Source organism: Pelophylax lessonae (genome assembly GCF_965119305.1).
Source record: "Pelophylax lessonae genome assembly, chromosome: 2".
NCBI classification, from domain to species: Eukaryota; Metazoa; Chordata; class Amphibia; order Anura; family Ranidae; genus Pelophylax; species Pelophylax lessonae.
In genome coordinates this window covers 299,094,903-299,166,991 of record NC_138769.1, presented here as the reverse complement: position 1 = coordinate 299,166,991, position 72,089 = coordinate 299,094,903, and the positions used below count along the sequence as shown (strand labels likewise).

Genomic DNA, 72,089 nt, shown 5'->3' with positions numbered 1-72,089 from the left:
AAAAAAACATGACACGTACACATTTTACTGTTTTTTTCTTAAGAATTACAGGCCTACAATATAAAACAACAGATTTCCATGCAAAACAATGTACCGCTTTGACACTCAAAAATACTGACATAATCAGACCACCAGGGAGGTTAAGAGATCAGTATATTTAACACACAGTCTTTGATAACTCTCATAAGCAACATTCAATTGCTTGATAGCGCTCTCTAATTATAATGGCTCATGAGATTGTTGGGAGAGAGCAGACATGCATTTAACAGTATTAGACCATAAATCATTGATATTAAACAGCAGTTCTTCCTTGTCAGCTTTAAGATTTTCTTGCACTTTCCAGGTTGGTTTTAGTAAGCGTTTTTCTCTTTTGTTTGGTTCAGGGTTTAATTTCTGATCTGGAAGGAGTTCTGATTCTGGTTGTGTATTAGTTTACCCAGATTGTATATTGCTTTGAAACATTGTGGCTAACAAGGAAAGGGTTAATAGTATGGTTCTTCCAGTAGCAGAGAAATGTATCAATTGCTGTTCCTGAGCTCAGGTTTCCTAGGCAGCAGTTGCAGAAAGGTTTACTTTGACTTTCTTATAAGATTTCACAGTCAAAAAGGCTTGTTCTAATGCATACAGAGGCAGTGTATAATCTGTTTGTATGGCACAGTTGTATGAACATTTACAGCAGTAATATCATCCTACACTGATGGGTGCTAAACTGAGATTTGCTTGCAGGCACATAAAGGCTTGTGTAGTAATGGCTGCACTGTCTATTAGTTGCTATTTCCAATGTCCATATAACATCTCACTGTGTATCCAGGGCTAGCAAGGATCCTATGAAAGACATTTTACTGATCTTTCAAATGATTCTGTTCTGCCTCTCCACTCTAAGCATTAAAAGTGTAATCTCTGTAATTTACAGTTGTGATGAGATAGCGATAACCCTCAATCTTAGCTGAATTAACAGACAGTGACTCGATCCAGACGACACCTTGAAGATCTTGTGAAGTTTAATCCATAAACTGTGAGGATCTTACAACAATGAACATTGGATAGGTCAAAAGATCATAATGTGATCCACTCCATGAGACATGAGGCTGAGATTAATGATGTCCAGTTTATGAACGAATCAATCTTTTGAATCTATTCTTTTCAGTGAACTGGATGAATCGATTCATCTGACTGAACAGATTTATTTGAACAGTTCACCATTGACTCAATAGGAGACAGGTCTGCTAATATGATCCTAGAGTGACAGAGCTTAGCCCCTCTGCAACCAATCTGCCGGCTCACAGCACACTAACAATCAAGAACTGTATCCTACAAAAGTGAGTACATCCCTCTGTAAGGTTCTGGCACTCTCAGTGCCTCCTATCACATTTATTCCGGGTGATTTCCATCTACCTAGACAGAAGAAACACATATAGGTGTGTTTCCCTTTAAGGTTGAAGCTGTCATCACCCAGCGCCGGACTAGATGGCTATTTAGGGCGTCGGTTCTCACTCACATGTGTTCGTTCAAACACCAGTACCTGGATACTAATCTTGCTTGAAGATTCCATGCTTGCAAGCTCTCCTCGCTGACGAACCTCGCTGCGCTGATCCCTGCATCCTGCTACTGGATCATCCGCATCTCCTGAGCGATCCTTCGGCTATCGCTATTAGTGCTAAGTACCCCACAGGGGAAATCTCTATAGACTTGTACTAGGCTTACACTATTTAGCTCTGCATAGCAAGGACTGTCTTTTACATCTGCATAACTAGATTGCTAGCTCTTGAGGCTACTGCTACTATTTCCTGCACTGGGTTGATCTCTCCTGTATGCACCTGCTACTCTGTCATCTGTTATCATACATGATCGCTAACCCTTCCTGCATCCATCTGCACTGTCTCACCTCAAGTGTCTGTCACCTACCACTTCCACTCAAACCTATCCCTAAGACCTTTATCATTGTCTTACCACATGTATAGAAAGTCACACTAGGAACCAGCTTAATTACTGTGTGTATTTTCTGGCTGAAATAAGACCTTCCATACATGATGAGTCATTGAGGTTGGGATTGGTATCTCAGCATATCTCCTACATGACTACTGACGTGGAACTACTTCTGCAGCTGAAAATCCACACCTTGTAAGAAACGCAAGGAGCGTTACAGATTGAACGAACCCAAAAAATGGATTCAGCAGAAGTAGCCACTCAGGTGACACAATTAAAACAGCAGGTATCTGCGTTAATACACGCACTTGCTGAATTGAAAAACGACAATCAGGCTCTGTCGCAGCAGGTAATTAGACTGACACAACTTACCTCTGCACAGTCTCCTGAACCCAAGATAAATCCCCCTTTGGTATTTACAGGCGATCGCAAAAAATTTTGCGAATTTAAAAACGCATGTGAGTTACTTTTTTTGCTAAAACCTCGTACCTACCTTACTGATCACATTAAGGTTTGTACTATTATTTCTTACCTATCAGGCGATCCTCGAGCCTGGGCAGATTCTCTTTTTGAAAAAAACGACCAGCTTCTCAACTCCTATGCCTTGTTCCTGGCAGAGCTCACTAGCCTATATGATGACCCCAATAGGCAGAGTACTGCCGATCTTCAGTTAAGATCCTTGAAACAAGGAAAAAGGCCTGTAGAAGACTTTGTCGCAGAATTCAAGAGATGGACCCTTGATTCAAGATGGAATGATGCATCTCTGAAAACCCAATTTAGGCTTGGCCTATCAGAAGCCGTCAAGGACGAGCTCGCCCGAGCAGAGATGCCAAAAACCCTGGATACATTGATACAACTCAGTATCACCATAGATAGAAGACTACGAGAAAGGAAGTCTGAAAAAATGGAAATGCCATTATCCAGTTCTTCTCAGAATTCAGCTATTGACCCCACTCCTAAACCCGCTCCAGGTAACCACAGACCCCGGCTACCTAAGGAAAAAAGGAGACCTAGTAGATATGGTGATCCTGCCTGGTCATGGTCCGAGCCTGCCTCAAACAGTCGACCTTGTCACTCTGACACATCCCATTTGGACCCTGATCCTACAGAGATGGATGAGGAGCCTATGGAGATTGGTGCCATACATGCTAGGTTGTCCTCACAAGAAAAAAGAGATCACAGGAGAATCTGTGGCCTTTGTTTTTATTGTGGTGAAGGGGGACATTTCATTACATTCTGCCCAACCAGACCCCATAGGCCTAAGGCTCTCCCAATGGAGGCCAGGCGAATCCGAAGGATCTTCCCTGAAAAACAGCCTGGAAATTATCAAGGCTGTTGCCAGCCCTGTCCCCGTTCTATATCAGTGAAGGACACCCAGAAATTAACAAATATTGGAATAGATATTCCTTCAACTCCAGTGAACTTTATACCACGTTCAAAAAACCCTCCTGTACCACCTCCTGAGGATACTCCTATTTTTGCAAGCACATTTCTGGCTTCCGATGAAAATACAGAGATTCTTGCACCTGACTGCGTACGTGCTTCTAATGGCACGGTGGTATGTAGGAAGGATCTGAGGATGTTTGAAGAAGCATTGGTTGCTAGGTCTACTAGGATTACTTCGGATGGTTATGCGTCCGATTCTAGTGAGGGGTCCATGTAGCAGACACCCTAACAACAAGTGATCCGATTCTCATCGGTTACCAACCTGATCCGATTTTTATATCGGCAACAAGGGATCCGATTCTCATCGGCTACCAACCTGATCCGATTTTCATATCGGCAACAAGGGATCCGATTCTCAGATCGGTTACCAACCTGATCCGATTCTCATATCGGCAACCATTTTTTTTTTTTTCCGATTTTCATATCGGAGACCAGTCTTATCCGATTCTCGTATCGGCAACCAGTATTATCCGATTCTCATATTGGCAACCAATTTTTTTTTTTCTTCCCGATTTTCATATCGGCAACCAGTCTTATCCGATTCTCGCATCGGAGACCAGTCTCATTCCGATTCTCATATCGGCAACAAAAAAAAAAAAGAGAAATTTTTTTTTTTCCTTCCGATTTTCGCATCGGCAACCAGTCTCATGTGATTCTTATATCAACAACCAGCCTTAGAGGCCTTCCGGAGCCGGGCTTACGGGGGGGGGGGTAATGTAAGGTTCTGGCACTCTCAGTGCCTCCTATCACATTTATTCCGGGTGATTTCCATCTACCTAGACAGAAGAAACACATATAGGTGTGTTTCCCTTTAAGGCTGAAGCTGTCATCACCTAGCGCCGGACTAGATGGCTATTTAGGGCGTCGGTTCTCACTCACATGTGTTCATTCAAACACCAGTACCTGGATACTAATCTTGCTTGAAGATTCCATGCTTGCAAGCTCTCCTCGCTGACGAACCTCGCTGCGCTGATCCCTGCATCCTGCTACTGGATCATCCGCATCTCCTGAGCGATCCTTCGGCTATCGCTATTAGTGCTAAGTACCCCACAGGGGAAATCTCTATAGACTTGTACTAGGCTTACACTATTTAGCTCTGCATAGCAAGGACTGTCTTTTACATCTGCATAACTAGATTGCTAGCTCTTGAGGCTACTGCTACTATTTCCTGCACTGGGTTGATCTCTCCTGTATGCACCTGCTACTCTGTCATCTGTTATCATACATGATCGCTAACCCTTCCTGCATCCATCTGCACTGTCTCACCTCAAGTGTCTGTCACCTACCACTTCCACTCAAACCTATCCCTAAGACCTTTATCATTGTCTTACCACATGTATAGAAAGTCACACTAGGAACCAGCTTAATTACTGTGTGTATTTACTGGCTGAAATAAGACCTTCCATACATGATGAGTCATTGAGGTTGGGATTGGTATCTCAGCATATCTCCTACATGACTACTGACGTGGAACTACTTCTGCAGCTGAAAATCCACACCTTGTAAGAAACGCAAGGAGCGTTACACCCTCACATTTTTGTAAATATTTTATTATATCTTTTCATGTGACAACACTGAAGAAAAGACACTTTGCTACAATGTAAAGTAGTGAGTGTACAGCTTGTATAACAGTGTGAATTTGCTGTTCCCTCAAAATAACTCAACACACAGCATTAAGGTCTAAACCGCTGGCAACAAAAGTGAGTACACCCCTAAGTAAAAATGTCCTAATTGGGACCAATTAGCCATTTTCCCTTACCGGTATCATGTGACTCGTCAGTGTTAGAAGGTCTCAGGTGTGAATGGGGAGCAGGTGTGCTAAATTTGGTGTTATCCTTCTCACTCTCTCATACTGGTCACTGAAAGTTCAACATGGCACCTCATTCAAAGAACTCTCTGAGGATCGGAAAGAAAAGAATTGTTGCTGTACATAAAAATGGGCTATGCTAGAGGAAGATTGTCAAGACCCTAAAACTTAGCTGCAGCACGGTGGCCAAGACTATACAGCGGTTTAACAGGACAGGTTCAACTCAGAACAGGACTCGCCTTGGTTGACCAAAGAGGTTGAGTGCACGTGCTAAGCATCATATACATAGGTTGGCTTTGGGAAATAGACGCACTGGTGTGAACTATGCCACTGAAAACCATATAGCCTACTTTCCATGCATTTTTGATGCAGAAAAAAAAACGCACTGGACTGCATGTGGTGTGAACTGGCCCTTAAAAAGCAACTTTTTTTTTTTTTTTTTTTTTTTTTTTAAATAGTTAGGAAACCATTATGGGACACTGCAATAGTTATAACACAGAACATCCAATTGATTACAACTCTAATCATACTAATCAAAAAGGAAGGAAAAGGTTAAATACTCTATAGGTGATGATTTAAAAGCCTGTACAGGACATCAGTTTAGAATTAACAATGAATTATAATTCTAGAATTGTCGCTCTTACTCTGACGTTTGTTTTGACACCTAACGTGTGAAGTAATTATCGTTTATGTACACATGCATGCCCTATGTTTATTCACATGAGGATATCGGGGTTGGTGAGGATGGTTTTAGTTTTTATTTATTATCACTTTTTTATTTATTTATTATTTTACTTAACAAGGATCTGCCAACCTTCTGTGAATCAAGGTCTTCTGATTCACATATAATACGTTCAGATCCAGAGCTTCGCTTCACTTGCTTGTCAGCAGACTCAGCAAGTGAACCGAAGAATCAATTCATGAATCGATTTATATCAATGAGTAGTTCAAAATGAACCAATTCACATGAAAGAACCGAACTTCCCATCACTAGCTGAGATACATTACTGGAAAAAATGAACAAGGTGGTGAAGCTATCTTTACAGGATAAACTGAGCTAAGGGGAGAGAAGAAATCAGGGGCAGGAGAATACATATAACATTTAGTCCCGGTTCACACATATGCGATGCGGGAACCACTGCGGGTTACCGCATCGCACTCAACTCGCAGGCAGTTCACACTGCCACATGCGGATCGTTGGGGGTGTCAATAGAAAGTTAACGACACCCCCAGATCAGTCCGCATATCCCAGTGCCGGACTGTCAGTTCGGACATGAATCAGATCGCATAGGTGTAAACACCCATGCGATCCGTTTCATGTGCGGCCCCAAAAAAAGGGTCCTGTGCGAGTTTGGTCCGAATGCGATGCAAATTCAGCCATACAATCTGTATGGCTGAGTTTGCATCGCACAGACATCGCATGTGATTTGCAGAGCAGTGCGCTGCGAATTACATGCGATGGCTGTCATCGCATATGTGTGAACCGGCTCTTAAAGGCATATCACAAAGCATGTGAAACATGGCAAGTCTGCATCATTCAGGAAGGTTGTTGCCTTGAGGGCTTAAGTCCTCCAATGTCAATAAGGTATTTGGAGAATATAGTCTGGAAGGGCACAGTTGTGTTGCAAGTATGCTAATTCAGTGAATGGGCAGGGACACCTGGGTGTGACAGCAATCAGGGAGGATATGTTGACCAAAGCTTTAAGTGGATTATTTCTAGGTATATTAGCTGTTTTCTGATTAAGAAAATACACTACTAGACCAATCAGACACCTAACCAAGGACACACTAAATATATAGCATATTTAATTTGGAATATTTAATGCTGTTACATGGTGGGGCATATACTATCAAAATGTGCTATTAATTATAATATATTACATTTGTAATAAGCCAGTAATTAAGTTTATTATGAAGTAATAATGAAGTACCTTTGCTGTATTTATTTAAAATAATGTTTTATTAAAAAAGATTACATGTTGGATACACACAGGCTCGGACTGGGACAAAAAATAGGCTTGGGCATTTTAGACTGAGCAGCCCATGACATACAGTATATTGTAAAAAGTATTGGGACACCTGCCTTTACATGCACGTGAACTTTAATAGCATCCCCGTCTTAATTCGTAGGCTTCAATATTGAATTGGCCCACCCTTTGCAGCTATAACTGCTTCAACTCTTCTGAGAAGGCTTTCCACAAGGTTTAGGAGTGTGTCTATGGGAATGTTTGACCATTCTTCCAGAAGAGCATTTGTGAGGTCAAGCATCGATATTAGACGAAAAGGCCAACATTTTCTCTATTGCTTCTTCTATATGCAATCGCCCCCGCTCCTCCTATCTAGGCACACGGGTAGACGCAGTCACTATATCTCTGGTCCGGTGTCTCCTCCAGCTCCTCCCTCTTCATGGTCACAGGTCAGCTGACCTGAAGTTCTCCCCCCACCCCCCCCAGCCTGACGCTTGAAATGAACTGGCGGCCAGCCAGCCATGGAGAGGCCGGATGAGCGGCATGGGCTCAAATAGCAGCAAGTGCCTGGTGTGCCCTATGGCCAGTCCGGCCCTAGATAAAAGTATGTTTACATCAATAAAGAAAGGAATGGAGTTCGCTACATCTGACCTCCATTCTACCCTATGGCCTCCTAAAACAACCTCTGTCCAAATTAATTCTTTGTTGATTTTTCATTACAGAGAATCCACCAAGAGGAGTGTGAATCCATTGTTTGGCACAACTGTTTTGTGGATGGAGAGAGCTTTAGATAGCAATTTTTGCTAATGCATGAGAATAGACTCCTAAAAACAACCATGACGTGTATAAAAAGTTTACACAAAACCTGCCTAAGGGAAACATGAAAGCAGGCATTGCTAACCCTTTTTTTTCTAGAAATGCTAGCTGCTTGGCTGTCATGCTGACCTTCTGGTCTCAGTATTCTGAGTAGAAGCAAATGAAATCCGGGTTTGGTTCGCAAACTGTTTTTAAAATTTTGCTCAGAGCTTGTAAATTTTGCGGTGAAGCCCATTAAATTCTATAAGGCAAATCTTGTTATTCATTTCTGGCCATTTGTAGAGCTAATAAACAAGCTATTAAAACAAAATGCATGGGAGCCATGAACTACCATGTGGGTCATTGACCAATGTCAAAATGAAAAAAAAACTACTGGCCTACATTGATGTTTCACAAATTCTTTAAATTACATAATTGGGGGTTGCTTTAAAGCGGTATTAAACCCCAAACCTAAAATGTACTATATTGCAGCTTACCATTTATAACATATGGTGGCTGCATTCGTTTTATTTTTTAGGCTTTTTTCCCCCTCTGTTTTCACCTGGTGATCTTGCCAGTCACCTCTTGTATTAGGGTGCCTACGCGCTGGATGAAGGAGCAACAGAGACACCTTTGGACAACAGCATTGTCAGTTTGGGGAAGGGTAGCGTTAGATACACTAGCAGATTTAGATACACTAAACAAATTGAAGCCATACTCCAGCTAAAACTTTATAAGCAGTTACAGCAACACTTTTTTTTCTTTTGGGATTAAGGTTTTACATAAATAAAAGCTAATCATTTTGAGCAGTACAGGGGGAGTCAAGAAGGCACAGTACAGGGGGCTGGAGGGAAAAGTACAGGGTAGGCAAGGAGGGCACAGTACGGGGGCCAAAATAGCACAGTATGGGGGGGGGCACAGTTCAGGGGCAGCAGGACACAATACTGGGGTCAGCAGGGCACAGTACAGGGGCAGTAGACACAATATTGGGATCAGTAGGGCACAGTGCAGGGAGACAGGGCACAATTCTGGGATCAGTTAGGCACAGTGTGGGGGTCAGTAGAGCACAATACTGGGTATGGAGGGCACAGTACAGGGGGAGTCAGGAGGGCAAAGTACAGGCTGGCAGCAGGAGAAAATACTGGGGTCAGAAGAACACAGCACTTTTATCAGGGCACAATATTGTAGGCAGGAGAGCACAGTACAGGAAGGAGGGAGGGGGGGGGGGGGCAAAACACAATTCTGTGCTGAGGAGAACATATATGGGAGGGCAGGACACAATAATTCTGTGGCGAGATGAGCACAGTGCTGGGGTCTGTTGTATGTAGGTTTCCTCATGCAGAGCAGCTCAGGGAAGCTGCTGTATTTCAACTGACATGCTGGTCCCATCCTTCACTCTTGTGTGATGCCATATACAAGTGCCTGGGATGCACAGGAGAGGAGGAATTGCTGCAATCAGCATAAAAAACTTGGTAAATATCTTGCTTCTCTGCACTGCTCTGCATTGAGAGAAGTAGATAGACTGCATGTCGGCTTTATGGGGAAGCAACCTACCTGTCCCCTGCATGTGGTGGATGGGTAGATCATGCCGGAACCCCTGGGGACTGAGTCACCTACCTGATATAAAAATCATACAGGGATTTCTAAATTTATTGTGACTTGACCTTGTTAGGCACTGTTAGTGTCTCTTGTTTTAAAGAGGAACTGCAGTCTGTTAACATAATTTGTAAAAAAAAAAAAAAATCTATTCTGAATCTTCCCTCCAACCACTTTGCATAATATTCTATATATACTGTGATTCTGTACTTGCCAAATATGCTGCAGAAATATCCCTCCACTAAGTCTGGCTGCAGCCATTTTAACTGTGGGCAGCGGAAGCTGCTGTCTGTTCACTTCCTGGATTTACACAGACACACACACACACATATATACAGACAGACAGACAGACACACACACTCACACCACTGCTTGCCTGCACATTTTCTCCTCTCTTGATGAATACTCATGGATCTCTGCAGTCTCCTGTTATCTCCGCCCTCATCTAGCCCCCTCCAGCTCTGCAGCTTTCCTTGTCTCGCCTATGACTCATCCCTTCTCTCTTGCTGGCAAACTCTCAAGAGAGTGAGAGAGAAAGCTGTGCATGGTGTCATTAGCCTAGGCCAGTGATGGCGAACCTTGGCACCCCAGATGTTTTGGAACTAAATTTCACATGATGCTAATGCACTCTACAGTGTAGTGGAACATCTTGGGAAATGTAGTTCTAAAACATCTGGAGTGTCAAGGTTTACTATCACTGGCCTAGGCTAATTACCAGACAAGAAAGAGGAAGTGGACTTTATAAGGTATTCACTGAGAGGAAAAAAAAATGTTTTTCTATCCAAAGTTAAAACAACAAGGGCAGAAGATTTATTGGATGGAAAATGCCTGAAGGTCTGCTTTAAGAAGTCATGGATTGTCCCACATATTGTATCTTTCTGACTGTAACCCACTCAGCAGTAACTTATTTGTTTTTGGCTCCTGCTGCTGTCAATCAAAATCATTCAGCCAATCAGGAGAGAGAGGCGGTGGGCCGGGTCGCGGCTCCGTATCTGAATAAACACAGGGAGCTGTGACTTGGCTCGGGTGCCCCCCATAGCAAGCTGCTTGCTATGGGGGCACTCAACAGGAGGGGCCAGGGGAGCGGAAGAGGGAACTGAGAAGAGGAGGATCCGGGCTGCTCTGTGCAAAACCAACTGCACAGAGGAGGTAAGTATAACATGTTTGTTTTTTTTTTTAAAAGAGACTTTACAATCACTTTAATGTTCAAGAGATTTGCTGCCTTTCATGACCAAAGTACTTTTTGGGTTTTTAAAATGTAACCTTTGGACAGTAGCATTTTTTTAAGACTACCTCATTGAACTTGGTATTGTTTTTGGTGAGTGTTAAAGGATATAGGTCAGGCGCAAAAAGGCACAATGGGCACAATTCCAATCATGTAATAGTTCATCACATTCCGTGAACAAAACCTCCTCACAACTCTGTTCTGAAAATGATCAATGGAAGTACTATTTTAGCAAATGGCAAACTTTTGAGGGACGTGACGTATCAAGGGATAAAAACTGAGAATAAAAACAGGCTTTGCTACTCATCAGCAAAAGGGACACGCGATGGCAAGTTACCATGGTAAAATTAACTAAGACCTCCAATCAGTGTCGGGACGAGGTCATCCAGCGCCCAGGGCAGAAATGACAAAATGTGCCCCCCCCTTTCCCTTAGGGTTAGGGTCAGGGCGCCCCTATCCCTGCGATAAACCATTGCACCCAGGGCAGCTGCCCGTCCTGGCCACCCTTTTTCCCAGCCCTGCCTCCAATGAGTACTACACCATTGTTAACAGGTTGTCAGTCATTTATATTTATTTTTAACCACTTGCCGACCAGTCACTGGGACTGTACTGCAAAGTGGCTCGATTCCGTCCAGAGACGTAGACCTACATCGCTGGACTCCTCCCCCTGTAGGCGGCACTCGCGCGCCGCCGGAGGCGTGCTCCCGCTGTTTTCAGTCACAGCGGGAGTCGGGCCAGGGGAGGAGGAATCGTCGGGGAATCGAGTTTGGAGATCCGCCCGCTTGTGTAAACAGAGCGGGCGGATCTCCTATGTGACAAACAGTGACAGATTGCAGGGTTCAGCATAGCTGAACATGCGATCTGTCCCTGTGTCACTCAGTCACCTCCCCCCACACACGTTAGTAAGCACCAGGCATACATTAACCCCTCCCTCTCCAATAAAATTAACCCCTTCCCTGCCAGTGTCATTTTTACAGTAACAGTGCATATTTATAGCACTGATTACTGTAGAAATGTCATTGGTACCCCCAAAAGTGTCAAAAATGTCAGTCAAGGGTCCGATCTGTCCGCCGCAATGTCGCAGTCCCGCAAAAAAAAATCGCAGATCGCCGCCATTACTCGTTAAAAAAAAAAACACCAAAAATGACAGAAATCTTTCCCTTAGTTAGTAAACGCGATAACTTTTGCGCAAACCAATCAAAATACACTTATTGTGATTTTTTTTACCAAACATAGGTAGCAGAAAACAAATTGGCCAAAAATTTAAAAAAATTTTGATTTTTACATTTTTTTGGGGGGGAATTTCATATAAAAAATGTTAAAAATATTGGTATTTTTTCAAAATAAACGCTCTTTTTTTGTTTATAGCGCAAAAAATAAAAATCGCACAGGTGATCAAATACCACCAAAAGAAAGCTCTGTTTGTGGGAAAAAAAGGACGTACATTTCATTTGGGTATGGCGTCGCACGACCGCGCAATTGTCAGTTAAAGTCGCACAGCGCCGAATCGCAAAAAGTGGCCTGGACGTAAGACAGCAAAATCCTCCGGGGGTAAAGTGGTTAAGCTGTACTAATATGTACACGTGCATTCGTTTTTGGTTGGGCTGCTCATAAAAATAGTTCTATCAAGTAGAATGTACAAAAAAAAAGAAAAGAACAAACACAATCCAACCTTTGAATAAAAAGACAAACTAATCAGCTATTTCTGGAAAAATTCATAGCAGTTACTACAGTTAGTCTAAGTCTGGTCTATGTGCATTAACATTATCTTTTCTTTCTTTTTTTCTTTTTTTTTAATGAGGTGGAGATTGAAGAGCCTGGGAAAATCTTGAAACAGTTGAAGCGGTGGGAGGGACCAGGTAGAATATATTGACATTTTCATTGAACAAACTAGAAGCTTTCATTGATGGAAACACTACTCTGTAGACATTGTATTGGTCTTCATCCCTACGGTTTGAAAGACATTTTTCTTTCCAGGGTAGATGTGAGAATATCATTTTAGATATATTTTTCTTATGAGACGTCCATGAATTGAATGAACATGGTAATAAATGCAGTCTGTATGTAAAGTTATAGTTAGTTTAAGGAATGTGCCTTATTAAATTAGCATTATGACCCTTTCAGTTTCCTCCACTGGTACTGCCACTCTGCCAACCAATGTGGGGCTCTCCAGTGAAGTCAATGGAGCCTTAAAGTACACTGTATGTAAACTTAATCACAAAAATCTAATATAGGCTTTAATAAGGTAATGTAGTTTTGAAAGTAATATGCAGCTATCATTAAAGGAATACCTGGTGATCCTGTCCTGAAGGTCCTTGTTCTGGTACCTACTAATATAAAGTGACAAGTCCTCTCACTGTCTGACAACTGTGTCCCAGTGTTGTCACCCCGCCGGACATGCTTTTGAAGGAGACGTCAGCTGGACATTTCAACACCCATTGTGAAAGCACCTTTCTCTGTTATCAATGACAGAAAACCTGCTCAGAGAAATGCCATACAATCATCAATGGAGAACGGGTATGTAGACAGAAAATGGTGGTAAAGAGGCAGCAGGAGATCAGCAGCACCAAGGTACAAGAAATAAGAAAAAAATGTGAAATCTTACATTTAATAAAAAAAAAAAGATGCTTATTAAAATCAGTGCTGTATTAAACTAATTACCATTTAGTTATGGTTTACATCTACTTTAACCACTTTACCACTGGAGGATTTTGCTGTCTTACGTCTGGGCCACTTTTTGCGATTTGGCGCCGTGCAACTTTAACTGACAATTGCGCAGTCGTGCGATGCCGTACCTAAACGAAATTTACGTCCTTTTTTTCCCACAAACAGAGCTTTCTTTTGGTGGTATTTGATCACCTGTGCTATTTTTACTTTTTGCGCTATAAACAAAAAAAGAGCGTTTATTTTGAAAAAATAACAATATTTTTAAAAAAAATTTATATGAAATTCCCCCCCAAAAAAGTGTAAAAATCTATTTTTTTTTAAATTTTTGGCCGATTTGTTTTCTGCTACCTATATTTGGTAAAAAAAATCCCAATAAGCGTATTTTGATTGGTTTGCGCAAAAGTTATTGCGTTTACTAACAAAGGGAAAGATTTTTGTCATTTTTGGTGGGTTTTTTTTTAACGCGTAATGGCGGCGATCTGCGATTTTTTTTTGCGGGACTGCGACATTGCGGCGGACAGATCGGACCCTTGACTGACATTTTTGACACTTTTGGGGGTACCAGTGACATTACTGCAGTAATCAGTGCTATACATATGCACTGTTACTGTAAAAATGACACTGGCAGGGAAGGGGTTAATTTTATTGGAGAGGGAGGGTTAATATATGCCTGGTGCTTACTAACGTGTGGGGGGAGGTGACTGAGTGACACAAGGACAGATCGGATGTTCAGCTATGCTGAACACTGCAATCTGTCACTCCTTGTCACTTAGGAGATCTGCCCGCTCTGTTTACACAAGCGGGCGGATCTCCAAACTCGATTCCCCGACGATCGGGGAAGAGCAGCGGCGATCGCCGCCGCTCCTCCCCTGGCCCGACTCCCGCTGTGACTGAAAACAGAGGGAGCGAGCCTCCAGCAGCGCGCGAGCTCTGCCCAGAAGGGGAGGAGTCCAGCGACGTAGTACTACGTCGCTAGACGATAACGAGCCGCATTGCTGCAGTAGCAGCAATGTGAGCAGACGTAAAGTGATTAACTGTTGTAGTTACAGATAATATGAGTAGTCATAAAAGAAGACTGATGGGAGAACTTTATGGCAGTAGGATTAACAATAGCCAGGGCCGTCTTTACCACAGGGCAAAAGGGACAGCCGCCCCGGGCCCAGTCATTGTTTTGGGGCCCAAAGCAGCTCCCCCTTGAGCCCACACTGGCCACAAATAGTTGATAAGTGGATTTCGGAGGGCCCAAAAAAATGTTTGCCCAGGGTCCAATCAATATTAAAGACGGCCCTGACAATAGCAGTATAACAAAAGTTGTATATCATCACACTCTATATGCTATAATCCCATGGGTAAAGTTCTTCATTAAACCAGTTACATTATGGGGTTGGTTTATTAAAGGCATATAAGCTGCTAACTTTGCAAGAGAAATTTTCCTTAGCTTAGTAAATGAGGTGAAGTTGCTGACTTGTGTGCAAGCAAAAATGCATTTTTTTCCCCTTTGCACATGATTGGGTATTCGTTGCAAGGTGAATTTTCACCACTTTCACTATGCTAAGAGCAGAAACACCTATTTGTTTTTAGTAAATCAATCCTGCTATGTATACGCCCATTTGATCCAGGACGCAGCTAGGCCCACATTGTTTTCCAATTCGCAGGAAGGGAGAAAGTTAATTTCTATTAATCATCCAGTAAATATAAAATGTACCCAAATGAGTAAACTGCAACCACTGAACATTTCTTATAATCCTTATTACGCACGAAACACAAACACAAAGGATTATTTATCTTTTTAATAATTACTTGCAATACAAACATTCACACCTGTTCAAATGTATCTGATCTACAAACCAATTAATGATGTACAGAAGAAACATAGAAACATGAAAGAGCGATGGCAGAAAAAAAGACCAAGTGGTTCATCGAGTCTCCCCCAAAATTCTTTAATGTACACGTTTTTTTTTCCCTTTTGTCTGAGTATTGATCCATGTTTGTCCCAAGCATGTTTGAATCCACTAAGTCCCGGTTCACACTACCGCGACTTGTCAGGCGACTGGTCAGCCTGACAAGTCGCGGTCCATTCTGTGCTACAGGAACCGTTCTAATAGGAGCGACACAAGTCGCTCCAACTTACAAAATAGTTCCTGTACTACTTCGGGGTGACATCGGAGCGACTTGCATTGATTTCCATTATGTGAAGTCCGTGCAAGTCGCGCCGAAGTCGGGGTGCACGCGACTTCACAGGTCGCCCCCGAAGTCGTGCAGCGGTAGTGTGAACCGGCACTTACTGTTGACTGGCTGACTACCTCTGCTGGAAGTATATTCCAAGCATCAACTACTCTTTAGAAACATCCATTGAGGGCAAATCAGGAGTAAGTATAACCATTAAAAATATTAATATACCATCTTCCTTTGTTGTTGTTCAGTCGTTTAGTCGTGTCCAACTCTTCGTGACCTCATGAACCATAGTGCGCCAGGCTTTTCTGTCCTCCACTGCCTCCCGAAGCTTGCCTAACTTTATGTTCATTGTTTCGATGATGCTATCTATCCATCTTGTTTTCTGTCATCCTCTTCTCCTTTTCGCTTCCATGTTTCCCAGCATCAGGATCAGGACAAATGAGTCCTCTCTTTGCATTAGGTGGCCAAAGTATTCAAGTTTCAGCTTCAGGATCTGTCCTTCCAGTGAATATTCAGGATTGGCTGGTTTGATCTTCTTGCCGACTTTCAAGAATCTTTTCCAACACCATAGTTCAAAAGCATAATTTCTTCGGCGTTTAGCCTTCCTTATGGTCCAACTTTCACAGTCATAGGTGACTACTGGAATAACATTGCTTTGACTATACGGCACTTTGTCGGTAGGGTGATATCTCTGCTTTTTTAATGTTGTTTAGGTTTGCCATTGCTTTCCTCCCAAGAAGCAACCATCTCTTAATTTCATGGCTACAGTCACTGTCTGCTGTGATCTTGGAGCCTATAGAAAGATAAAATCTGTCACTGTTTCCTTTTTATTCTACTTCTTTTTGCCAAGGAGTGAAGGGACTGGTTGCCATGATCTTAGTTTTACTAATGTTCAATTTCAAGCCAGCTTTTTCGCTCTCCTCTTTCACTTCATTAAGAGACTCTTTAGGTCTTCTTCACTTTATGCTATTAGTGGGGTATCGTCTGCATATTTCATTAAGAGACTCTTTAGGTCTTCTTCACATTCTGCTATTAGTGGGGTATCGTCTGCATATCTCAGGTTGTTATTTCTCCCTGCGATCTTAATTCTGGCTTATGATTAGTCGATCCTGGCATTTTGCATGATGTACTCTGTATATAGGTTAAATAAGTAGGGTGACAATATACATCCTTGCCGCCCTCCTTTCTCAAATTTGAACCAGTCAGTTGTTCCATGTCCTGTTCTGACTGCTGCTTCTTTACTTGCATACCGTTTTTTTTAGAAGACAGGTGAGGTGGTCTGGTATTTTCATTTCTTCAATCAATCAACAATCAAAGGATTTATTGTAGTCAAAAACCATCTTCCTTAGAACTGTGAAAAAAACTGCTGGATGTACATTTCTAGAAAGGTGGCCGTAAAATACTAGAGTACAGAATGCTTTTTTGGAAGCCTTTGGACATTAAGGAGCTTTCCCTAGAGACTTGAAACATCAAGTAGTATAGGCAAGTATGTTGCAATGCGTGTTGGATGGAAAGAAGCTTGATCACCTGCAAATAAATAACAGTATGTTAAACGAATGTGTCAAGTTAAAGGGGCGGCTGTGCAGGAGCTCAGAGACACAGATTAGGTAAATATAGACTGAAACTGTGACTAGACTGACTGAGGGTGTAGTGTAAGTACCTGAGCGTGAGTACCTGAGCGTGAGTACCCGAGCGTGAGTACCTGAGTGTGAGTGCCTGAGTGTGAGTGTCTGAGTACCTGAGTGTGAGTGCCTGAGTACCTGAGCTTGTGTGCCTGAGTACCTGAGCGTGAGTATCTGAGCCTGGGTACCTGAGACTGAGTACCCGAGTGTGAGTGCCTGAGTGTGAGTACCTGAGTACCTGGGCGTGAGTATCTGAGCATGAGTGCTGTGTACCTGAGTGTGAGTGCCTGAGTATCTGAGCGTATCTGAGCTTGAGTACCTGAGTGCCCGAGTGTGAGTGCGTGAGTACCTGAGCGTGTGTGCCGGAGTACCTGAACGTGAGTATCTGAGTCTTAGTACTGAGTACCTGTAATGTTCTGGTACCTTTGGGTACCCTAATTACTCTTTCATAAGTGTATGCGCCCCACCATTCTCTTTTGGTAAGGTGCGCATACACCTTTAAGACTGATGCTGTCATCACTGTGCGCCGGACTGGATGGCTATTTAGATCGCCGGCTCTCACTCACATGTGTTCGTTCAAACTGCTTTGTGCCTTGATGCTAACCTGTCTTGAAGCTCTCATGCTTGCAAGCATACCTCACTGTCGGAACCACGCTGCGCTGATCCCTGTATCCCGCTACCGGATCATCCGCTCTTGCCGAACCTCTCCTCTGCTACATTGCTATTAGTGATAAGTACCCCACAGGGGAAACCTCTATAACCTTTATACTAAAGCTTACACTATCTAGCTCTGCATACTAAGGACTATTACTACATCTGCATTATCTAAGATTGCTAGCTCTTGAGCCTACTACCACCTGTTCTTGCACTGGGCTGATCTCTCTTGTATGTCCACCTGCTACTCTGTCATCTACTACCATACATGATTGCTAAACCTATCTGCATCCCACCTGCTACTATCTTATTTTCAAGAACATTTCCTTTCAAGTGTCTGTCATCTACCATCTCTACCCAACCTGTCTCTTCAGCCTATCATCACTGTGTTACTATATACATAAGTCACTCTAGGAAACATCTTATTGAGTGTGTGTATTTACTTGCTGAATTGAGATCATCCACACATGATAAGTCATTGAGAGTTGGGAATGGTGTCTCAGCGTTTCTCTACATGACTACTGAAGTGGAATATTTCTGCAGCTGAAAATCCACATCATACGTAAAACGCAGGAGCGTTACAGTACCGGAGTGTGAGTGCCTGAATGTGAGTGCCTGACTGTGAGTACCTAAGCGTGAGTATCTGAGCGTGAGTGCTGTGTACCTGAGAGTGAGTACCTGAGTATCTGAGCATGAGTATCTGAGCGTGAGTACCGGAGTGCCTGACCATGAGTACCTGACCGTGAGTATCTGAGCGTGAGTACCTGAGGGTGAGTACCTAAGTGTAGTGCCTGAATGTGAGTGCCTGAGTCTGAGTACCTGAGCATGAGTACAAGAGTACTTGAGTCTGAGTACCTTAGTGTAGTGCCTGAATGTGAGTGCCTGAGTGTGATTATCTGAGCGGGAGTATCTGAGCGTGAGTGCCTGAGTACCTGAGTGTGAATGCCCGAGTGTGAGTGCCTGAGTGTCTGAGCGTGAGTGCCTGTGCGTCAGTACCTGTGCGTGAGTGCCGAGCATGAGTACCGGAACCTAAGTACCTGAGTGTGAGTGCCCGATTGTTGTACCTGTGAGTGAGTTCCAGAGTGTTGTAGAGTACCTGAGAAATTAGAGTCAGGAAGCTAGACAACAGCTACACACAAAGTTAAATTTCAAATCCCCATTAGTTTAGATTAGTAGGTACAATGCCCGGCGGCGACACGGTGCACATTTTGTGGCACGTATACGTTCCTTGATCAGGCGATCGAGGGCGACTACAGCTGCATAAAATGTGAGCACGTTGCTTCGCTGGAAGCTCAGGTCCTGAATCTAGGGAAGCAGCTGGCAACACTGAGAAGAATCTCCATACTGAAGGAGAGCTGGGAACGTACCTGTCAGGTGCAGGCAGGGGCCTGCACAGAGGGGGGCGGAGATACAAGGGTGCAGGCATCAGAACAGAGAAGTTGGGTGACAGGAAGGGTACAAGGGAACAAGGCAAGGAGGCCGGTCCTGGGCTGGAGCATCCCAATAAATATGCCCTGTTGCGTGATGTTGGGGAAACCAGTCAGAGACCAGCATTGCTGGAGCAGAGTGACGCCCCTAGCTGCCAGGAAAGACAGATTCTGGTGGTAGAGGACTCAATTATTAGAAGGACAGAGAGGGCAATCTGTCACAAAGACCGTAAGTGCTGAACTGTCTGTTGTTTACCGGGCGCTTGGGTTTGGCAATCACGGATCTGGTGGACAGATTATTGGGTGGGGCTGGGGAAGACCCAGCTGTCATGGTACACATGGGTACCAATGACAAAGTCAGAGGGAGATGGAGAGTCCTTAAAAACAATTTCAGTGACTTAGGAGCTAAATTGAGGAGTAGGACCTCCAAGGTAGTATTTTCAGAAATACTACCTGTACCTCGAGCCACACCAGAGAGAGGCAGCGGGAGATTAGGGAAGTTAACAAGTGACTGAGGAGCTGGTGTAATAAGGCGGGTTTTGGGTTCCTGGAGAACTGGGCCGACTTCTCAGTCGGCTACCGGCTCTTTAGTAGGGATGGATTGCACCTAAATGGGGAGGGTGCAAGCGTACTGGGTGAGAAGATGGCCAACAAGTTAGAGGGGCTTTTAAATTGGGTGATGGGGGGGTACAGATGTAGAATTAGCCAGCGGGGAGCGAGGTTCAGCAGGCTCAAATGGGGACATTAGTGGTAGGGTGTTTCGGAGTTCATAAACCCAAGGTTGGTATAGGGAAGCATCGCAAGAACAGTCTAAAAACAACATCAAACGAGGATATAGTATACAACCGGACAAAATTATGAGGTTTGTATGCCAAATGCTAGAAGCCTGGCCAAACAAGATGGGAGAGCTGGAGCTGCTGATGTATGAGGAGGACTTAGATTTTGTGGGGATTTCAGAGACTTGGTTTGACAACTCTCATGATTGGCTGGCGACCATTCAGGGGTATTCCCTTTACCGCAAAGATAGAGAAGTTAAAAAAAGGGGGAGGGGTATGTCTGTATATTAAGAGTACAGTGTACAGGTAAATAGGAGGGACGATATTATTAATGGAGCTATGGAGGAGGTAGAATCCCTATGGGTAGAACTTCAAAGGGAAGGCACTATAGGAAAAGTAATATCGGGCGTATGCTATAGGCCCCCAAACCAGAGGGAGAAGGGGGAGGAGGATCTCCTTTCACAGATTGGATTGGCAACAAGGATGGGGAAATGTAATTATAATGGGGGACTTTAATTATCCAGATATAGACTGGGCAGAAGGAACCTTGCATTCATCCAAGGCTAGGCAGTCCCTAAATGTCTTGCAGGATAATGTCATGGGTCAGATGGTGAACACACCGACAGGAAACAATGCAGTACTTGACCTGCTGATTACCAACAATACAGACCTGATCACGGATATAGAAATAAGGGGCAACTTAGGAAACAGTGACCATAGGTCAATTCGTTTCAGTATTAACCACTTAAGCCCCGTAAGATTTTACCCCCTTCCTGACCAGGGCCTATTTTGCGATTCGGCACTGCGTGACTTTAACGGACAATTGCGCGGTCGTGCGGCGCTGTACCCAAATGAAATTGATGTCCTTTTTTCCCACAAACAGAGCTTTCTTTTGGTTGTATTTGATCACCTGTGCGATTTTTTGATCATGCGCTATAAACAAAAAAAGAGTGACAATTTTGCAAAAATAACAGTATTTTTCACATTTTTTTATATGAAATTCCCCCCCCCCCCCCAAAAAAAAATGTAAAAATCAAAATTTTTTAACATTTTAGGCCAATTTGTTTTCTGCTACATATGTTTGGTAAAAAAAAAATCGCAAAAAGCGTATTTTGATTGGTTTGCGCAAAAATTATTGCGTTTACTAACTAAGGGAAAGATTTTTGTCATTTTTATTGTTTTTTTTTTAACGGGTAATGGCGGCGATCTGCAATTTTTTTTGCGGTACTGCGACATTGCGGCGGACAGATCGGACCCTTGACTGACATTTTTGACACTTTTGGGGGTACCAGTGACATTACTACAGTAATCAGTGCTATACATATGCACTGTTACTGTAAAAATGACACTGGGAGGGAAGGGGTTAACTTTATTGGAGAGGGAGGGGTTAAGTGTGTCCCTAGGGGCGTGTTTCTTATTGTGATTGGATGTGGCTTTGTGTGTAACAGCACAGATCAACGGTCCTACATAGCAGGACCAAGTGATCTGTGCTTTTACACAGGGGAGAGTGACAGGTGGCTTTGTTTACATTAGCCGCCTGCCTTTCTCCCTCTCCACCCGACGATCGCGACGGCTTCTTCGGGTACGAGCGGGGGCGGGAGCGCGCTTGCCCCCTATTCACTCCCAGGCTAGTGACGTACCGGTACGTCACTTTGCCTGGGAGGGGCTGACCGCCGCCGCATATAGTCGGGCGGCGGTCGGCAAGTTGTTAATCATAGTAATAGGAAACACAAGGGTAATATAAAGACACTAAACTTCAAAGAGCCAACTTCCCAAAACTGCGCTCTTTGCTAGAAAATATTAACAGGTATAGAACCCTAGGAACAAAGAACACGGAGGAAAAATGGGAGTGCTTCAAGAACATATTAAACATAGGGATTGGCCAGTGCATTCCAAAGGGAAATAAATTTAAAAGAGCAAAGCAAACCCAGGGAGGCTAAACTCCAACATAAAAATGCATATAAATACTAAAGAAAAGGCATTCAAAAAATACAAGGCTGAGGGGTCATTGACAGCATTCAAACATTACAAAGAGTACAATAAGAAATGTAAAGGCGAAATCAAGGCGGCTAAAATAGAACACGAGAGACATAGTGGAAGAGAGTAAAAAAAAACCCAAGAAATTCTTTAAGTATATAAATAGTAAGAAAGCGAGACTAGAACACATTGGCCCCATAAAAGACGATGAAGAGAATCTGGCCACAGAGGACAGTGAGAAGGCAAAAGTCCTAAATAATTTCTTCTCTTCAGTCTTCACAAAATAATTGGGGGGCTACACTAACCCAGCTTGTAATGCTAAATTAAATAATACACCTCAGGAAGTACCGCCATGGCTAACAGAAGATAGACTTAGAACTAAACTAGAGAAATTTAACATAAATAAATCACCAGACCGGATGGCTTGCACCCAAGGGTTCTTAAAGAACTCAGCCATGTGGTAGCCAGACCTTTATACTTGATCTTTACGGATAGTCTACAGATGGGTATGGTGCCAGCTGATTGGAAAACAGCCAATGTGGTACCAATATTTAAAAAAGGGTCAAGATATATCCTGGGTAACTATAGACCTGTCAGCCTAACATCTGTAGTCTGCAAGATTTTGGAGGGGATGTTAAGGGACTATATACAAGACTTTAGTAATGAAAACGGTATTATTAGTAATAATCAGCATGGATTCATGAAAAACCGTTCTTGCCAGACCAATCTATTAACCTTCTATGATGAAGTGAGCTGCCATGTAGATAATGGAAGGCCTGTGGATGTGGTGTAGCTGGACTTTGCAAAGGCATTTGACACAGTTCCCCACAAACGCTTACTGTACAAATTAAGGTACGTAGGCATGGACCATAAGGTGAGTACCTGGATAGAGAACTGGCTCCAGTGGAGAGTCCAGAGGGTGGTGATAAATGGGGAGTACTCAGATTGGGCGGGTGTGGAAAGTGGGGTCCCCCAAGGATCTGTCCTAGGACCAATCCTGTTTAATTTATTCATAAATGATCTAGAGGAGGGGATATCTAGCTCTCTGCATTTGCGGTTGATACTAACTAAGTAGGGCAATAACTTCTATACAGGATGTGGAAACCTTACAAGCAGACCTGAACAAAATAATGGGGTGGGGAACTACATGGCAGATGAGGTTTAATGTTGAAAAATGTAAGGTAATGCACTTGGGCATCAGAAACACGAACACAAGCTACTCACTAGGGGGGGGGGGAACCTCTGGGTGAATCTAAGATGGTGAATCTAAGACCTGGGGGTCCTAGTGGACAACAGGCTTGGCAGTGGCATGCAATGCCAAGCCGCTGCGAGCAAAGCCAACAGAATACTGGCATGTATAAAAAAGGGGATTCACTCCAGAGATAAAGAGATTATTCTCCCACTCTACAAGACTCTGGTCCGGCCACATCTGGAGTATGCCGTCCAGTTCTGGGCATCGGTCCTCAGAAACAATGTGCTGGTACTGGAGAGTGTCCAGAGAAGGGCAACAAAAATAATTAGGGGAATGGAGGATCTAAGCTATGAGGAAAGACTACAAGCATTGAACCTATTCTCTCCGGAGAAGAGACGCTTGAGAGCAGTGGCGGCCCGTGCATAGGGGGCGCCAGGGCGCCGCCCCCCTACCCCTAAAAAAAAGAAAAAAAAAATGACAAAGCGAACAAATAAAGTTGTAAAAAAAAAAAAATTGGGTTCGCCGGCCTCTGTGATGGAACTGGTGGCTGGGGGGGGGGTGGGGTTTACGTCCCAGAAGAGGCGCCGATTGGCTGCCTTCTGGGGGCGTAACCCGGGCACAAGTCTTTGCGATTGGACACCCCCACTTTCGGATATCCTGGCTGTGATTGGTCCAGTCTCCAGCCTGGACCAATCATCATCCAGGACATCCGATCCCTGACGTCACAATGGGGGCGGTGCCGGTGCGAGAGTCAGTCACTCACAATCACCGCCGCTCGGAGGCCGAGGGAGAAGCCGCTCACCTTCCCGCCGCCGCCGCCGCAGCCGCAGAGAGGACGAACTGGATCGAGAAGGGAAGAACCCGCCGCCGCCGCCAGGTAAGTGCATTAAATTGAAGGGAGCACGCACGCTGGTCTCTGCATTGATTGGGGGACAATGCTGTGGGCACTCTGCATTTATTGGGGTACAATGCTGTGGCACTCTGCATTTATTGGGGTACAATGCTGTGGGCACTCTGCATTTATTGGGGTACAATGCTGTGGCACTCTGCATTTATTGGGGTACAATGCTGTGGGCACTCTGCATTTATTGGGGTACAATGCTGTGGCACTCTGCATTTATTGGGGTACAATGCTGTGGGCACTCTGCATTTATTGGGGTACAATGCTGTGGCACTCTGCAATCATTGGGGTACAATGCTGTGGCACTCTGCATTTATTGGGGTACAATGCTGTGGCACTCTGCAATCACTGGGGTACAATGCTGTGGGCACTCTGCATTTATTGGGGTACAATGCTGTTGGCACTCTGCAATCATTGGGGTACAATGCTGTGGGCACTCTGCAATCATTGGGGTACAATGCTGTGGGCACTCTGCATTTATTGGGGTACAATGCTGTGTCACTCTGCAATCATTGGGGTACAATTTTGTGGCACTCTGCAATCATTGGGGTACAATGCTGTGGGCACTCTGCAATCATTGGTGTACAATGCTGTGGGCACTCTGCAATCATTGGGGTACAATGCTGTGGCACTCTGCAATCATTGGGGTACAATTCTGTGGCACTCTGCAATCATTGGGGTACAATTCTGTGGCACTCTGCAATAATTCGGGTACAATGCTGTGGGCACTCTGCAATCATTGGGGGACAATGCTGTGGGCACTCTGCAATCATTGGGGACAATGCTGTGGCGCTCTGCAGTGATTGGGGACAATGCTGCGGCGCTCTGCATTGAAAGGGGCATGCACGCCGAACTCTGCATTGTGGGGGCACAGCACAGTGTTCATTGCATTGAAGGGGGCACAGCACAGTGTTCATTGCATTGAAGGGGACACAGCACAGTGTTTATTGCATTGAAGGGGGCACAGCACAGTGTTTATTGCATTGGAGGGGGCACAGCACAGTGTTTATTGCATTGAAGGGGGCACAGCACAGTGTTTATTGCATTGAAGGGGGCACAGCACAGTGTTTATTGCATTGAAGGGGGCACAGCACAGTGTTTATTGCATTGAAGGGGTCACGGCACAGTGTTTATTGCATTGAAGGGGGCACAGCACAGTGTTTATTGCATTGAAGGGAGCACAGCACAGTGTTTATTGCATTGAAGGGGGCACAGCACAGTGTTTATTGCATTGAAGGGGGCACAGCACAGTGTTTATTGCATTGAAGGGGGCACAGCACAGTGTTTATTACATTGAAGGGGGCACGCACGCTGGTCTCTGCATTGAAAGGGGTCACAGCACAGTGTTTATTGCATTGAAGGGGTCACAGCACAGTGTTTATTGCATTGAAGGGGTCACAGCACAGTGTTTATTGCATTGAAGGGGGCACAGCACAGTGTTTATTGCATTGAAGGGGGCACAGCACAGTGTTCATTGCATTGAAGGGGGCACAGCACAGTGTTCATTGCATTGAAGGGGGCACAGCACAGTGTTTATTGCATTGAAGGGGTCACGGCACAGTGTTTATTGCATTGAAGGGGGCACAGCACAGTGTTTATTGCATTGAAGGGGGCACAGCACAGTGTTTATTGCATTGAAGGGGGCACAGCACAGGGTTTATTGCATTGAAGGGGGCACAGCACAGTGTTTATTACATTGAAGGGGGCACGCACGCTGGTCTCTGCATTGAAAGGGGTCACAGCACAGTGTTTATTGCATTGAAGGGGTCACAGCACAGTGTTCATTGCATTGAAGGGGGAACAGCACAGTGTTTATTGCATTGAAGGGGGCACAGCACAGTGTTTATTGCATTGAAGGGGTCACAGCACAGTGTTTATTGCATTGAAGGGGGCACAGCACAGTGTTCATTGCATTGAAGGGGGCACAGCACAGTGTTTATTGCATTGAAGGGGGCACAGCACAGTGTTTATTGCATTGAAGGGGGCACAGCACAGTGTTCATTGCATTGAAGGGGGCACAGCACAGTGTTCATTGCATTGAAGGGGGCACAGCACAGTGTTTATTGCATTGAAGGGGGCACAGCACAGTGTTTATTGCATTGAAGGGGGCACAGCACAGTGTTCATTGCATTGAAGAGGGCACAGCACAGTGTTCATTGCATTGAAGGGGGCACAGCACAGTGTTTATTGCATTGAAGGGGGCACAGCACAGTGTTCATTGCATTGAAGGGGGCACAGCACAGTGTTCATTGCATTGAACGGGACACGCACGCTGGTCTCTGCATTGAAAGGGGGCACAGCACAGTGTTCATTGCATTGAAGGGGGCACAGCACAGTGTTCACTGCATTGAAGGGGGCACAGCACAGTGTTCATTGCATTGAAGGGGGCACAGCACAGTGTTCATTGCATTGAAGGGGACACGCACGCTGGTCTCTGCATTGAAAGGGGGCATGTACCATCTCCTGTACCATGACCTGTGCCATGCCTATACCATATATGTGCCATGCCTATACCATCTCCTGTACCATCACCTATGCCATGCCTATACCATCACCTGTGCCATGCCTGTACCATGACTTCAAAGTCACGCATTCTTTTTACTGTGTTTTTTGGTGCGAAGCAATACCTATTACATTTTTCTTTTTGCGCCCCCCCCCCCAAAAATTTTGAGCACCAGCCGCCACTGCTTGAGAGGGGATATGATATCAATGTACAAATACTGTACTGGTGACCCTAGAGTAAGGAACAAACTTTTCAGAGAAAGGGAATACAATAAGACACGTGGCCACTCACTAAAACTAGAGGAAAAACGGTTTAACCTTAAAGTACGTAGGAGGTTTTTCACTGTCAGAGCAGTGGGGATGGGGAACTCTCTTTGGCAAGCAGTGGTATCAGCAGGAAGCATAGATAGTTTCAAAAAATTATTAGATGGGCACCTTAGAGACCACAACATACAGGGGTATACAATGTACGGTTAACATCAAACACACACACACATCATAGGTTGAAGTGGATGGACTGATGTCTTTTTTCAACCTCACAAACTATGTAACTATGTAAATATGAATGGCTAGCTCATTGTCTTTTTAATGTTCATGATCTATATGATATAAGCCAAGGTCATGAATATACTGTATCTTGTTTTGGGGTAGTTGACAACTAATTATTGAATATGACCACACACTTCCTTATTAGTTCTAATTAACAAGTAAGAAAATGCATTTTGTAGTGATAAAACCCAGAAGAACCAGTACCAGAAGTTTTCCAGCATGGTCCTCAATTTACTAATGATCTTCTGGATCAGGCTCTTTTGGACTTAGGGGTCATCAAAAGCAATTTTTAATTTTAATTTTGGCAGAATTGACAAACTTTTTTGTTCATGTTTCATTGATCCCACCAACAAATACAAGATACAACAGCTGGCCATGCAGATTACCTTTTACACAATCATGAATGAATTGCACTGTAAATAAATTGCATTATATGGGATAGAAATTGAATCAGCACAGAACCTTGGGATTTAGTGGGGTAAGAAATTTATCAAAGTTTCTACCATTCTCTTTGGATGAGCAGATGCCACTCTGTGCTGTGTAAAGAAGGCCACACAACTAGATTGTAAATGTACAGTACTGTGCAAATGCTTTAGGCAGGTGTGAAAAAATTATGTAAAGTTAGAATGCTTTCAAAAATATATATATATTCATGTTTATTTTTATCAATTTACAAAATGCAAAGTGAGTGAACAGAAGAAAAATCTAAATCAAATAAACATTTGGTGTGACTACCCTTCAAACCATCTTCAATTCTTTTAGGTATACCCAGTGCCTGTGCGCACAGTTTTTGATGGAACCCAGCAGGTAGGTTGCTACAAACATCTTGAAGAACTAACCACAGATCTTCAGTGGATGGGTGCTGCCTCAGATCCTTCTGTCTCTTCATGTAATCCCAGACAGACTCGATGATGTTGAGATCAGGGCTCTGTGGAGGCCAAAACATCACTTCCAGGACTCCTTATCCTTTTCTTCACTGAAGATAGTTCTTAATGACATTGGCTGCATGTTCGGGGTTGTTATCCTGCGGCCGGATACATTTGGGGCCAATTACACACCTCCCTGATGGTTCGGCTGAGCATGGATGAATTTAGCCACCCTCTAACAGAAAGTTGGATCACAGCAACACAAAGGAATTTGGTGACTTGGAGAAGGCTGAGTGCAACAGAAGGCACTTTTTAGAGTTAAGAATACACGCTCGAAAATAAATTATATTTTAAACCAAACTTAGTGTTATGTTAAGGCTTTATACATTTTTCTCTGATTTTTATGCAGTTGCTGTGCAGAGCATTTTAGACGTTCATTATCTCTAATGAAAATTTTCCCAAAGCCGCACAAAAGATGCAGAAAGCAAGATTTACCATACCATGACAAATGCAGAGGTGTGACTGTAGCTTAAATTTTCTATGCAGTAGTAAGTTAATTCACATTTACCTGTGTATACGTCACAGTGATTATAGATATTATCATTTGTTAGGAAATGCAAGCTACAGGAATTTCCAGCTCTTGACTTAGTTGTTATCAGTTTTTAGCTACATGTCACAATAGTGTCACTGAAGAGTTAAGCGGGCAGGTCCTGCACCTGTTAAATGTGAGCATACAGGGTGTGTTTATTCAGGTACGGGATAGCACTATATAAACTAAGATGATTCCTCTACAGAGGAGAGAGAAAGAGAATAAGAAACGAGAAAGAAAAGGACAGAAGGTGAATACAGGGAGACTTCAGCAAGAACAAAGAGGGGAATCAGAAAAGAAGGGATAGAGGTAAAGATATTTATAGAAAGGAAATGAGTTAAAAGCAGACCAAAAAAAAACCCATAGAAACAGTGGAATAACTAGAAAAGGATAGAAGAAGAAAAAAAGGAACAAAAAAAACAAAAATCTTTGTTATCTTAAAGATAACGAAAAGGAAGAAAAAAACTTAAGGAAGAAGTTGGGAGATGCAAGGTATTTAACAGGCAAGTAAAAGAGAGGAGGAAGAAATAGAAGAGACATCCTTTGCACCAAGGACACGTGTCTCTTCCAGGATTTAAAGCATCGTCAGCGAGAGACAGAGGGAGGAGAGAGGGCCTTAAAGAAAAAGAGGAGGGAAAGAGAGAGAAGGGAATAGAGATTGGGAGAGAGAACGTGAAACAGAAGTGAAAGTCTGTGACTTGATACAAATGACACTGTGATATCCCAAGGTGGCACTTCACTTTCTGGACAGGTAAAGTTCTAAATTTTAACTTAAAAATTGGGGAAAGATCAATGCCTAATTTTATGCATTAGAACTTGAATCCGTTACTTAGATATAATGTTTTAAATATTTTATTATTTTCTTGATATCTTTGGCAGTCACTTTCCATATTGCAGATTTTTTTTTGTGCCTTTTTGATGTTTTATTTTTCTGTATTCCAAGCAGAAGTAAGGCCATTAGGTCCAAATAGTTCCGCTATAGTTAGGGTTTGTAGTATACTGTTACCTAGTTTTTAGTTTGGTACCCACAGATTCTATATCCTATCATCCAACTCTTCACATGCACTTACGCTTAAGATACCCAAGCATATATTTCTATTACTTCAAACAAAAGCAGTGTATCGTTTCTGAATACCACATGGAAATCTCTTCGGTTTTAAACAGGTAAGAATGAGCCATATTGAGAGAGTTTAAGATGACACAAACAGGTGACTCTGTATGCTGCAGGATGATATGTCACTGTTTGGATCCCGTGATTTTTTTTTTTTTTTACATTGTTTATAGAAAGTTCTGTCTCAAACACCCTACAATTCTAACATTTTTATAATACGGACTTGTTTGAAAAGCAGGCAGCTTAAGGGCATATTATTGTATATAATTATTTGGTAGCTTAGAAAATTTAACATTTCATGTCTATAATGTACATATGTTTTGTATGCGAATATATGTATGTTTGCTATTTACATCTCTTATGTACAATATGATGTGAATAGATGACCTAGGGCAGCACAGTGGTGTAATTGTTAGCAAAAGTAAAATCTACAGGTGTGACCATGGTGCGGTTTGCTGCTTCCAAAAGGAAACCATGTCTAGTTTACCTTTAATTGTCTTTCTGTAGACTGGATAACTTCAGCAAACATTTACAAAATTCACTTTTAAAACTAACATAAGTGTTAATATGACAACATATCCCATGAGGCTAAACCATTTGACCTTGGTATGGTCATGGCTGCCACTTCATGTCACCATCTTTTAAGTCTTATTCCTTCAAAGGGAGGTCTTTTATTATGCTAGGGACGGTCCCTTTAACAAGCTTAGAAATGTCTTTATCTATGTTCATCCACTGGAATATATGGGATTTCAGTGTTCTAAACACCACTTAGCAACGTATATAGAAAAAGAGATTGGACTGGTGAATTGAACATAATCTAATAAAACATAAACAGCTATTAGTTTAGAGGAATGTACAATACGTTTCATTTAAAATGCAGTATTTTAGGTACAAACATATTTCAAATGAATTCTAGTAAACAGTAAAATGCGTTAGTTGGAAATGCATCTTTTTAGAAAGTACTTTAGTAAAACCAACACCACTATGTGCTTCCATGTCTTGTAGAAATCCGGATTTAACCTAGTAAGTTAGTGGTTTATGTATTAATTACACAGTCATGTAATACATTTGTGTGTATATTTAACTATCGAGCAGGTCATTAAACAGAGCCAAGATATAATAAGATAACCAAGATACATTAACAATCTGTCACACAGGTTTATTTTACAATTTTAAAAGCTTCATAGCAACCAAGGCGCAAACATTTTTTCTAGGTTCTAAGTTTGCTAGAGCTGAAATTTGAATGGATACTATGAGAAATTACTTTTTTTTGTGCCCAGTGAGTATGGAGTGAAAGGGTAGGAAACATAGTACCATTTTAATGCAGCAAGAGGGAAAAGAACAACCTATTTCCATTTAGAAAAGGAAGCTTTAACACTCTGACTTTGAAAATTTGTCGCTTGATATGTTTTCTTGTGACAGCGTCCTGCGTTTTTAATTTTGCCATGCTGCTCAACCACATTAGTTATTCATCTTGCTTTGCAGGGCATCATTTTGTTCATGTCTGGTGGTTTATCCACTCAACCTGTATTTACACAGTGCTGATATTTTTTGCAAAAAAAGTAAATATTCAGAATTAACATCTGTCCCTATTGGAGCTTGCAATATAACTTTCCTAGCATATTTCTATAGGCACCAAAATACTAGGGTCATAAGGAGCAAAAGCTAATTGCCCTACAGCTAAGTTTCTTTGAATACAGAAAAAAGTATCTATTAGGAATTCAACTTTCATCATTGTTTTACTAATTTCTTTTGGGTTGGAGATAAGAATAAGCTGCTGGACTGCAATTTGCAACAGAACAGTGATGTTGGTATTGTTTTATCACTGACCTTTACTAATATTTATAGCTAACTACATGACAATAATTTCACTGATAATTTATTACTAAAGCCCCGTACACACGCACAGATTGTTGGCCGACCGATCGGCCGTCTTTTGTCCAGTGTTGTTTGTTGGTTGAAATGTGCTCTAGACTTGCACTGGACTTTTGTTGGCCAACAAAAACCAACTTCAGAAGTGATGTCATGTGATGGTTGACTTTCCGTGTGTTTTTTCTTCTCTGAGCATGCCCAGTCTTGCTCATCTGATTTTTGTCTGCCGAAATCTGTACTGACTGAGGAACAATCGGCCGTTCTTATAGCATGCACACCAGATTTTTTTCGGCCGAAAATTCGCAGTTGGTTGTCGGAAGCATCATACTAACAAGCCTACAATCGGCCGATCGGACGTTGGCCGACAATTTACGGCCAACAACCTGTGCGTGTGTACAGGGCTTTACCATCATTAGTGGTACTGTGTAGCATTTTGCCTAATAATCCCAGATGTCCTTTGAATTGTGAAATATGACGCTTTAGAACTTTTAGAAGGTCACATGCTATGTCCCCAAAACAAAAAAGGGATGTTCACCACTGATATAGGTTTACTTTGCTCTTTTCCTCACATCACCCTCTATGCATATCACAGCAATATGTTGTAGCTTTAGTGCAAAGTTATCAATATGAACTTCTACAAGCACTGAAAGCACAACAGCAGCCTCTTCATCCACATGTGTTTCCAAAAGTGGTTGCTGGTCCTAAAAATTTACTTCCTAAGGTGTAATTGCATGGAGTGAAAAGGTAACAACTGTCCCTGTGTCCACAGGTGAATAAAGGTCTACATCATAGGTGTTCGCACATGGGGTGTCAGGTGTACCTGGGCACACGCTAATCACCCTGTACTATGCAGATTGCCTGGCTGCAGAGAATGGGACTGAGGAATCTCTGTCCTCAGTTCCTCTTCTCTGTCTCAAAAGTGAGCCATCAGGGATCTGTTTAGACCCCTGATATTTCACCAAAGCCCCCCCAATGGGGCTACTAAAAAATAAAAATTAATATTGTAAAAAATAATAAAAAAACAAAAATGTAAAAATAACATAAGATTAAAAAAAAAACTACTGGCACCAATCCACCAATCTCTGCCCAATGGATACGTTTAGCGCTCTACTGACACTGTCCACTGCCATGTGTGTGTATATATATATATATATATATATATACAAACATGCATGTGTGTTTGAGCTTTGGGGTGCACACCCTAATGCAATAGACTGCACACAACTATGGTCAACATAACTGCTATTCCCACTTTGCACTCCTTTGTGTTGATATTATAAACAGTAAAGCACTGCTTGTGCCCACAGATTTATTGGGTTTTTAGGGAAAATTTGACTAGTAGGCCAAAAGTTGAACTGGTCCACCAAAAGCTCCTGTATGAAATATGAAATATTTATTATATGCAATATAATAATATATAAATAATAATGTTTAATATATATTAAAGGACACATGTCATAGGAGAAATAATAGCTGCCATTGCTAACCTCCTTCTGATAATGCTATTTGTCTAGCTGTCGTGAGATTTTGCAGTAGGGCTGTGAAGAAACGTATTTTCATAGTTCACGATACAGGCAGTGATCTTGGCAGAATCTTAGCCCTCTAATGTAAACAACCAGCAGATCTTTCTAAGCTGTTAGAAACAGACTTAAAACTCAACTTCGGAATCTTTGTATTGGTCTTTGAGAAGGAGTAAGTTCATATTAAAAGCAGCTAGATAAGTCAAGGATGGTTTGTTTTAAACCTTTTTACAACTTGTAAGGAATATGTGTATAGTTTAATTACCATAGTCCCGCATGTAGTAGCACAGGGTTGGGCTTAATGCTATGCTGTCCCAAATATATGCATATGGTCGGAATATTTTATGCAAGCAGCATGTTGAATTGTGTTCCCTTAGCACTGTGACTGCATTGTTACTAATAGCTCCTGGTCACAGAGTAAAGTTCGGGAGTTGGTAGGATGGGCACCCTATCACGTGATCACTGTGACAGCCAACCATGTTGATTACATGTTCGAGAGCCTGTCCTACCACCATTAGGACCATTAAGAGTGAGGGAGACATCTTGCTATTTTATGCGCATACAGTGCTGTATCCTATGTGCAGAAATACAGAGAAATGTAATATTATAGACAGATTCACTGAGTTCTGAGCTTTTCTGCCAAACACACCTGAGTTGATATATTGAAGGACCTAATAGCTTATGGCTTCTATAGGTTAGAAGAAAATGTAAAATACACAAGTGTGTCTGGAACACAATCCCAGCACACTGAAAACCTCCTATACTATACGTGGCTTCAAAAAGAAATCTCTTACTGTATCCAGCTTTGCTATGTAAATACCTATTCTGAACTACAGTATGATGTACCAGATTTATTAAAGTTTACCCTGTTTCACTCCTAAAAATTTGTTGAAATTAGGACTATATGCAGAACAAAGTATAACTTGGATGAATATGGAATGTTACAGTAGAAATTAGAATGTTTACATTTTGATTTCCAGGTATTCCTGCTTACAGTCTTACGGCATGGGGAGCAGTGGAACAAACCTTCCTACTGTGACGCACTTGGAGCTACAGGATTCCCCACTGACTAGCTTGGATAAGCCTCCTGAAGAGGGTGCACCTGGGTACTACCTGCCATTTTGTGACATGCTGTACAGTGGTGATGGAGGAAACTGGGCTCCCAAAAATCTCTTGCCAAGTGCACAAAGAGAAGTCCAAAAGGAACCTGAACAATGCCCTGTTATAGACAGTCAAGGACTTCATCATGAGCTGGAATACCAAACATCACTACACCTAGAGGACCATTCTTTGGAACAAATGCAGACTATGGTTGTAGGGGAAGTTTTAAAAGATATTGAGACAGCATGTAAACTACTCAATATATCCGCAGGTAAGTGGAACATCTCTGTTGTGCAAAGTCACATGTGGATTTCTATACAGCTTGATTAATAAGTACATTTATAAACAAAAACCATGCAGATACTTTGAATCTGAGGTGCTCTATCAACATTTGCAAGGAGAAACCACAGTCTTAGATTAACCAGTGGGATATACTAAAGATAAATTATGAACATTCTGCTCCAAGATTAGGGAAACATAAAGGTGGGATGGGGAACATCTAAGAAAATCTCTACTGAGGTAGTATGGGGGTTCCCTAGCTGGCCTCCATTTTTTAAATAGTTATTTCCCTGTCTGTCTTTATTATGGCCAGTGGTTTTAGTGAGTCACTGAATTGTAGGAGGACATTACTGATCTGCACGGTTGTTGCAGGTTACGGTCAGAAAGTATTGAAGGAAGTTACTGGTAGCATTTCCCCTATTTTTATCATTACAGATTCCCTTTCAAACTTTTTTTATTTTTTTATCAGTTGAATTGTTGTCATTTGGGGCCTAAAAAGTAGGTAGTGCTTTTTAAAACCTGAAACAAGCCAAATATTATACAGCTTTTTTTTTACTCAACAAGCCTCAGTAACTAAAACACAAAAGCTGAAAAAGATCTTCTCTAAAACCCCAATGATTAAAGTGTGCTTAGAGGAAATACAAAAGCATGTGCTATAAATAGAAAGTGCATTTAAAATGGAACTGTAAAACAGTACACTGTTGCATAAGCACAAAATTATTACAAAATATTTATCATGATTATGCTGATAATCAAAGGATAAGAAAACAAGTTCCTAAATGCTATTAGTATTCTAGGCTGCACCGCTGTTTGCCAAAATTACACCAATTAACAGCTCAGTTGTTCAGATAAAGCAAGCCAATGCTTACGCTTAAGCAGTGGATATACAGTATCTCACGTGGGATCACTGAGCTTATTCATTAGTTTGAAACATTGTCTTCTCCCTACTTGCCCATTGCCCACCTCATATTTTCCATTTACCAGTTCAGGGATGTGCTGTCTGTGCATTTCACTGTAAAACATGGAATCCCAAGATATTTATTATATTCATTTTAAGCTCCTTGAGTACAGGGGCTGATAAGAATATACAGTATGTAAAGTGCTGCGTAAATTGTCGGTGCTACTTAAAATACCTCTAATAATATTTAATGTATTGCATTCAATAGAGACATGTTGTTTTCTGGGCCAACAAAAATGCAAAACTAAAAATTATAAGTTAGAGGGGCAGCTCTGGGCATTTTTTTGAGGGGGTTATAAAAAATTAATTATATCATCCTGAGAAACACTTGGTTCACACATATACGAAATGGATCTGGGTTCCCCACATCCAATTCCCATGACAGGCGAGTGTGATAAGCTCTCAATTGAGCCAGTTCACACAGATCCTGGGCGGACGCGGTTTGCATTCAAAAAGGGTCCTTAGCTTCTTTGGGTCCGATTCAGGTGCGAATTCAGGCAAAAGTTGGGACCTGATTCACACCTAAACTGGTGAACAGGGACGCCTTGGACTCCAGCCACGAACCCATGGCCGTATATTCATGAACCCAGCCTTAGAAAGTAAAACATTTAATGTCCCAATGTAATAATAACACAAATTGCAGCCCCCTTGGCGGCACATAAAACAGTTTAGCATGCAAATGATATGTGTGGCTACATCATGCTGAAGTTGGGCCTAAAAAGCAAGATTAAATACAACAAACCTATTTTTTGCATATATCGCACATACAGTATATGCCGCAGTTCTTCTGACTACAAAATATGCTTTAAATACTTTGCCACCGGTGAGAATCTCCAAGACACGCATAACTCTCAGCACAAAGGATCATATAAAAATAAAACTCTTCCACTAAATATTGTTTTTAAAACACAGAACTTAGATATAGAGGAAACACCTTAGACCAGTGGTCCTCAACTCCGGTCCTCGGGGCCCACTAACAGGCCAGGTTTTAAGTATTACCTTGGGGAGATGTAGGCTAGAATACTGCAATAACTGAGCAGCAAATGAGATCGCCTGTGATGTTATTTAGTTATCTTGCAAACCTGGCCTGTTAGTGGGCCCCGAGGACCAGGGTTGAGGGCCACTGCCTTAGACCATTTTGCTAAAGTAGATGGTAACTAGTTGGCAACCAGCAACTGCTAAAACAATGTAGACTTTGGTCAAAAATATGCATAATATAGCATAACAGGGAGTGTTTCATGGGTATACACTGTGCAGAGTGGTAAGTGTAGTACCCTTTACAATGAAGGTCAGTGAAAAAGTACCCATTCTGTTGCTGATCAGTGATGAAGTGCCCTCTTACTTTGGTAGTCAATAAAGAAGTGCATTCTTAAGGTGGCCATAGATGGATCAAAGTTTGGCCGAATGAGCAGACCTGGCCAAATTGCAATCCATCTATGGTTGTTCCCATTCCAGAGAAGTAGATCTAAAGATCAGTTTCTCTTGAACCAGCTTGTTGAAAAGTATTCCTTTGATCAGCACTGCAGTCACTCGGCTGCAGCGCTGATCAGTTTATTCTGACAGTGGAGAAGTCCTCCACTGTCAGAATACAATAACAGAGGGGAGGATTGCTTTACTCACCTTGCTTGTGTGAATGGAGGAATCTGCTCAGTTTTTGTTAAACCAACCTGCTGGCTGATTGAAAAAAAAAACTGAAAAAAGTGGTCAATAGTGAAGTTCCTCCTTAACACTGGTGGTCAGGGTATTTTCCCCGCTACTTTGATGTAATTTATGTAATTTCCTTGCTACATTGGTGTCAGCAGCAAACGGTATGCATTTAGTTGAACAGCGGGCATGATCTAAAGAGGAATGGTTAAAAAGAACATGAGCCTTTTCACTGTATATACTGCACACTCATGCTAGTGATGCTAGTGTTGGTTCCTTACCTCCTAACTTTGGAATTTTGAAAAAGGGGGACAGAATTTTGTAGGGATATATGGTGTGCAGTACGTTGTGCTAAAAAGTGGACATGGCTACATAGTGCTGAATACTGGGCATGGTGTAAAGGGGCATGGTTGATAAGGAGTATGTAATATACAGCACAGCACATGTAATATAATAGCATTATATAACTGCCAATAGGAGAAAAAAAATGTGAGTGAGTGGAAGGAAAAAATGCCCTTGCATTCATGATCAATAGGAGATAATGATTCACCTGTTTTAAAAATCAATGGGAAGAAGAAAAAATGTGCTGTAGAAAGAAAATGCCCCCAAGCACCACATATAATATATACAAACACATAAACACTATAAGATCACTGAATGTCATACATTCCTCCACTTGGGTGTGTGGACAGTGTATTCAGCACCAAAACTTAAGCCCCGTACACACGTACCGATTGTCGGCCGTAAATATTCACCCGACAACCGATCGGCTGATTGTAAGCTTGTTAGTATGATGCTTCCGACAGCCGACAGCGCACTTTCAGCCGAAAAGAATCTGTCGTGTAGGCATTCAAATTTTTGTTGGCCAACACCAGAACGGCCGATTGTTCGCCAGTCAGTAAAGAATTCGGCCGACAATCAGCAGATTTGCAAGACTGGGCATGCTCAGAAAAGAAAAAACACACGGAAAATTAACCATCACATGACATCACTTCTGCAGTCGGCTGTTGTTGGCCGACAAAATTAGTGTGCAGTCTTTTGCAGTTTTCAAAAGACGGCCGATCGTTCGGCCGACGATCGGTACGTGTGTACGAGGCATTAGACAAGACAAGATATGAACGTGCCTCAGTAGCTCACTACTGTCACCTGTATTTCTTTTGTGGCTCTAATGTGATATGTTGGAACTGCGAAGCCCTTTGTTTACAGGTGATGGCGGGGATCAAATGTGACATGTTTGGGTCCCATTCTGCACAGGCTGTTAGAATACAGGGAGGTTCGTCTATCACACTGTTTAGCGTGGATTGAGAAATGTGTTTGATTTATATATATATATATATATATATATATATATATGGACAGCTTGATTTTAAAATGTACTTTTGTTTTATTACCAACAATGTGGAGCTAAGCCCTTCCTGATAACATATGAAAACTGTTTAGATGGGCTATAGCATTACAAAACTGTTGCACAGGCACCCCAAGGCAGCCACAATGGACCTAAATGGCACAAACTTGTCAGCAGGCTGCCCATTTCCAGTATGCGTGACCAGCATGTGCGGCTGAGCCCCCACCCACAGAGAGAGCTACAGGGCCACCCATTGTTCCCACCGCCCAAGATCATATGTTGTCCACGTGCATGAATGCTGGCCGAAGTCCCACTGACTCATCCTCCTGGCCCATAGTCCTGTTACCCCTTATACCCCAAATCACCACTCACATAGGGCCCTACGATTTGTCATGGTCCAGGTTAGGGCTTGGGGAATCTATCAAAAACACCTGAGGCCCATGTCACACAGGAGCCCAGGTCACCTGGCGCCTGTAATGTAAGGGGGTTCTCTCACAGGATGGTAATTCCTGTCCCCTTATCACCACCTTCTCCTGAGCCGACAAGGCTTGCACAGTTTGAAAACAATTCTTCACATTGTAGCTTAAGTTAACCCACAATTGTCATGGAACACTGTTCCCTGGCTGAGACAAAAATGAGGCAATAAGTATATTTGCTTTCAACTTAAAAATAATAAAATGTGAAAATCAACTTTTTGCCATATTATTGGTGCAAGTAACATTTACAATTGTCCATAACATTGGCAATAAAGTGCAGTGTAAAATCCTTCTAGGTCCTTCAAAAAAAACTGTTCCACTAAGTGCAGGAGGAGTGATGTGGTGCTACTCACATTTCTTCAGACATGCTGCTCTACTCAGGCCCTAGGCCTCCATCAGACCTATTCCTTCTCCCAGGCTCCAGGGGGAGCTCTTCACCTCAGTGGTATATTCTCCTACTTCTAGATGTTGGTATCCAAGACCCTGATTGGCTCCTTCCCTCACAATATGAAGGAAGAGGGGCAGAGCCAATCCTAACAGCACTCCTCCAATGTAAAAGGGGATGCCAACCTGAGTAGGATAAGTCTTTATGGAATTAAAAAGCTTTGTTGAGGCCTGCATTTAATTGATACAAAAATAAAATTAAATAATTTGGGGGATTAACATACCAACTAGACATTTTATTTATAAAAACAAAAAATATGTTGATCAATTCTAAATATTTTACAAATAAACAATTCAGAAGGAGCGATTCACACCAGGACCATGCTATTCCCATGTGTTCCCATTTGGTGCATTTTTAACAGCTCCTTCATTGGAATGGGCAGCATAACACACTGAACCATAGGAAAAGTAGTGCTTGCACTACTTTTAAAAACACACTGCGCCAAACTGCATGGAACTGTGGTACCATGCGCTATGGTGCCCGCAATTGCACTACGTTTGCAATCTGCACTTGGAGTGCCATTAACAATACATTAACACCCGTATGCAGATCAAATGGCCAGGGGGAGATCACCTGTAGAACGGGAAAAGCGCACAGGATGGGCCTTTCCCACACTGTGTTCGGGTGTGAAAAGGACCTGAGATTCAGTGGCCTAGGACACCACTGTGACAGAGCATTCTGTTTTGTAAGCGTGCCTAGCTGTTCATGTGCAGACTATCTCTTTCTATCTGAAATTCTGTACAGATTAAAAAGAGATGGGGAGGGATGGGGAAGGTTTCCTCTTTCTCTATCAAAAAATACTGGCCCTATAATCTCTTTCCTATTCACATCATTGGCAACAAATCGGATTTTTACTACCCAGGCCAGTACAAATACTTACCAGACAGCAACTCTAGAGGGGGCATGAGTTAAGCCTCGAACACACACCGCTAGTTTTTTTAAGTTCAACCAGACATTGCCTTTAAATTATGATTTAGCTTAAATTAGTCCAATCATAATGGGCTAAATATGTGTGGTAATGGGAGTTGACTGTAACTTTACGGAGACTCTTTTCTGGCCCATTTCTGTGTAAAACCATTTTTCAAACCCATTGATACTTATCTCACAGGTGATTCCCCACTGCATTTCCTCTGTCGCTGCTAGCAACTTGGGTTGCTTCTAGGTATGGAGCAGCATGTGACCTCCTCACATGATGTAGTGTTTGAGCCTATCAATTGGCTGCTAGGCCTGAGCACTATCACATGAATTATGGGTCACATGCTTTCCTATACCAGAAAACAGCGGGTATTTTGTGGCAGCTGCTACAGAGGAAAGAGCGTTATGGATCACTGCAGAAGTGAAATAGTATTGTGTCGGGGGAGGGACTTTACATAGAAAAGGGGCAAAGTGGCAGTGTCTCGTTGGGCCTCATGTACATTTTGGCCCATACAGCATATAAAAACAAGAATTTCTCTGTGTCCGGGAACACAGGTGCCGCAAACAACCCACTTCCAGCAGACTGTCAAAATGACAGCTCTACATATGGGGCATACATTCCTGAATACACATGACTCTAAATGGAAGTACCGCCATACAGGCGCTGCATTTTTCAGCCTGCCATTGATTTTGACAGGCAGCTGGCAGAGGGCTGCATGCTGCACCTTTTCTTTCCAGGCATGTTTTTTTTTTTTTAAGCTGTATGGGCCAAACCCTCTATTAGCATAAGGCCATTAAAACCCATACTCAACCCTCCTAGAATAAAGCTAAAGATTACTTTAAAGGGAATGTATTATTGCACTCAGTGACTGTGATAGGGGAAGGAGCAGCAAAGGATTGCTGGAGAGGTGAATACCAGTGGATTGCTGAAGCAGCTTTAACGCAGTGTCTCATTGAGCTTTTAGCATGCTATAATATTCTAAAGTAAACCCGTATCTGGCCCATGCTTGCCAAAATAACAGGTTCACTTTTCTGTAGGGGCTCTTAAATAATTTACTTATCCTCCATGTGCCCTGTACTTTAAATCTACTGCAAGAGCATAGTAATATGTACTATTCTTTCCACTTCCCCACAATGTATCTATGCAGGTCCTCTTCCTGACGCACAGCCCACTCTTTCTGGTTACTTCTTTCCTGTACTTACTGTCTGCTATCCTTCACACTCCTCCTGCACATACCCCCTGCCATACACTCTGCATTTCTCTCATGAACATACTGTCATCCTTACCCCAACTTCTCTCCTGCACATACTTCCCCCTTTCATACCCCCTGCACTCATCTTTTGTGGATGCTACTTACTGTAATACCCACTGTACTCCTCTCCTGTGGATGGTACTTGCTGTCATACCCCCTGCACTCCTCTCTTGCACATTCTATTTGCTGTCATACCTCCTGCACTCCTCTCCTGCACATGCTACCTGCTGTCATACCCCCTGCACTTCTGTCCTGCACATGCTACCTGCTGTCATACTCCCTGCACTCCTCTCCTGCACATGCTACCTGCTGTCATACCCCCTGCACTCCTCTCCTGCACATGCTGCCTGCTGTCATACCCCCCTGCACTTCTCTCCTGCACATGCTGCCTGCTGTCATACCCCCCTGCACTTCTCTCCTGCACATGCTACCTGCTGTCATACCCCCTGCACTCCTCTCCTGCACATGCTACCTGATGTCATACCCCCTGCACTCCTCTTCTGCACATGCTGCCTGCTGTCATACCCCCTGCACTTCTCTCCTGCACATGCTACCTGCTGTCATACCCCCTGCACTCCTCTTCTGCACATGCTACCTGCTGTCATACCCCCTGCACTCCTCTCCTGCACATGCTACCTGATGTCATACCCCCTGCACTCCTCTTCTGCACATGCTACCTGCTGTCATACCCCCTGCACTCCTCTCCTGCACATGCTACCTGATGTCATACCCCCTGCACTCCTCTTCTGCACATGCTACCTGCTATCCTACCCTCTGAATTACATATACTGTCCACTAAGTCACTTCTTTATTATTGTTTATTATAGTGTATCCCCAGCCTTTCCAGTAATGTAATGGGGACTTTGCTAGTGTAAAGTAAAAATATGACACTAAAATCACAAAAAGATGTATGTTTATACACATTTTCACTCATTAGTTTATTTAATATCAAAATAAATAAAACTAGCTGATTCTTTGTGGATTTGGGAATATTTATATAAAGTGTATATATATCAACTGCACTCACCAGTAAATGTATTTTGCTAGTAAATGAGTACATTTCAGTTATTTCTCAGGGGTAGAAACAGTTCTGTTGCCTCCAGACACAGAATATTCAAAGCAGTTAAGTGGGAAAGCGAGTTTTTCTAGGCGGGGTGAGAAAGTAATAGGCTAATGTTAATATGTATGTAATTAAGCAGCTGTGTGTGTTTGGATATATTATTTATTCTTTTTTACATTTATATACAGGATTAAAATAACTTTAACTTCCCATTGTGACCTGTCTGATTGCACTGTAAAGGCTCATGGAGATGGGCGTTGCTTTCCTGCGTTTGACGTGTCTTTCAAACACAAACCAAACCCAGTTTAGCAGATTTCCATCTACCTAGAGAGGAACTGATCTCTGGAAGTTGTGCCAAGAAAAAAGCAACGGGCAAGTAACCAGTCACCAGTATGGCCTGGGGTCTCCCTGCAGCTATTTTCCCCAATACTGTCTGTGTCTCTGTATAGAGGCAGACATCTTGATAGAGGCACTGCTTTGCTTCTTCGTTTCAGAGCATCTTTACAGAACAACATCAAGAGCCACAATACTGGTATCATTAAATCTCATTCCCATTTTCCTGAGACTTAGAGACAGTAAGCGGTATTTAACCCAAAGCCGAAATGTAATGTATCTCATTCTCAGCTTACCAATTTTCAAATTTGCTCACTATATTAGTTTTCTTTTTTAGGGTTTTTTTTTTTTCTTAATTTTTACCTGGTAATCTCCCCAGTAACACACATTCTGTTGTAGGCCTAGTACACAAGGGCTGAATGTTGGCCAGCAACTGCCGGTTCAATAGAAACTGTCCAACATTATTAAAAAAGGTCTGCTGACCGTCTCCTGATCTGCATTCTCAGCCAATGCCTGAGAGCGCTGACTGGAGTGTTCTGGCCGGGGGGGCCGCCCCCTTGTCAGAACGCAATAGCACAGCAGGGGAGAACGCTGCACTAACATGGGATTGTTAGTACAGCAGCTCCAACCTGAGCTGTCAGTTGTGATTTCATTCAACCTGCTGGGTTGAACAAAAAAAAAAATAGTGGTGTGTATTAGGCTTTAGGCTAGCAGCCACTGACAGGCATTTAGGAGGCAATCCTACTATCACTCGAATGTCTTTTTTTTTTTCCAAACAGCAATTTATAATGGAGCCAGGGCCATCTTACCGAATGGACATGCTGGGCAGTTGTCCGGGACCCCACTTGCCCAGGGGGCCCAACCTGCCCAGTGACCCAGCCCCAGCCAAGCATTAGTCCCGATTCCTGTGTGCATTCCGCCGCCGAACTTAGCAGGTGGCAAGCGCCTGTCAGCCCTGCACTGCTGTCAGGCCACTTGGACTGTGGAGGGGAAGCCCACAACTGCAGGAATGCCTGTCTGCCTCCACGGGAACAGGCACACACAGGACAGTTGAGTCAGACTCCCGTCCGTGTGTGTGTTCACCAGACCCAGCCGCGCAACTTGGAAGCTATCATTAGCCTGGCACTGCTGTGCCACTAAATATCGCCTTAAAAAATTAGCATTTTTATTCTCATTGGTGATTGTGTAGGCAGGGCCCCAGTGCACTGCATTGCCCAGGGCCCTTTAATGCTCTTAAGATGGCACTGAATGGAGCTAATGCACTGTAACTGGGAGTCAAACATTTCACTAATGGTTGCAGTGTCCATTGACTTGAATGGCCAAATTCGACAGGTTGTATTGCCTATCAACTCGGTATTCCGCATTAAATTTCTTGTGATTGTGACAGAAAGCAGCATTGCAACCGTGACAAGTGAACAGCCTCCTCTGGCTGTATTTTTTATTTTAAGTGGGTGGCTGGGGGGCAGTAAAACCATGACTGAGCTCCAGCCAACTGTGTGAAAGAGGCCTTAGGTTTCTCCACTCTGGATGGAGGAACAACGGAGACACCTGTGGACAGCAGAATCGTCAGTCTGTGGACTGGGTTAGTATTAGATGTACCAACAGATTTATATGGACTTGACGACCAAATTAATTTAAGCAGTCACTGCAACAGTTTTTCCTCTCTTTGAGATAAAGGTTTTTCACAAATTAACAAAAGCTGACGATGAGGCTTTGAGGCTTCAGGCACAGGTCCTAAGCACCCACAAATACCAGATAATGCACTTAGAAGGAATTCCCAAGAATGTGTACATTTTTAAGTGTACTTTTCAGATACAATTAACAATTTATATTTTTTTCTAGGACAAACAGTTCAGTTCCACTTTAAATGGTGGAGTGTTGGTGAACTTTTCTGGGGTTATATTTGAACCGCTTTTCATTTCTTGCAGATCCTATTATTATTATAATTAGTTATTTAGCAACAACAATTTATAAAGCACTTTAAACTTTTTTGTATGTATTGTATACTGTATATTCATATTAGTCCCTGCCCTCAAGAGCTTAAAATCTGTGTGGCATATGAGGGTAAAGGTTGAAAATGTAAAGTTCTGCACTTGGGGGTTAGAAACATGCAGGCATCTTACATAATAGGAGGAGAACAGCTGGGGGAATCAGTGGTGGATAAGGATCTGGGTGTTCTGGTAGATCATAAGCTTAATATTAGCATGCAATGCCAAGCTGCGGTTTCCAAGGCGAGCCAAATCCTTTCTTGTGTTAGGAGAGGTATAGACTCCAAAAAGAGATTTAATTTTGCCCCTGTACAAATCATTAGTAAGACCTCACCTGGAATATGCAGTTCAGTTTTGGGCATTAGTTCATGAAAAGGATATCGGGGAACTAGAGAAAGTGCAGAGAAGTGCAACCAGGCTGATAAGAAGGAGCTCAGCTATGAGGAAATATTAGAGGAACTGAATTTATTCTCTCTTGAGAAGAGAAGATTAGGGGCGATATGATCAACATGTATAAATACATAAGTGGCCCATAAAGTGAACTTGGTGTAGAGTTATTCACTTTAACCACTTGCCGACCGCCGCATGACTATTTACTGCGGCGGTCAGCCCCCTACAGGCAAAGTGATGTAGTACTACGTCACTCGCCTGAGAGTCTCTAGGGGGCGAGCGTGCACCGCTGGAGGCGCGCTCCCGCCCCCGCTCATTCCCTAACATGTCCGCACCTGTGACCGGCGGACCCAATGTCCGCCAGTCACTCACGGTCGTCCGCTGCAGAGGGAGAAAGGCAGGCGGCTGATGTAAACAAAGCTGCCTGTCATTCTCCCTGATCTAACTGCAGAGATCAAACAATCCTGCTATGTAGGATCGTATGTGTCTGTGGTTACATCACTAGCCACACCCCTTTACCCCTAGGGACACACTTAACCCCTGCATTACCAATAAAGTCAACCCCTTCTTTGCCAGTGTCATTTTTACAGTAACAGTGCATATGTATAGCACTGATTACTGTAGTAATGTCACTGGTACCCCCAAAAGTGTCAAAAATGTCAGTCAAGGGTCCGTTCTGTCCACCGCAATGTCGCAGTCCTGCAAAAAAAAAATCACAGATCGCCGCTATTACTCGTTAAAAAAAAAAAACACCAAAAATGACAGAAATCTTTCCCTTAGTTAGTAAACGCAATAACTTTTGCGCAAACCAATCAAAATATGCTCATTACGATTTTTTTTACCAAGCATATGTAGCAGAAAACAAATTGGCCTAAAATGTTAAAAATTTTTGATTTTTACATTTTTTGGGGGGTGAATTTCATATAAAAAAATGTGAAAAATATTGTTATTTTTTCAAAATTGTCGCTCTTTTTTTGTTTATAGCGCAAAAAGTAAAAATCGCACAGGTGATCAAATACCACCAAAAGAAAGCTCTGTTCGTGGGAAAAAAAGGACGTAAATATCATTTGGGTACAGCATCCCACGGCCGTGCAATTGTCCGTTAAAGTCACACAGTGCCGAATCGCAAAATAGGGCCTAGTCAGGAAGGGGGTAAAATCTTCCGGGGCTTAAGTGGTTAAGGTCATCACAGAGGGCAAGGGGGCACTTTTTACGTCTGGAGGAAAAGAGATTTAATCTCCAAATATGGATAGGCTTCTTCACAGTAGGAGCTGTGAAAATGTGGAATAGACTCCCCCAAAAGTTGGTTCTGGCCAGCTCAGTAGATTGTTTTAACAAAGGCCTGGATTCTTTCCTAGATACACATAATATACTTGGATACTAAAAGTTATAGGCAAAGTTGATCTAGGGAATATCTGCTTGCCTCTTGGGGGATCAAGAAGGAGTTTTTCCCCAGCTGGAAGCTTTATTGGGTTTATTTTTGCCTTCCTCTGGATCAACTGTGGGTACAGGATTGTGTATATATATATATATATATATATACATACATACACACACATACACACACACACATATAGGATTTTATATATATATACATATATATATATATATATATATATATTTTATTTTTTTTTCCCCCTTCCATTAGTTTAACTAATTGGACTTTTTCAACCAGACTAACTATGTAACTATGTAATTTAAGGTTCCTAACTCACATTCATACATATACATACTAGGGCCAATATGGACAGAAGGCAATTAACCTCAAACTGACAATCCTAGTGCTAACCACTAAGCCAGTGTGCCATCCCCCAGTTTCCTAATAAGATGTGTTTACATTGAAGATCAAATGCAGCCTTTTGCTGCATTTTATATTCAAATGCATGAATTTAAACACAAAGTTAACACTTGACAACAATGCCCATTTACATGCCTCTAATAAATACTTACATTTTATATCCAATTTCTGTATATCACAGAATATCATTAGTTACTGTTATCGTGAATATCAATAATAATCATAATAATAACAATATTGCACTGGTACATTGTTAACAATTCTTAATTTATAAATAATAATTGCAGAAAATTTCAACTAAGTGATTAATTAATACCAGGGAAACAATGGATATAAATATTATTAAAACCTGCGCTAGGTATAAGTATTAAATAAAAAGAAAGTGATAAAATGTGTGGCTGCTGTTCACCAAGTATAAAACTCAGAAATAGATAACTAGCATTAAAACAGCCCTTGCACTAATAAAATTGACAATCGTATAAAAAATGTTCAGGTGCAAAATACCAATACAGTGCAAAAAAATATATATGTTCATATAAGTGCCACCAGAAACAATGGACCCTCAGCTGTTTCAGTCTGGGGGTTAAACAGGCTAGAAACTGGTAAGATGAAGCGTAGATCCACCTGCTTGATGCTGCCACTCTCCTTACAACGGGTCTTTGGGGCTGCTTGAATGGACCTCCATTTTTATATGGAAATAAATGCTTTTTATTAGCGATTTGCACTATGGTTCATTCCTCTTGCCTCTTATATGATTGACACCACACTGAGAGCTGCTGAGAGCCACAGATTTGGAATGTACGGCCAGTGGGAGCGGTGCCACTTATAACACTGCAAAGTGCATATAGACCTCCTTTAATTAGTGAGGTCCATTCAAACAGCCCCAAAGGCCCATTGTAAGGAGAGTGGCAGCATCAAGCAGGTGGATCTACGTTTCATTTCACCAGTTTCTAGCCTGTTTGACCCCCAGGCTGAAACAGCTGAGGGTCCATTGTTTCTGGCGAGTGGGGATTAAGGAGGGAAGTGAAGCACCCCGCACCGCTTGATTGTTTTAAAGCACCCCAGCACTTTTTTGAAGCACTCCAGCACTTTTTCATCATCAAGCACCTTTTGCACAATATATGGACATTTTATAGCACTATTGCACTTCTATCAACATATATATTTATTTGCACTGTATTGGTATTTTGCACCTGAACATTTTTTAATACCAGGGAAAGCCTATGAGATCTAGGTGTTAACACAATTAAGAGCATTTTTAACAGTTTTATGGTTTTTAGGTTTGACATTTTCAGACCATACAATCAACGCACTTAGTTATGCAATTAAAAAAAAAAAAAATTTACATTCAAACCTCGTAGGACTTAGACTGCAAAACTGAGTTTGACAGAACTGAGAAATCTGTAAGATTTATCATGGAACTGAGGGATCAAAGAGATCAGCATGTAATTCAACATATCAACTGCAACATAGAGCTTATATAGCCCTTTTGGGGGGATTTCCTTTGTGCAATATTTGCAGTTGGGAAGCTAGGTCTATTTTAGAAAAGGAAAAAAGGTTGTCAGAGGCCTCACAAGGACGAAGAAAAATGCCTTAGGAAAATTTACAAAGATCGTTCAATTATGAAGCTGTTTAAAGGCATCTTCTTGAACAAAATTGTTTAAAACTACTACCAAAGGTCATGCTATCTATAGTGCAGTTTTTAGAGTCATACGGTTGTGATCACTTATGCTGTAAATAAAGGTTGTACAGTATTTATGCATTTATGTGGTCTTAATCAACCTGCTTCCATAGAGGGCAAAACAGATTGTTTCAATGCCTGCCCCTTCTCAGCAACGCATAGTCACAATTTCTATACATCTCTGCCGCTCTGTTTGGTAAATACCTAGTTCTTCCTGAAATGGTTCACCAATCACCAGTGTTGTCACATGCCTATTCAGTGACACATAGTTCACACAAAAAGCTATGCCAGCTACCAGCAGCAAAAAGGAGTGGTAGGGAGCAAAGGAAGGGTGATACTGCTGGGGGGAAACAAATAAAGTGAACCTGTTACTTTGCTCTGCATGGACAATGCTCAGGTTCTTTTTAAGGGCAACCAGAAGCTCATGTACACCTATGCGTTTTAGCTCAGATCAGTGTGTGCGCACACAGGTTAGCCATTGTTTTCATTCAATAAATATATACATATACTTTACGTTTAGGGATGAATGGTATTGCATAGTTACATTGGTCTGGCTTGCATGGGTCCCCTAAACATCAGGAAACATGTAGAAACCAGCAGATGTTAAGACAATAAACACCTTTGTCAGGAGTGTGTAATGTACAATTTTACACACATAGTAGGAGTCAGGAATTTGTAATGTAAAGAGTGTAAAAGCCAGGAAATTGTAACCAACAGAGTGCAGGGGTCAGGAATATGTAATTTCAGCCTGGTATACAAACATGTTATAACAAAGCAGCCCTGATTCTTCTCTGCTCAGGTCCCCTGCTGGCACACCTGACTCTTCCTCTCCTTGGTGTGTCACCACCGACTTGGGTAAAATCTGCCTGCCCATAGATGGATCAAAACTCGGGCGGTTTAGCAGAGACCAGCCGAGATTTGATCCATCTATGGGCAGACAGATTGTACCCAAGTCGGTGGTGGCACACCAAGAAGAGGAGGAGAGCCATCTGAGGCCACCTTAATACATATAAAAAGTGCAACATTCAGACATCTCTAACATATGGCCCCATGCACAAAGTTCAACATTCAAAAGTGCTCGTCCAGCATCCATTTAGCTACCTTCTAAACAAAAATCTCAGCCCTTCATCATATCTCTCTTAGCTGTCAATTTTGGCACTTTTCCACTGCAAGTACCGGCTAGTACCGGCTCGGCTCTACTCGGCCCTGCTTGGCCCGGTTTGCTTTTCCACTGCGGTACCGCATGGTATAGTGTCGGAACGGTTCGGTACGGTACGGTATAGGTTTGCTTTTCCACTAAAGTAGTACTAAAGTTAAGTGGGTGGGATAACAACGGGGTGGGTGTGATTCTCTGACCAATCAGTGGCTAGTAGTGACTGCATGCAAAGGACTGTGGGATATGGTACCAGTTTGGTACCTGTTGGAACCACAATCGAGTAGGTACTGTTTTTTCAGAGCCGTACCGTACCGTTCGGTTCCATGCAGTGGAAAAGCAAACCTATACCGTAACGTACCGAACCGTTCCGACCCTATACCATGCGGTACCGCAGTGGAAAAGCACAAAAGCGTGCCGAACTGGTACGGTTCCATGCAGTGGAAAAGCGCCATTTGTCTACAGTTTGTGCAAGCCACAGCAGACAAGCAAGGAGAGTACTGTAACACAGTAATGCTACCAGATTATATAAGATGAACAGCATTCAGAGTGGAGTGAGAGGGAGACTTCACAGTCTTCTTGTCATCTTTGTCATGTGACACATCAAAACCAAAGAGGAGCCTTTTTTTCGTTTCGTCAGCTCTGTTCTGCTCTGCGGGTTTTCCTGTATAGCTGCAAATAACATAACCCATAGCTGTCCAGGGACAGGGGCATGTAGTGGTAAAGTTTGTATGTTTTTGACCCAGGGCACTGAGGAGGAAACCTAGCACTTGCCATAGTTGCCAAAGCTAGTGACTCCCCTATGGGACAATATTAGCTAGAAACATGAGTAATGAAAAATGATTAGGGCCTTGTGCACTCCGGATATTTTTTTAACGTGGCTGTTAGGGGTGTCTGGTGTTTTTTTTTTCTGCCTGTAAATGCCCCTGGATGTTGGCCTGTGTGTCCATGCACCCATGGCGATTAGAGGAGCTTAGAGGCAGGAAAAAAAACCACAGCCACTGTTTCCAGGAGTAGCAGCATTTGGGCAGAAAAACCGCTTGATGTGTGTAAATGCGTGTAAACTTGTGTTATTGCTAGGCAGTTTTAGCGCTTGAGCATTATTTAATTTCGATGGTAAAATAAGTTATTATTCTGGCCAATTAAATGAATAAACGCCCAAGTGCTTGCCGCGTCTAAACGCGTTATACTTATTTACAAGTGTCAAGCATTTTTTCTGCCAAAACTCTGCTGCCAGGAGGAAAGGCATTAAGGAAAAATAGTAAAAACGTCTGGTTTGCATGGGGCCTATAGGTAATCTTGTTAAAGTTGTTAAATGCATTCAGTATTTATAGGTTTTCTATTATTCTTTAAAAAAGATAAACCGATAAACCTACCTACAGAACAAAGGTAGAAACAACAGTTACCAGATAAGCTCAGAAAGATCTGAAATATCCTTGCACCCTTGTAAATATTTTCTGATTATCTTTTTGTAGATTTAACCGGAGTAAATGGCAATTGCTAGACGGGGCAAAAAGAAAACATGAATGCATTTTGTATTTGTAATTGATGGCCACGAGTCTATTTTTTGCCCTCTTGCAGAGCTAACAGCCCTGCTGTCTTCTGACACTTTCAGGTGTTTCAGATAGAAGGTCCCCACTGGGTGCCATGGTTCCTCCCATCAGCCTCTGTGTCACTGCAGGACTCAGTGGCCAGCAGGTGGAACTACAGCACCCACCAGTGGACACCTTATCCGACACTTCTAGCAGCAGTGCTACTAGCTCTACAAGAGACTAAACAAGGTAAGAATGAATTATTTTCTAAAAAAAGGTTGAAACAACAGGTTTGCTATTATGGCTGTCAGCATCTCAGACTACTTGCTGCCATCTATTCTTATAAAATATTTAATTTTGGGACTGTATAGTCCAATTGCATCACTACATTTAAATAAGACTTTAGGGCATTTACAACAAAGCATTTACATTTTCAGAACATTTAACATGGTTGCGGACAGAAAAGCATGAAAGGAAACTTTCACCTTACATGACTGCTGAGAGGCATAGGCCTAGGAAAACAACATTAACATAAAAACAACTCCCCCCCCCCCCCCCCGTATTGAAAAACACACCTACAACCATTACGTTGGAAAGGGCAAGGCCACAGCTTTATTTCATTTCCAACACCAGACAGAACATGTAAACCTTTAGACCAGTGGCAGTCACAGTTGTACTGTGAGCACTCTTTAACATTAACTAATTAAATTCCAAAAGGGGGTGGGGGCTTTTCCATACCATAAGTGCTGGGCAGATAGCCTACCTCCAATTTGCAACCAAGGGCATAGCCCATTACAAGAATTTTAAATGCTGGCAAGGTAAAAAAAACACAGCTGAAGCTGTGACAGACCATCCGAAAAAAGAGGCGGGAGGGTGGGCAGCTCTTCCAGTAACGTTTCTTCAAGAAGACCCAGAATTCCCTGGGAAAGGTACTTTTACTGAGCTCAGGCCCAACCCCATACCCGTGACTCCGTCCAATCTTCTTTTTTCCATTTTACCTCCTGTTTACTCCAAGCTCCTGGGCAGGCCCCCATCAGTCAAGGCTCTTTTTTCCTAAAGGGATCAAGAGGCCTTCATATGCTTAGGGTATCATGATCTTAAAATAAACAGCCCTGCATTTTTAGCTTTGAATTTGCATAAGCTTATTCACATTTTAAAGCAAGCTAGTTAAAAAAATATTTATGTATCAATGCCTGTAAGCTGTGTTTTATATATATATATATAAATGTGTAAATGCAAATACGCGTGTATTTAGTAATTTGCTACGGGCAATAAAATGGAAATCCTATTTTAAACATAACTCATGAGGTGGTTATAAAAGGTTATTGTCCTGAAATGAGTGCTTATTTTTGTTTTATTAGATCCCATGGAATGGTCCTCAGGTAATGTTCAGAAGTGGATTCTATGGACAGAGCATCAGTATCGCCTTCCACAAGTAGGTCGTAGCTTTCAGGATCTGACTGGAAGAGACTTGTGCGCCCTAAATGAAGATAGTTTCCGAGACAGGTCTCCACTGTGTGGGGATGTCTTGTATGCTCACCTGGACATATGGAAGTCAGGTAAAACAATAACATTGGAAACTATATGTTAGATTTATGATTGACGCTAGAAGTCTTTTCACTTATTTTAAAGTGCATGTAAATGCCAACAACAAATTTCTCCTAATTTCTAACTTTTGGTCTATTAACCTTTTTATGACAGCAATACAGAGGGCAGGTGCATGGTTGGAGCCTGGGGGCTCCATTGGCACCTCCAGAACTGTGACCAAGCTGTCAACGGCAGTGAACTACTGACGATAGGGAGTTGGTAGGATCGCCTCCCAATAACTTCAGAACTGTATACTTTGAGTTGGTTGTGCTTTAATACAGCAATATTTAAATGATACCTACATCCCAAATTTCATAATCTAAAAAAAAACAATGTCCAGTAGGATATTGGAGAAATGGAGTGGGCTAGGAGGGACTTTTCTGGTATCGTACTCTAAAATGTACAAATACATAAATATATAAAATTGAACACATTTTTATTAAATTGTCTTATTAAAAAAAAAAAAAGTGACAATTTACAAAATTGACATTACATAACAAACATACAAAAAAGAAAAGAAAAAAATACATATGTAACCAATACAATTTTAATAAGACAATTTAATAAAAATTTGGTTAATTTTATATATTTATGTATTTGTACATTTTAGAGTACGATACCAGTAAAGTCCCTCCTAGCCCACTCCATTTCTCCAATATCCTACTGGACATTGGTGTTTTTTAGATTAACTTCAGAACTGTGCGGTCACGGTGCCACATGATCGGGAGCCAATTTAAAGCCTTAATTACAGCCCATTTATAACACTGACTAATGGTTAAATGTACCATTTAAAGCATTTTTCCCAGTAAACTGTTGAAATTCTTATCTCAGTACTTGCAGTTTTCAACGCTTTTTAATGCTGCTGGCTCCTGCTTTCTCTCAGTGCTGCTTCCCTGAACCTCTGGTCTTCAAAGGAAAGAGATAGTACTGTCTCAAGTCAGTTTGTTAGCTTGGAGAAGGGGTGGGGAGGAGGGAGGAGCAGGGGAGTGATTTGCTTTTATAGCATATGGGGGCGGTGTGTTTCTACTAATACGCAAAATGTAGGGAGACGCATTTCCTGCATGCAAGGGTGGCTCCATAGGATACCACAAAAGAAAGAAGACACCCTGAAATAGGAAACCTAGGGCAGCAGTCATGGCACCAGCTTAAACAGGATCATAATCAAGGAATACAAGATAAATAAGCATCACACTAAATAAGTGATTACACCAGCTGTTGATAGAACTTAAAAATGAGGGTTTGATATCAAAAATACTGTGTATTGTTAGCGTTAGCCTACAACCAGACTTAAGAGCTGAGTGCAATTCTGTAAGATCGGCAGAACTTTTTTATGTATTTGCAGGATCTTTAGAGGGAAGAGACATGCACATGTATAGTAGAGATATACTGCATATGTTTTTATTGTTATTTTGCCCTGACTTATGCTTTAATGTTGCTTTTGTCTCTGTAGCAGCTTGGATGAAAGAGAAGACAGGACCTGGTGATATGAGATATTGTGGTAAGAGAGATAAAGTCTACCACAAATGTTGCATTGAGCATTTAGCAGCAGTTCTTACTGTTTTGAGTAATTTTCCATAACCTTGAGGGTTGAGAACTCATCTAATATTGTTCACCACTGATGACTGAATGGTCAAAAACTGGTGGGATAAACCTATTAGCATTTTAAATTTCTTACTGAAGACACTGATGGTGAGAGCTCTCCTTTATTTATTTTTTTTGGTTCTGTTACAACCCATCTTAGAGTCTCACCTTTCCTGCTACAACAGGGGTGTAGCTGCATTCCCCATAATATTACATACAGTAAAAAATCAACAGGGAGCTGGTGATACCATCATATTTGCCCAGACAGGTGCGCATTCCTGAAAATGTATGTCTAGAGAACTAACCATCTGTGTCTCTGGGAAAAAAATGTAAATTGATTTAATTTCTCATTAGCTTTAGCTTGTATAAAACAGTACGTAAGTGATTAGAGATTGGACTAAAGATTTGTCTCTTGATTCTATGCTTTGCCGTCTCTCTATTTTAAGCAATTGAACAACCATACTGGCTATGGTAAGGTTGGCTAAAGAAAAAAAAAAGCCATCCCCACACACACTTTGCGAAAAAGAAAAAAAAAACTCTTATTCTTGCCCTTATACTCACCTAGGTGTATGCAGCATCGAGCCAATGCTGCATCTGTCCCCCATACGCTCTGCAGTTAGAACTGAGCGATCAAACATCTTGATTGCTCCGTTCTACCCCTCTGCTCTTAGCAGAGAGTTGGGTCTATCAGTCTTTGGCTCTCTGCTCTCCCCCTTTCAGCACTCACTGGAGGGGGGGTGGGAGGGGCTGGCTCAGACTTTTGGCGGATCATGGAGAGGCTTAGCCAGGTGCAGGTCCAGACTTCTGGTTGGATCCCGAGTACATGGTCTGGATCTTTTTAGAGCCTGGACTAGCTCTGTGACATCAGCCGACAACAGGCTTTAGCCTGTTGTTGGCTGGAAACAGGTTACAGGAGTGCAAAACAAACTGCTTTCCTGTGATCCATAGGAGTAGTACAGCCAAAAAATCTTTAATTAGTGAGAAACATAGTAGAGCCTTCCTGAAGCAAAAGGTATGTGCGTGTTTCACTTACATCGTAGGCCCCTAAAAAAAATTTATTCCCCATTTCAGGATAGTGGGCAGAGTCATGAAAATGTATCTTTTAAGCCCTGGTGGCCAAATGTACACCTTGAAGCTCTGCTTTATAATACAGATAAAACCTTTTAATTATCATAGACCAGGGCATAAACATGGGGGAAGTGAGATGATGCACATGGTTTCACCATGCTTCCTACATTCTGGGCAATCAACCAGCATGCTGCCAAATTCTTATGAAAACACACAGTTCTCTGATCCAGAATATGTAGTGAGTGAAAATAGCTAGCACACTCAGGCACTAAAGTTGTCATACCCTGCATTTCCATCAGCCACCACTAGAGGGAAATTTGCATAGACACGGATTCCTATTGCTGGTAAAAAGATCTGTTCTTGCCTTTGGCAAATATGATAACATCCACAGAAATACACTAATGCTATCAGATTGCCCGTTTCCTTTTGTCAGCCCACTGCTGCAATTACAGAGAGCACGAGGGTGCAGCCATAAGATTCAATCTCACACAAATTAGTAGTGAATTTACAATAGGGCATACAGGGACTTGGTAATGCAATAATATGAGTAATTAATTCTTTGCTTAGCACACAAAAGGCAAAAAGACAAAAGGTCAAATTAATTAAAAAGTCATTTTTATATGTAATATCCCTAGGTAGGCAGTGCATAGAGATATATACAAAAGTAATTACAAAAAGCAAGAAATAAAATGGCATACAAAAAGTATGGCTATTTGCTATAAAATAGAAAGGGAGAAAACAGAGATAAATTGTATTGTTTAGGCAGTATCTTTTTATCCTGTTGGCGGGACCAAGCTGTAAATTCAGCACTCACTATGTTTAAAAAAATCTCCAGATGAATTACATTGTTGATTTTCTTGCTATCTAATTTATAGTGGTAGCACGGTGGGACAGACACTTTCCCCTTGGTCAATCACCTTTGCCGGTGGTGCCCTGCTAGGTGTAAGGAAAGCTTTTTGCCTCTGAATTGGCCATAGATTATATGAGCCAGCTGGTTCTGATGATTGGGTCAAAGTTAGAATGTCTAAGAACGGCGCAGCATCCCAATCACAAGTCCAATCATTGCATGACCAGTGTGAGCAGGGTCCATATAATTGTTTTAGTGGTTCTACAAGGCCAGGGCATGCCATGTTGTATAAGCATGCAGCTCATAGCTCATAATATCAGAAAAAATAATTTTCATCACTCCGTGTCCCAAAACCTATGAGGATTCTTTGATGGTTTGCCCTTCCCCTAGCAAAGGGACAGTTGCCTTGTGGCACAAGCCTATAGGATCTTGTCGGGGAGCCTGAGGGAGGGTTTTTATTAGAGATTGGTAAGTACCTAGGTGTTAAAATGGAACCGAAGTCCCCTGTAAAAAACAGGCACTGTCTCTTCTGCAATAAAATGCCTCTACCTGCCTGCTTGCCATCTCCTCTGGCACTGTAAACTGAGCTGAGCATGCGCAGCTCAGCTTACAGTGCTGGGCTGCTCTCCAAGTGCCAGGTTGACAGCCTCCTGAACATGCGCAGGAGTGATGTCATCCCCTGTCAGCCAATGAAGAGGCCCAAAGACCGGCGTGCAGAAGAAGATACTGGTGCATGACTGTTGGACAGGTAGATATGGAGACTTTAGTTCTGATTTAATACAGGTCTGCAGACTTATTTAGGTTCTGAACTAAGAGCATTTGTTCACTTAGATGAATTAGGAACATATCTGCAATATTATCATCTTACTTTTATATCTAATGTTACAATATTATAGAGTCATTAATTCCAAACTACATAGAGCTAACTAGCCTGAAACAGTTGAATGCAGCCTGGAATAAAAGGGTGTTCCATCCACTATCCTACAATAGGAATTTAATCCCCTTATTTTTGAATCTGTAAGGCCCCGTTCACATTGCAGCGACCCGACTTTGCCGGGCGACCTCACAGGTCGCGGCGCTCTGCTCGCCCCGCGACCTCGGAGCGGCCGGCACGGACTTCATAACATTGAAGTCTATGCAGGTCGCTCCGGGTCGCCCCAAAGAAGCTCCGGACCCTTTTTCTAAGTTGGAGCGACTTGTGTCGCTCCTATTAGAACGGGTCCATAGCTTCTGTATGGCAGGCGACCTACGGCGACCTGTGAGGCGACCAGGTCGCTTCACAGGTCGCCCCAGTGTGAACGGGGGCTTATAGAACCGAGACATGCAAATATCTTTCTTTCGTGTGTCTATTGAGGGACACTGTCATCTGCTGTTATCTTTTGATCCTATAAGATGCAATCCGCCAGATGGAAAATAGGACCACCATTGGTCTGGATTTTGCAGTCAGGATTGGATAGCAGCGGGGGGCGCTCCATAGGGGAGACTGAAGGGTCTGATCAGGTCCGCCTGAAAAACTGACAGGCGGACCTGATCGGAAAGCCCCTATGAAAGGACCCTTAGTGCAATTTAAGCTCACTTCTGCATAGAAACCAATTAGCTGCCAGGTTTTATTGCCAAAGCTTAATTGAACAAGCAGAGGTTAGAAGCTGATTGGTTTCTATGCAGAAGTAAGCCTGATTTTGCACTCTCTGGCTTTAGTAAATAAACCCCTAAGAATCATTTTGCATTAAAAAAGTGCTGACTGATTTGATTACACTAAAAGTGCATCAGCCCATGAGACAGTCTTCATGCACATTTGACTTGCTTTGTGCTTGTGGAAAAGTCCACAAGATGGATAAACAGAGAACTATTTTACATGTTTCCACTGCAAATGGAGCACTTGTACAAAGAAAATATATTTAGAAAAGAAGGCCTTTGCTTTCCATAGATGCTCAATTTTACATACATTAGGTATAATACTATATGGATCACACCTGAATGAAAAAAATTAAGCCTATTGAATATTAAAAGTTAACAGCTTTCTAAATTATACCATATTCTACATAATATTTAATGATAGGTCACATCAAGTATGCCTGGACCTTAGGATCTAGAAACTTCAGTAAAGAATTACATCTAAAAGATGGAAGCAGTCATTTTGTTAAATGTCAATTATTGCATGGGTCATGAGATGGAAGCATTTTTTTCAAGTACTAATAATTCTATACTATTCTAGAGGTGATTGCAGCCATATAAGGGCAATTCCATTAAAAAACAGTTGAGTACTGTCCATGATACTTATATTTGCACTAACATCCAAATTTTCAAGACAAGCTTTTAAGGTGTACCCCCTTCTCCAAGGTCCAACTACTTGGAACTTGAAGAAGGGGGTACACAACAAAAGCTTGTCCTATATCAGTCTAGCTATACTAGTCTGCATGATGAAGCTGCCGCCACAAATGTAATTAAGCTTTGCAAAGCCACAAAAGTAATAAAATAAATCCCCCACAGCCAGCAACAATAGACCCCCAGCAACAATAGATTTGCCAAGAAACAATAGACCATCCCCCAGCGACAATGGACCCCAACAACCAAATACCACCCCAGCAGCAACAAAAGATTCCCCAGCAGCCAACAACAGTAGACTCTCCAGCAGCTAACAACAATAGACCCCCTCCCTCAACAGTAGATAGATCTCTTCCAGCAACAAATGACCCCCAAGCAACAATACAGTAGATCCACCACCAGCACCAGTAGACCTCCCCAGCAACAATAGACCACCCAGCAAAAATTGATCCCCTCCAGCAACAACAGCCCCCCCCCAGCAGCCAGCATTAATAGACTCTCCATCACACCTCAGCACCCCTTGCCATTACATACATTCAGTGCTGAAGGTGCCGGAACTGCGTTCCCCCGCGTTCCCACTGAAAAAATTCCCTGCCTGTATCCCTGCTTTAAAATACCAAGCTACCAGTTATTACACTGTTATCACATTCAAATACCCAATAACCTGCTGTTTTTTAATTATACTAAATAACATCTAGTATTGTGTATACTTCTTGAACAAATTTGTTTCTGCAAACCCAGAAACCGTGTATTTATTTTTGTATCTTCTCAGGCGGAAATGGACCTGTTGGTGAATGCTGGCCAGACACAGAAGTAGATTCCTCCAGCTCTGGGCAGCCCATTCATTTATGGCAATTCCTGAAAGAGCTTTTGCTAAAGCCACACAGTTATGGAAGTTCTATACGCTGGCTTAACAAAGAAAAAGGTAAGACATCTTGTTGCCTTCGATGTTTCAAGGAAATTAGCCTAACACACATTCGTTTTACCAGTGTTTACAAGAAGTCCCAACAGGCAGGGATATAATTACCATTGTGGACACATCTATACATTTAAGGGCAAATTTAGTGAATGAACTGTAGGGATAAGTGAGCTAAGAAATATAGAAAGGAGTTTGAAGACTGCCTATAGTTCAAAAAACATGAAGCAATATCTTCTTTCTTTGGTTTGTTGGTCTGTACAAAACTTGGTTTATTAAAGTGTCTGTGACTATAATGCAGATAGCATGCTTCTTACAATAGCACTATGGCAACATTTTGTTTAAATACATATTTTCAAGCAATCTGCAAGTCGGGCTACAACATTTTGAATATACAAAACTGGAAATCTTATATTAAGTGGTTCAAGAACAAAAACAAAACTGTATATTGGTATTTTAAAGCATTGGCATTTCTAAAACCCTAGTTTGCAATTCTGAGAGTTCTGGGCATTTAGTAAAAATGGTTTGTGTGTTAAACTGCCCAGGTAGAGTAAGTGCAGTTTGGCAACCCATGTACAGTTTTCATTATAAGCAAGTAATAATCTTCAAATACAATTCTTGCCAAAGTTGAAGTGGAGTAGAATTGAACCCTTGTCCCCCAAGGTCTTTACTGCTATGCAGAGCCCCAGTGGTGAAATTCCCCCAACCCCATTATGATTATAGCATGGTGAGAACTCTTTGTGGCAAAAGCTATTTGTGTCACTAGCCTGTGAACGTTTAATGTTTTCCTGTAGGACATTGCTATAGAATTTTGGTGTCCTGCATTTTCTAGTGCAGTGGTTCTCAACATCAGTCCTCAAGAACCGCACAACAGGTTATGTTTTTAGGATTTCCTTTACCTTGCATAGATGCTTTCAATTAGTGTCAATCACTAAGTATTTATGACAGCTATTTTATTACGGGAAAATCCAAAAACATAGGCTGTTGGGGGTACTTGAGGACTGAGGCTGGAAACCAAGTGGATTCTCTGTAGGAATATATTGAGGATTCACTGTGCAATTGAAATTAGTGGCTTGGCTTTCTGCTGGCTTCTTCATGGTAGGTATCTCGACCAGAAATCTTGATAGCTAATGCAAATTTTACCACAGTTAAGTCAAAACAAAGAGCTCTGTAATAGAAAATAATGTGGTTAGAGTACAGTGGAAATGCCAGTTTTACACTACAACTTAACATATGCAAATCTTGCTGGAATTAAAAATAACTCGGTTTGAGGGTGACAGTAAAAAGATTAATTAGGTTTTGAAAGGTAAAAGGGTTACAGTTTAACAGGGGATATAGAACACAGGCCCATTGGACTACTAAATGTCCAATACAGACTCCAAACTAACTACCAGTTTCCAAAGAGAGAACCTAATATATTGTAAAGTGTACTATCTTTTACTTTTTTTTATTGCACAAGTAGTTTCCTTTAGTGGCACATGTAACAGGATGACATAATTGGGAGACATTTGTCAGTCCATACCAGAAAGTGCCAGAAGAAGGACCTTCATGGTAGGATCACTAGGTATTATTATATTGAAAACTGCAGATTTAAAAAGACAGAAAACAACATTTTAAATTGCATTAACATGTTTAAAACTGAAGTTTAGGCATGATTTTTATGCAGCCTTCCGGATCCAGCACCTGGCATGTCAACATTTTCATAAGGCCTTGTATTTTTTTTTTTTTGAGTGAATAGAAGTTGTTTTCTGATTGGATGAGGTGGGGTGATGATGTCACAATCTTCACCTCATCCAATCAGAGAACAACTTGTATTAACTGGAAAAATATCAAGGCTTTCTCCAAATGGCAGCACTGGACCCAGATTAGGTATAGGATATGCATACCTCCATTGGTCCAAGCTGACAAATTCTTCTAAGCAGCTAAACTATAAAATTCATACCTAAACTTCAGCTTTAATTAAAGGAAAAATACAGCCAAAGCTTGTTTGGCTGTACATCTCCTGTCGATCACAGGAGTGCAGTTCATTTAGCACTCATGTGACCCATTTTCAGCAGACAGTGGACTGAAGCCTGCTGTTGGCTGACCAGGCTGGGGAAATATCACAATCATGTGGTCTGGATCAGCCCAGAACCCTGGACCGCCGCCTGGCTTAGCCTGTTAGCGAGCGGCTGAGAGCCTGGGGCGGGCACTTTCACAGCCCAGCACTCCAGTGAGCGCAGGGGGGGCAGAGCAGACAGCGGTGACTGACAGTCACCAGCCCTCTGCTCACGGAGCTCTGAGAACCGATCAGCTGTGTTTGATCGCTTGGGTGTTAGAGCCGGTGGAAGACAGATGCAGCATAGGACGGATGCTGCATGCACCTAGGTAAGTATGATTCTAAAAAAAAAAAAAAATACCAAATTTCTCTTTTTTAAGATTATATGAGACTTTAGTGATAGGGTTAAGATCTGCTTTATATTATTTCTGTTTCCGTACAGGTTGTATAGACTTACACATTTGTGAATGTTACTGGTGGCTCTCTCACACAAAGCAACTCTTTAATTTTAAGCTTAGGTGTCATTGACCTTTCAATGTTACTTTTTTATTCTACTTTGCCCATATTGTGTGCTATTTTTACAGGTATATTTAAGATTGAAGACTCTGCTCAAGTTGCACGCCTCTGGGGAATTCGCAAAAACCGTCCAGCAATGAATTATGATAAACTGAGTCGCTCAATTCGACAATATTACAAAAAGGGAATTATCCGCAAGCCAGATGTATCACAGCGCCTTGTCTATCAATTTGTGCAGCCATTATAGAAGATGTCAATTTATATGGATCCAAAACGAAATACAGAAAGAGGAAAACACTGGATGATCCACACACTGGAATACAGCAGTCCCATTGTTTCAGAGTTTATATTTATTACAGAATAAATTTCTCTAGCAAGCCGATCAAGGCTTTTAGATCAGCAAAAACTCAATATTTGCTGAATGTTATGCTTCAAGAGACTTAAACCAGCACAAGAGACTTAGAATCCAGTACACTTTCCATTTACTCAGTTATCATCACTGCCTGCTTTCTTAGAGATACTCACTGATGTGAGACCTGCTGGACTCAGTGACCTTATAGGACAATAGGAGGTGGGTAGGGTAGGACAGAATGACCACAAAGCACTGTGAGCATACTATAAAAATAATACAAAACCAAATACATTAGCGCAAAACTTGACATGAATGTATGCTTTGGATCTGTACTACATGAAGTGGTAATTTTGTTAGATGAATTATTTATTGTAGCAGCATTACGCATAAATTGTACAATATACCGAATAAATCTCAGAACACATGATGCCACTATGGGTGCAAAAGTACAGGAGTATATATTGTATGTATATATCACTGTTAGGTAAAACTTACAGTTCTTTGTTGATAGACTGTTTTGCTGGATTATTCATGTGATCACTTTTTTGCATTTATTTTACATTTCAACCTAGCTCACAATACTGCCAAATAAACTGATTTTTATAGATATATTTTACCATTCATAGAAAAATGTATATTTGTACACATTTTTCTTTTTGCTTTCTTTTAGTGCTTCTTTGTGTCCTCCACAGTTTATCTACAAGTGACATATTAAATAATATTTGTACTTAACTGGTCAAATAATTATGTTTTGTGCTTCCTAGAGAATCTTTTTTAGTTGTGGTTCCCACAAGTGTGATTTGCCATGCAATTTGACAGTTCAAAATGACATGAAAAGTTGCACCCTATTGCCAGCAATGGAGCCGTTCAAATCATTGCGTTTCAAGTCACAGCGACTTTAAAAATGTTTCCTGCACTACATTTTTGAGATTTCATTGCAACTTGCATTGACTTCTGTTAAATGGAGTTGCAAGCAGCAGTGAAAATCAGTGAAATCGGAGGTACAAATCGCACTGATATGAGGCGCTAAAGTAGCGCAATTTCAAAGACGCAGTAGTATGGTGGTATTTGTAGCTGTATTATTGCCAGATACATTTCTATCACCTGTGAAATAAATACTGGATATGTAAAGTAAAACCAATAAATGCACACTCAGTGGCCACTTTGTATGGTGTTACACTTGTTACAAAAAAGTGCCAGATGTGGTGGTTGCAGCATTTCCTAAATTGCCTATAGGTCATGTACTGTATATAAATTATTACATCTAAAGCTTACAGTATGTCAAAGTGCAATACAGCATTCACCGTTATCAGTGGCCTTGTGCCCATTGGTATACTTAGCCTGTTTGCCAATCAGGCCCCTCTTCTATACGACAAAAAACATTTTATTAATAATTATAAAACAAAAGGCCAGTATATAAAATTTCAGAATACTTGCTGTTAGTATTTTTGTGAGCAATATTTGCTGGATAAAATGCCTTGTATGTGGTGGCTTGTTCTATCTACAGCACATGCAGAAAGGATTGTCATAGAGAGGCTTAGCCCCAGTTCACACTAATACGATGCAGGAAACGCTCAGGAGTCGCTGCGTTTCCCACATCGAATCACACCGCAAAGCAATTGCACTGTGTTAAGGCGATCTGCTGCAGGTGTCACTTACAAGGTAAGGACACTCCAAAAGTAGGTTGCAGAATGCAGTACGTTTGCCTGAATCAGATCAGATAGGTATAAATACCCATGCGATCTGACTCCAGCTTGGAAAAAAAAAGTTGCCTGCACCCTTTTCGTGCGGATGCAGTGCGATTTGACCCATACAAAATGGTGGGCTCAAATCACACCACACAGAATCGCATATGATTTGCACAGGAATGCGATGCGATTCCTGTGCGAAACACATGGGATGTGACAGTGTGAAACTGGGCCTAAATTGCTATTATAGTTTCAAAGGCAGAGATAGTAATCATTAATCCCTGACCCAAAACCTGAGGCTGAAGGCTGCCCCACATGACTTTAACTTTGGCTTATTTATGTTTAATTGGCTGAAATCTGAACCTTCGGTGCCCCTGTTGGCTTCACCTGGCTTGGCAAAAATCAGTTGCGCAATCGACTTATGTTTCAGGATCCACGTGGAAAATTGCCAGTTAAACAGCACCTGCATCCAATTAGATGAAAGCACTGTTTGGGTATTCTGTCAGAAAACAATAGCTGGCAGGGAAGATTTGTTCACACTGAGCAAAAGAAATCTTCTTGTGTATGGCTTACTTAACCAAACAAAGCAACAATATCATCACATAAGAGCCGGTTCACACTGAGGCGATCCGACTTTGAGGGGCGATCTGTGAAGTCGTGGTGCAGGGTCGGCGCGACTTGCAGGGACTTCACATAATGGAAGTCTATGCAAGTCGCTCCCAGGTCGCTCCAAAGTAGTACAGGACCCTTTTTCTAAGTCGGAGCGACTTGTGTCGCTCCTATTAGAACGGGTCCTGTACTACTCAATGGCGAGCGACTGACCGCGACTTGTCAGGCTGACAAGCCGCCTGACAAGTCGCGCTAGTCTGAATGGGCTCTAAAACTACAACAAGGTCATCACACAGCAAGCTAATGTTAATACATATAGTACAATAAAACAAACAATTCAGCCAAGCGCTCACTCCAAAGAGGAAGACTGGCGTGCTGCTCTCCTCAGTCAGGGAACTCCAAAATGGGTACATAAAAGAAAAGAAAAAGGAGGCGCAAACACCTAGTGCATTACCCGTGGTCACTGTTTTTAAACATTTTAATAAAATGCATAATCACAGACATGAAGATATTAAAATCGTGTTACAAATTCCCGTCACACATGAACTGGAACATGTCCTTGAAGATTGGACCGCTAACTCTTTTCGGGAGTCAAGCTCCCTTCCTCAGGGCTCTGGGATCCTGGAAACAAGACCATGTGCTAAAGCTTGTTGGCTAATTAACATTTTGCCTGTGAAGATTCCATCGTTGTGCTGCTTTTCCTTTGGATTACCATGAGCTATATGCTTTTTATTAGACTTGACTTTTTGTCTAATAAACAATGAATAGCATTACAGCTGAGGAATAATTTAAGCTGATATCAAGCTGTTCTTTAAAGCAACAGAATTGTGCCATAATCACCACTTTGCAACGTTGTTAAGAAAAATTAGGCACTACATAAAATAAATTAATATAAACTTTTTACAGCCCTTTATCCTTTAGCATGAGATTTTTTAAAAGTTATTGTAAGGTTGGTGTGGAGCAGTGGGTTAATATGCAGATCTATGTAACCTGTGATGTGCTTTTAAACTCTGTAGAATTAACACAAACCTTGAGCTGCCTACCAACCAACTTTGCAGGAATAAACATGATCACTGGAAGGGTTTAGTTACAGTTTTGGTATAGTCTGGGAACCTTCATTTTTTCTCCTGGGCCCTTTCTTCAAAATATACAGTAAAATGAAAAATCCAAAAAAACAGAGTGAGAACCTCACAATGGTTCAAGTAGGTAATCTGAAAAAGTCCATGAGAGAATAAAGAAACTAGTGATGATGGCCAGTACCTACCATTAAATTAAACATCTACTCTGGGTGGACTAATTGGTTTACATGTTGTCACTACTATGAAAAACATCATTTGACATACTGGCCAATTTGTACTACTGCACACCATATATTATAATATATATATATATATATATATATATATATATATATATATATATATATATATATATATATATATATATATATATATATTGTATATATACTGTATATATATATATATATATATATATATATATATACACACACACACAGTAGCTATTTGCTAGAACAATAAAGGTTGTGACCTTGGACCTCATTGTTTAGGGTCTTTACCACTCTATACCCTAACATTTCATCAACTAGACCAGGGATTCCCAAACTATGGCCCTCCAGTTGCTCAGGAACTACAATTCCCATCATGCCTAGTTATGAATGTGAATGTCAGAGTTTTACAAAGCCTCATGGGATGTGTAGTTCTGCAACAGCTGCGGGGCCGTAGTTTGGGAATCCCTAAACTAGTCCTATTTGATCCAAGTTTACCTGTACAGTTTGTGTACACCACCACAGCATCCTAGTATCACAATATACCAAGCACCTTGGTATATTGTGAGCTAGTGGTGTGTGGTGCCTCCCATCCTCACTGCTGTCATTGGTCTCAAAGTGATCCCAATGTACAGAGCACCTTTAAAGTATATATACCTTTAAAGTATATACACAATATACTAAGCACCTTTAAACTATATCTAAAACCAAGACTTTTTTCCAGCGCAAGTCGCTTTGTACATTGGGATCACTTTTAGACCAATGACAGCAATGAGGATGGGAGACACCACACACCACTAGCTCAGTCACCTGTGGAAAAATTTAAATTCAAAAGATACAAAAACACTTGTGTGAAAAAAATGGAAATATAGTACACCTTCTATTCTAAAACAGAAAATTGTTATCAGATACTTACCATAGTTTTCCTTTCCTGGCCTATCCTCACATCTGCAAACAATGGGTTAACGCCTCCTCTGGAATCCACAGGACCTCTTCCTAACTAAAAAAAAGACAGTCCCTCTCCAGCTGAAGGGTTCCATAACCTAGCCTGTGACGGGCTACTAGGGAGTCCTGTGCTGATGTGAGGATAGGCCAGAAAAGGAAAATTATGGTAAGTATCTGATAACAATCTTCTGTTTTCCTGGCCCTACCTCACCTTAGCACACAATATGATATAACTAGCTGAATAAATGGATAGGAGAGAACAGATGAAAAGAAACATTGACAATCAAGGAAAAGCTGGTAAAGGCAAAAAATGTATGTCTCTTGTCCCAAACTTTGCTAAACTTGCTGACCGCACGTCTAGCTTGTCAAGTCGAATGAAGACCGCATGAGAACTTAAAGCGTTTGTTACCCCAACACTTCATATTCCTGATATGTGCCTGCTGTACCATGTACTTGTATGAGAAAGTATCTTGTTATCTTTGTATTGCTTCTATTATGGGAAATCCCTGGTGTTCCTGCCAGTCCCTCTGCTTTCCTATTAAAAACTGACCACACTAAGCAGGACAAAACATCATGGTCAGTTATCTGGCTGTGCTGTAAACTCAGTATGCTCTCCTCCAATGATCAGACTTGTCCGGATTTGCCCCGCTGCACAGCCATTCCCAGGGAAGCTCAGTGTACTGCTGCTTCTTCTCCCCCAGCTCTTATGCGGCTGAGAGCAGAGGAAATGTGATCACTTATAAAAAATTGAAAAAAGTTATTTATAATGTTTTTTTTTTATATCTATACAAAACCGTTTTGCCTTTCATTTCTATTTTAAACGGAATGTGTTGTTTTACAAGATGATCATTTACAACCACTTTAAGCTAGCCATCTCATATACACTATATTAGCAAAAGTATTGGGACACCTACCTTTACACACATATGAACTTTAATGGCTGTCTTGTCTCGTGCCTGACCTCACTAATGCGCTTCTGGAAGAATGGTCAAACATTCCCATAGACACACTCCTAATCCTTGTGGACAGCCTTCCCAGAAGAGTTAAAGCTGTTATAGCCAACTCAATACTGGGCCAACTCAATATTGAGCCCTACGGACTGGGATACCATTAAAGTTCATGTGAGTGTAAAGATGTAAAGACAGGCGTCCCAATACTTTTGACAATATAGTGTATATCTTCCCCAAGGGAGAGGCAAATGGCTACATTGCAGAGCTCATTAATACCACACCTGTACAATATCTGTGCTGTTTAAGCAACATTGCCCTCGGCCTGGCACATAGGGCACCCAGTTTCAGGAAGGTTTACATCCAACATTCTGAGTCTTCCAACTTCAGGAGAAGGTGAACCTGGAGGGGTAGGTGTGGTAGGGGGATAACATTGAAAAGATTCTATGTAAAACATAAATTTTTTTGAACATTGCATACATAGTTTACAGTTTAAAACAGCAAGTTGGTTAACTATATTTGACATACAACAGCCTAGAGTACACATTATGTTGACAGAATCTTTCCATACATATATTTTGACATAGTCACATTACTAAAAAGTAGTGCATCATAAAAACTCAACGTGTTTTCGTAAAAAAAAACGTAATTTCTTCAGGCGTAAAAGCCACCCATATAAAATCTGTAAAAATGCATTTGAACACTCCCTACATTAGGGGATGCTCAACTGGCATCACTGATAAATAAAGCAGAAAACTTACAAACCAGCTTGATAACAAACGAATTGTTGTGGCACCTCCAAGTGGTGACGGCCACATAGTGTCTAGCCCGGGAGTTGTGGGAAGGGTCCAGAACACCCCACCAGGACGACCAAAAAGCCGCACAGGGGGTATATAGATTGAATGTGAAGACCCATTCCATCTATATATCTCCCTGTGCCGCTCTTTGGATATACTGTATGTTTGTGTCATGGCATGACAAGTATGAAAGTGATACTCTCCTCTTTACAAAAAGGATCCACCTGCCTTGATAGCAGGACATTGGAGAGAAGAATAGTTTTATGCACCGTACACACGCGTCGATAGTTGGCCGTGAATTTTCAGCCAACGCCCGATCGGCCGATTTTCGGCTTGTTAGTATGATGCTTTCGTCAACCGACTGACTTTTCGGCCGAATAAAATCTGATGTGCAGGCTATAAAATTTTTGTTGGCCGTCACCACAATGGCCGATTTTCCGTCAGTCAGTACAGATTTCGGCAGACAAAAATCTGATGAGCAAGACTGGGCATGCTCAGAGATGAAAAAAAACACACACGGAAAGTAAACCATCACATGACATCACTTCTGAAGTAGATTTTTGTTGGCCGAGAAAATTTGTGCGTAGTCTAGAGCACATTTCAACCAACACAACAACACTGGACAAAAGACGGCCAATAATCGTTGCGTGTGTACGAGGCATTTGAACATAAATTATTAGGATCCCTTTCCAACAGATCTGTTGGTAATCTCCATTTTTAATGGGACTATGAGGTTTTGGTTGACAATGAATTTTAGAGCACAAAAAAGAGTATATTTTAAACATGATGCAAAATTCATGTTTAATAAATGCATAATAGTCATTAGTTGAACACGCCTCAATGTCTTTTGAAATCTTGAAAAATAGCAAGAAAATGATCCCAATAAATGACTACTGACAGGCAGTTCTCTGCTTGTAAAGCACAAATAAACTGGTGTTGTGCATGTTTCCCTAAGAAGAGTTTGTCCCATGTGCACTGTCCCGGTTACATGCATGCTAGTGAGAACAATAATTCTTCAAGGGTCACGTTGTTCCTGATGGAACAATCAGAAGCCTTACATATGGGTACCCTAGGCAAGTACAACCATTACCTAAGTTTGTTTAACTTCTTATATTTATTTATAAGTCAGCAACCAATTCAACTGGCCATGGGCACCACGGCTGGACTGAAATTCTAAAAAAATCTGCCTATCCCGTTTTTGCACGCATACAGTATATTTAGCTATAATGTCATTCAATTACAGCTAAGACCAATGCTAGTGATTCTCATAACTTTTCAATGTAAAGTCTCAATCAAAGATACATTTTAAAAGAGAAGTCCGGCCATATTTTTTTTGGCCATACTTTTCTTGTGGATCAAAAAAGTACATTTACTTTTGCTCTCCTGTGACCCAGAATCAGCCAACAGTGGGCTATTCCCGATCGTCAGCTGATGTGGCAGAGCCTTTCCAGGCTCTGGAAGGATCCTGACCATACTGTCAGGATCCGCCCAGCTCGCTATAGCTGACATTGTGCGGCTGAGAGCTGAAGCCACCTCCTCTCCAGCCTGGTGCTCCAGTGAGAGAGACTGACAGCCACTGCTCTCCTCTCTGAGCAGAGCATTAACAGCGGCCCGTAGTCATGGGATCGCTCAGTTCTCAGTCCTAGAGCCAATGTGGGACAGCTGCAGCATCGCACCAATGCTGCAGCATAGGAGTGAGTTAGTAGGTTTGTTTTTTTATATACAGTGCATCCGGAAAGTATTCACAGTGCCTCACTTTTTCCACATTTTGTTATGTTACAACCTTATTCCAAAATGGAATAAATGTATAATATTCCTCCAAATTCTACAAAAAATATCCCATAATGACAACATGAAAGAGGTTTGTTTGAAATCTTTGCAAATATATTAAAAAAAAAAAAAATCACATGTACATTAGTATTCACAGCCTTTATGATGATACTCAAAATTGAGCTTAGGTACATCCTGTTTCCACTGATCATCCTTGAGATGTTTCTACAACTTTAATGGAGTCCACCTGTGGTAAATTCAGTTGACTGGACATGATTTGTAAAGGCACAGTACCTGTCTTTAAAAGGTCCTACAGTTAACAGTGCATGTCAGAGTGCAAACCAAGCCATGAAGTCCAAGAAATTGTCTGTAGACCTCCAAGACAGGATTGTATCGAGGGACACAGATCTGGGGAAGAGTACAAAAAAATGTCTTCAGCATTGAAGGTCCCAATGAGCACAGTGGCCTCTATCATCTGTAAATGGAAGAGGTTTGAAACCACCAGGACTCTTCCTAGAGTGGGCCACCCGGTCAAACTGATCGATCGGGGGAGAAGGGCCTTAGTCAGGGAGGTGACCAAGAACCTGATGGTCACTCTGACAGAGCTCCATCATTTCTCTGTGGAGAGAGGAGAACCTTCCAGAAGAACAAGCATCTCTGCAGCACTCCACCAATCAGGCCTGTAAGATAGAGTGGCCAGACAGAAGCCACTCCTCAGTAAAAGGCACATGACAACCCATCTGCAGTTTGCCAAAAGGCACCTGAAGTACTCTGAGACCATGAAAAACAAAATTCTCTGGTTTGATGAAACAAATATTGAACTCTTTTGCCTGAATGGCAAGCGTCGTGTCTGGTGGAAACCAAGCACTGTTCATCACCTGGCCAATACCGTTCCTACAGTGAACCATGGTGGTGGCAGCATTGTGTTGTGGGGATGTTTTTCAAGTGCAGGAACTGGGAGACTGGTCAGGATTGAGGGAAAGATAAATGCAGCAATGTACAGAGACATCCTTGATGAAAACCTGCTCCAGAGCGCTCTGGACCTAAGACTGGGGTGAAGGTTGATCTTCCAACAGGACAATGACCCTAAGCACACAGCCAAGAAAACATAGGAGTGACTATGAGACAACTCTGTAAATAGAGTGGCCCAGCCAGAGCCCAGACTTCAACCTGATTGAACATCTCTAGAGAGATCTGAAAATGGCTGTGCACCGACGTTCCCCATCCTACCTGATAGAGCTTGAGAGGTCCTGCAAAGAAGAATGGGAGAAACTGCCCAAAATCAGGTGTGCCAAGCTTGTAGCG

The 72,089-nt window shown here is 41.9% G+C and overlaps 1 protein-coding gene across 2 annotated transcripts; it reads left to right on the top strand.

Moving 5' to 3' along the window:
• The first annotated feature begins 28,854 nt into the window (after positions 1-28,854).
• SPDEF (SAM pointed domain containing ETS transcription factor) lies at positions 28,855-63,408 on the top strand. 2 transcript variants are annotated; one of them, XM_082246297.1, is made up of 6 exons: positions 28,855-28,968; positions 34,143-34,534; positions 52,875-53,072; positions 54,551-54,598; positions 59,694-59,846; positions 62,460-63,408. In XM_082246297.1, the coding sequence occupies exons 2-6, from the start codon at positions 34,168-34,170 to the stop codon at positions 62,636-62,638; spliced, it is 945 nt and encodes a 314-aa protein (XP_082102423.1). In that variant the 5' UTR covers positions 28,855-28,968; positions 34,143-34,167; the 3' UTR covers positions 62,639-63,408. The 2 variants fall into 2 exon arrangements, with proteins under 2 accessions (XP_082102423.1, XP_082102422.1); XM_082246296.1 differs by lacking the exon at positions 28,855-28,968 and adding an exon at positions 29,012-29,410 and having other exon boundaries at positions 62,460-63,407.
• Positions 63,409-72,089: the final 8,681 nt, after the last annotated feature.

Coding starts and splice junctions, on each gene's coding strand:
- SPDEF (XM_082246297.1), top strand. CDS start 34,168: ATGGGGAGCAGTGGAACAAACCTTCCTACTGTGACGCACTTGGAGCTA. Junction 34,535..52,874: donor ACTACTCAATATATCCGCAG/GTAAGTGGAACA, acceptor TTGTTTTATTAG/ATCCCATGGAATGGTCCTCA. Junction 53,073..54,550: donor CCTGGACATATGGAAGTCAG/GTAAAACAATAA, acceptor TTGTCTCTGTAG/CAGCTTGGATGAAAGAGAAG.